The sequence below is a fragment of the Stenella coeruleoalba genome (genome assembly GCF_951394435.1).
Source record: "Stenella coeruleoalba genome assembly, chromosome: 5".
NCBI lineage: Eukaryota > Metazoa > Chordata > Mammalia > Artiodactyla > Delphinidae > Stenella > Stenella coeruleoalba.
In genome coordinates this window covers 43,867,721-43,939,809 of record NC_137150.1, presented here as the reverse complement: position 1 = coordinate 43,939,809, position 72,089 = coordinate 43,867,721, and the positions used below count along the sequence as shown (strand labels likewise).

Sequence of the window (72,089 nt, the reverse complement as noted above, 5' to 3'; positions counted from 1 at the left end):
TTCCTTCCTTCCTTCCTTCCTTCCTTCCTTCCTTCCTTCCTTCCTTTTTCTTTCTTTCTTTCTTCACACACATATTCTTACAGTGTACTACATGATTATAGTATATATAATCACATGAACTTTGTGATTAGTACTTTGGTAGTGAAGTAAGTATTCATAGTATGAAATTTGGTATAAAGTAAATATATCTGAGAACTTAATAAAGAGGTATAAGAACAACAAATACAAAGTTTCTCAATATCAGTTAATTCTAATTGGGAAGATCACAGAAGTTGTTCAACATTATGCAAATTGTAGAGTCAGGATTGTCTCTCTGATCAATTTAATTCTAAAATCTGTGCCATTAACTATTATATACTACAGATACTAAATTTATAGTAGTCAGATACAGCTAGATCTGCAGTGAGTTCTAATTTTCTACTATTCTTATATATGTTTGTGTGTCTATCATATGGACTAAAAAGTTTTATTTGGCAAATATTGAATCCACTGTATACTCTCACCATAGAATATAATCACTGAAAAATCAAAATTCTGTTAAAAGTCAACACAGCTTTAAGTTTTGATTTCCGTAACTACAAAAGTTCTGTTTACTTTATTCCATATTTATAAGAAAAATATATACATAAATGTACATAATTTGAGTAGACTCTAAGGCATCTTGTAAATACATAGACATACACATATATGTGTATACACATATACATTTTTTCCAAACATATTCAGATGTGATAGACTATATAGAATGCACCCACATGGGTGTGACACTTGAATTACTGGTTATTGCAAACTGACTGTTTAATTTATACCTCCTGGATTAAAATAGTTTCTTCAAGGGAGAGTGAAGTATTTGAACTCTCCATAGGACCCAGTACATAAGCTTTCTTCATCATGAATTATCAAACAGGTCATTAATTAACTTCTTTTCAGGTTATTTTTTTCAGCATTATAAGAAAAACAATTAGCTAAGTATAAACTGTGTATGCCAGTAGAGAAGGTTTAACTTGTGATAGCAAGAAAACCAGTAGAATAGGGAGAAGCACATTTTAAATAGATGGTACTGTGTGATCCAGAAAGTCGTATTAATGTGCTGACAAAATCTATTTACACTAAAGTTTTATAAATGCAGAAATTGGAATGAATATATTTTGTACATTTAAAAATGTTACTTTGCATGAAATAAAATTTATCCTGGAAAGTGTAGACCATATCTTCACCATGTCTATGGCCTATCACTGATATTTTGTCTACCAAAAGCCTTTTGCTTCCTCTTTTCCCTCCCTCAGAGATATTATAGTTATGTTTACTTTATTCATGATTATGTTTATTTAACATTCTTTAGACTTCTTTCAAATCTATTTATTAAACATAATGCTTTTTCAGTGTCATTAGTCTATAGTCCATTTTTAAATATATAACACAAAGTTTCTAATCTTGAAATCTTAGACCACAATTAATGTGGAAGTCATTTATATTAAACTGGTTAAGTAATGAGAATGACAGAGAATAGTCTCTAAAGTGCCTAAGAAAAAAGTCCCTACAATTTATTGACATAGATAAGGTTTAAGGGCTTACCTTTACCTTTTTTTTAAAGGTACATATTAAAGAATGACCATCTTCTTAAGAGATAAAACTAAGGTTGATTATCATCCCTTGTTAATTGAAACCATTGCTCTTTTCTATAGAGTTTCATTTATAGCTAACTCCATGCATTTGTCTCCTAATTTAGAGTTGTCAAAACACAGGAAAGATTTATTATTTTCTGTTTGGCCAGAAAACAAAAAGTAACTTTTATATATTTTCTTAAGTTTTAAACGGTATTAATACAAAAAGGAAGGGAAGACTTACCAACATTAATTGAGAGCCTAATTTGTGTGAGACGTTGTGCTAGGAACTTTCACAATCCTTTTAGTTGCCTAGTGAATTGGGCTTTTAAATTCAAATTTTACAGTAAGAAAATCTAGAATGAGAACGGGAAAATTTCCTAAGGTCATACAGGTAACGTCAAAACATGGTTTCCTGATATCAAGCCATTTTTCCCCATAGTATCTCACTACTTCTTCATATTTTTATGGCAATTTGTTCAAATAATTATTTCAAACAATTAATAATAAATTATTCATGTTAAAATGTAGCTTGTATTAATTTACTCCATTATAGCCCTGTAACTCTCTTCTGTATCCCATGGTCTACCAGTCTTTCAGTACAAAACTTTTGGCTTCCTGAATTTAGAGTGTAGAATCCTGAGTACTCAAGAGGGGGCTCACCCCATAGTGATGCTCATCTTTTTCAGTGAAGTATTATCATTTTTTGAAAGTGGGTAATGGCGAGAACTAGATATTATCTTTAATTAAGATTAATTAATTTAAAAAATGCATCCTCAACATTTATAACTAGCATCTGCTTTCATTCTCAGAAGTGTCATAGTTTAGAAAATAACTTGTATGTTTACCTTAGTCATAATAGAAGTATGCTCTGGATGCTAGAGTACAGTACAGAAAAACAGCAAAAACAGACTGTGAGTCAAGAAAAGCTTTCTGAAAGGCACTGCCATCTTTAACTAACAGATAAAGGAATCAAGCTCAATAAAAGTTATGTGATTTGCCCAGTATGACAAAGCTATTGCCAAGTGGAATCTTCATTTGTGCTTAAGCCTTTAAATTTTGTAAACATTGTTCTATAGCAGTATGTAAAAATGAAGATTTTTAGTATAGGACATAGTTTAAGGCCTAAGTGTATAGCTATTTCCTATACCAAAAGAGAGTGTTAGTTCAAAGAGAATATGCTAGAATGAACTAAAGTATTAAAACCTTATTAATTAGCCCCACTGATGCGATTTCTATCAGAGTTCATGTTTACATCTGCAATTTTGTCTTTACATAGTTTATAAAACCATTTTATCTGTATACTGCTTTGCATGATGTCTTGAATAATGTTCTATAGGAATCAGATGGGTCCTGTGTTCCCAAGTCATATGAATTTTCCCTGGATACTGTCAACTCTGTCAGTAGTGGTCAATGTAGAGTCTTGAGCAACTCTCAAGTAATTTTGCCAATTCTCCAACAAGGGTCAAAATCAAATCCCCTGTCCTGGATCAAACACTATAGTTAACTAGTACTTCTACTCAATATTGATGACACATTAGGCAAAAGGGACTCATGTACCCAGAGCAACACTCACCTTCCCCAAAGTCAGTGTCTTAGCTTCAATTGCCAGGGATCATGAGAAACTCCAGATACCCATTTCTCTTATTTCCTAATACTCGAAATATCATTAGTACTGTCTTCCTTGAGTTGTCTAATACGAATCACATTATGTTCTTTATACAGATAAAATCTGTTTACAACATGAAGTCTCCAAGACTCCAAAGTCATGTCTTCATGTCTTGAAGTCTAATTTCAAAAGTTTCTCTATGTACCTTATTTTGTTCCTATGTCTCATGTCGCTTTACTTTAAAAAAATATTCTCACTGTCATTTTTGCAATTGACAAACCATCAAATGCTTTACATATATAGTACTTTATCTGAATGCTTCCTTCCTGAATGTTCCTGCTTTAATGAAAATCTGTCTCCTGACAACACCAGTTCCTTGTACCCCTTTCAAGTACTGGTTGATTTTATCCCAGAGAAGCAGCACCATTCATTTCTTTGTTCATAACCCTAAATTTAGCATTACTAATAAGTGCAGTCTGTGACACACATCTCACTGTCTTCAACACCTTCTATTTTCTTTGTTCATTTATTACTTTGTTGACTCCTAAACTCCTTTCCCCAATGGTGATGCCAGTCTTTTAGTTCTGCCACCTTTTCATTTACATCAGCTATTTCAATTATGTCACCATTAATGTAATTTCTTCCCACTGTACTTAAACTCCATAGTCAATCATTATAATCATCCCACTGCATATACCCTAAACTCTCAAAACTCTTTCATTGTATGTTGTTACCTCAGGGAAAGCACAACACTGGCTAAATCTAATTTTTCAGTTATAATGCACTTGCACTATGCACGAAATCACACTGTCTGTTAACAAAGCAGCATGTAAAACAACATAGTAAGCTGAATTGGGCACTCATTTGCTTAAAACCGTCAAATAGTTTTCACTTAAATGCAAATAGGGCAGGAGTAACATAAGCAAGAAGGAAGATGGTAGAAGATGAGGTCAGAGATACAGTAGGATGCTCATTTGTCAGAGCAATGTAGAGTACAAGAAGAACATCACTCAACCACAATGGCCTCCTTGCTGATTTTAAAATACAGAACCTGTTGTTCCATCTCAGAGCCTTTGAACAGATTGTTTTACTTCTTACACTGCTCTTTCCATTATCTCCTCAATTCTTTCAAAGGACACCTCCTCAATGAGGGCTAACCTAATTTAAATTTGCAAGTGAACTTCCTAAGGAATTACAAAATAAGGAATGTGCTTTAAGAGCCCACAGGGTTATGTTTCATTCACATCTCTGCCACTTCAAAGCCATGTGACAATTAACAGGATAAATTTTTTAACTGCACTGGGTGGTATTTTCTTTTTTTTTTTGAAAACAATTTTTCTTTTTTTATACAGCAGGTTCTTATTAGTCATCAATTTTATACACATCAGTGTATACATGTCAATCCCAATCACCCAATTCAGCACACCACCACCACCACCACCCCCGCGGCTTTCCCTCTTTGGTGTCCATACGTTTGTTCTCTACATCTGTATCTCAATTTCTGCCCTGCAAACCGGTTCATCTGTACCATTTTTCTAGGTTCCACATATATGTGTTAATATATGATGCTTGTTTTTCTCTTTCTGACTTCACTCTGTATGACAGTCTCTAGATCCATCCACCTCTCAACAAATGACCCAGTTTCTTTCCTTTTTATGGCTGAGTAGTATTCCATTGTATATATGTACCACAGCTTCTTTATCCATTCCTCTGTTGATAGGCATTTAGGTTGCCTCCATGACCTGCCTATTGTAAATAGTGCTGCAGTGAATATTGGGGTGCATGTGTCTTTTTGAATTATGGTTTTCTCTGGGTATATGCCCAGTAGTAGGATTGCTAGGTCATATGGTAATTCTATTTATAGTTGTGTAAGGAACTTCCATACTGTTCTCTATAGTGGCTGTATCAATTTACATTCCCACCAACAGTGCAAGAGGGTTCCTCTTTCTCCACACCCTCTCCAGCATTTGTTGTTTGTAGATTTTCTGATGATGCCCATTCTAACTGGTGTGAGGTGATACCTCATTGTAGTTTTGATTTGCATTGCTCTAATAATTAGTGATGTTGAGCAGCTTTTCATGTGCTTCTTGGCCATCTGTATGTCTTCTTTGGAGAAATGTGTATTTAGGTCTTCTGCCCATTTTTGGAATGGGTTGTTTTTTTTTTAATATTGAGCTGCATGAGCTATCTATATATTTTGGAGATTAATGCTTTGTCCGTTGATTCGTTTACAAATATTTTCTCCCATTCTGAGGGTTGTCTTTTCATCTTCTTTAGGGTTTCCTTTGTTGTGCAAAAGCTTTTAAGTTTCATTAGGTCCCATTTGTTTATTATTGTTTTTATTTCCATTACTCTAGGAGGTGGATCAAAAAAGATCTTGCTGTGATTTATGTCAAAGAGTGTTCTTCCTATGTTTTCCTCTAAGAGTTTTATAGTGTGCGGTCTTACATTTAGGTCTCTAATCCATTTTGAGTTTATTTTTGTGTATGGTGTTAGAGAATGTTCTAATTTAATTCTTTTACATGTAGCTATCCAGTTTTCCCAGCACCACTTATTAAAGAGGCTGTCTTTTCTCCATTATATATCCTTGCCTACTTTGTCATAGATTAGTTGACCATACGTGCATGGGTTTATCTCTGGGCTTTCTATCTTGTTCCATTGATCTATGTTTCTCTTTTTGTGCCGGTACCATACTGTCTTGATTACTGTAGCTTTGTAGTATAGTCTGAAGTCAGAGAGCCTGCTTCCTCTAGCTCCATTGTTTTCCCTCAAAACTACTTTGGCCATTCACAGTCTTTTGTGTCTCCATACAAATTTTAAGGTTTTTTGTTCTAGTTCCATAAAAATTGCCATTGGTAATTTGATAGGGATTGCATCGAATCTGTATATTGCCTTGGGTAGTATAGTCATTTTCACAATATTGATTCTTCCAATCCAAGAACATGATATATCTCTCCATCTGTTGGTATCATCTTTAATTACTTTTATCAGTGTCTTATAATTTTTGGCATACAGGTCTTTTGTCTCCCTAGGTAGGTTTATTCCTAGGTATTTTATTCTTTTTGTTGCAGTGGTAAATGGGAGTGTTTCCTTAATTTCTCTTTCAGATTTTTGATCATTAGTGTATAGGAATGCAAGAGATTTCTGTGCATTAATTCCGTATCCTGCAACTTTACTGAATTCATTGATTAGCTCTAGTAGTTTTCTGGTGGCATCTTTAGGATTCTCTATGTATAGTATCATGTCATCTGCAAACAGTGACAGTTTTACTTCTTCCTTTCCAATTTGTATTCCTTTTATTTCTTTTTCCTCTCTGATTGCCATGGCTAGGACTTCCAAAACGATGTTGAATAACAGTGGTGAGAGTGGACATCCTTGTCTTGTTCCTGATCTTAGAGGAAATGCTTTCAGTTTTTCACCATTGAGAATGATGTCTGCTGTGGGTTTGTCATATATGAACTTTAATATGTTGAGGTAGGTTCCCTCTATGCCCACTTTCTGGAGGGTTTTTATCATAAATCGGTGTTGAATTTTGTCAAAAGCTTTTTCTGCATCTATTGAGATGATCACATGGTTTTTATTCTTCAGTTTGTTAATATGGTGTATCACATTGATTGATTTGCATATATTGAAGAATCCTTGCATCCTTGGGATAAATCCCACTTGATCATGGTGTATGATCCTTTTAATGTGTTGTTGGATTCTGTTTGCTAGTATTTTGTTGAGGATTTTTGCATCTATATTCATCAGTGATATTAGACTGTAAGATTTTTTTTTTTTTTGGTAGTATCTTAGTCTGGTTTTGATATCAGGGTGATGGTGGCCTCATCGAATGAATTGGGGAGTGTTCATTCCTCTGAAATTTTTTGGAAGAGTTTGAGAAGGATGGATGTTAGCTCTTCTCTAAATGTTTGATAGAATTCACCTGTGAAGCCATCTGGTCCTGGACTTTTATTTATTGGAAGATTTTTAATCACAGTTTCAATTTCATTACTTGTGATTGTTCTGTTCATATTTTCTATTTCTTCCTGGTTCAGTCTTGGAAGGTTATACCTTTCTAAGAATTTATCCATTCCTTCCAGATTGTCCATTTTATTGGCATAGAGTTGCTTGTAATAGTCTCTTAGGATGATTTGTATTTCTGTGGTGTATGTTGTAACTCCTCCATTTTTATTTCTAATTTTATTGATTTGAGTCCTCTCCCTCTTTTTCTTAATGAGTCTGGCTAATGGTTTATCAATTTTGTTTATCTTCTCAAAGAACCAGCTTTTCGTTTTATTGATCTTTGCTATTGTTTTCTTTGTTTCTATTTCATTTATTTCTGCTCTGATCTTTATGATTTCTTTCCTTCTGCTAACTTTGGGTTTTGTTTGTTCTTCTTTCTCTAGTTCCTTTAGGTGTAAGGTTAGATTATTTATTTGAGATTTTTCTTGCTGTTTGAGGTAGGCTTGTATAGCTATAAACTTCGCTCTTAGAACTGCTTTTGCTGCATCCCATAAGTTTTGGAACATCATGTTTTCATTGTCATTTGTCTCTAGGTATTTTTTAATTTCCTCTTTGATTTCTTCAGTGATCTCTTAGTTATTTAGTAATGTATTGTTTAACCTCCATGTGTTTGTGTTTTTTACGTTGTTTTCCCCCTGTAATTCATTTCTAATCTCATAGCATTTTGTGTGGTCAGAAAAAATGCTTGATATGATCTCAATTTTCTTAAATTTACTGAGGCTTGATTTGTGACCCAAGATGTGATCTATCCTGCAGAATGTTCCATGTGCACTTGAGAAGAAAGTGTAATCTGCTGGTTTTGGATGGAATGTCCTATAAATATCAATTAAATCTATCTGGCCTATTTTGTCATTTAAAGCTTCTGTTTCCTTATCTATTTTCATTTTGGATGATCTGTCCATTGGTGTAAATGAGGTGTTACAGTCCCCCACTAGTACTGTGTTACTGTTGATTTCCTGTTTTTTTTTTTTTTTTTTTTTTTTGCGGTCCGCAGGCCTCTCACTGTTGTGGCCTCTCCCGTTGCGGAACAAGGCTCCGGACGCGCAGGCTCAGCGGCCATGGCTCACGGGCCGAGCCGCTCTGCGGTATGTGGGATCTTCCCAGACCAGGGCACGAACCCATGTCCCCTGCATTGGCAGGCAGGCTCTCAACCACTGCGCCACCAGGGGAGCCCTTGATTTCCTCTTTTATAGCTGTTAGCAGTTGCCTTATGTATTGAGGTGCTCCTGTATTGGGTGCATATATATTTATAATTGTTATATCTTCTTCTTGGATTGATCCCTTGATCATTATGTGTGTCCTTCCTTGTCTCTTATAACATTATTTTAAAGTCTATTTTTTCTGATATGAGTATTGCTAATCCAGCTTTCTTTTGATTTCCATTTGCATGGAATATCTTTTTCCATCCCCTCACTTTCAATCTGAACGTGTCCCTAGGTTTGAAGTGGATCTCTTGTAGACAGCATATAATATGGGTCTTGTTTTTGTATCCATTCAGCAAGCCTGTGTCTTTTGGTTGGAGCATTAATTAATTAATTAATTAATCCATTCACATTTAAGGTAATTATCGATAAGCATGTTTTTATAACCATTTTCTTAATTGTTTTGGGTTTGTTTTTGTACATCCTTTTGTAGGTCCTTCTCTCATGTTTTCCACTTAGAGAAGTTCCTTTAGCATTTGTTGTACAGCTGGTTTGGTGGTGCTGAATTCTCTCAGCTTTTGCTTCTCTGTAAAGCTTTTGATTTCTCCATCAAATCTGAATGAGATCCTTGGTGGGTAGAGTAATCTTGGTTGTAGTTTTTTCCCCTTTCATCACTTTAAGTATATCATGCCACTCTCTTCTTGCTTGTAGTGTTTCTGCTGAGAAATCAGCTGTTAACCTTATGGGAGTTCCCTTGTATGTTATTTGTCATTTTTCCCTTGCTGCTTTCAGTAATTTTTCTTTGTTTTTAACTTTTGCCAGTTTGATTACTATGTGTCTCGGCGTGTTTCTCCTTGGGTTTATCCTGTATGGGACTTGCTGCACTTCCTGGACTTGGGTGGCTATTTCCTTTCCCATGCTAGGTAAGTTTTCAACTATAATCTCTTCAAATATTTTCTCTGGTCCTTTCTCTCCCTCTTTTCCTTCTGAGACCCCTATAATGCGAATGTTGTTGCATTTATTGTTGTTCCAGAGGTCTCTTAGGCTGTCTTCATTTCTTTTCATTCTTTTTTCTTTATTCTGTTGTGCAGCAGTGAATTCCACCGTTCTGTCTTCCAGGTAACTTATCCATTCTTCTGCCTCAGTTATTCTGCTATTGATTCCTTCTAGTGTATTTTTCATTTCAGTTATTGTGTTGTTCATCTCTGTTTGTTTGTTCTTTAATTCTTCTGGGTCTTTGTTAAACATTTATTGCATCTTCTCAGTCTTTGCCTCCATTCTTTTTCTGAGGTCCTGGATCATCTTCACTATCATTATTCTGAATTCTTTTTCTGGAAGGTTGCCTATCTCCACTTCATTTAGTTGTTTTTCTGGGGTTTTATCTTGTTCCTTCATCTGGTACTTAGCCCTCTGCCTTTTCCTCTTGTCTGTCTTTCTGTGAATGTCCTTTTTGTTCCACAGGCTGCACGATCGTAGTTCTTCTTGCTTCTGGGTGGTATTTTCTTGATGTGTATTTTATTGTAATTCTTTTATGATTCCAGTTTTTTTGATTCCAGTTTCATATTTGTGCAAGGGAATACAGTAGTCATCTATAAAAATGGTAGCAAAATGTCAAGGCACTAACAATTGTTAACTTTAGATGGAAAGAATACAGATTATTATTTTATTTTACATTTTTCAATGTTATTTAAATTTCAAAATCTTATATAACTGTAAAATGCTCAAATATATTTTGTAAATTCCAAGTCCCAGGATCTTGTCCTAATTCTATGACATTATATATGACTAATTTTAAGCAGTCATTTCAACTTTCCTGAGAAACCTATCCTCACCCATAAAATGAAGTGGTTTTATTGGTGCACTCTTGGGTTTCCTCGAGCTCTAAGCTCTGAGCTTAGGATCTCACTAAAAATACTGCACATAAGTGAAAATTTAAATAAAGAATAATTTTAAAGTATCGAACATACTCGTTAGTAATTGAGATTGACCTCTTCAGATAATTGGTCTAACTTACTGGGGATTTACTCAATAAGCATTTTTGACCACTTGTAAGGAATTATTGGAAAGTAACATAATTACAACTTCAAGTGTTATGACTCTAACAGGGGATGGATGGCTAAGGAAAGAAAGTAATGCATTTTTATCATTAATTTTACAAAACCAACCCAAAAGCGGAAGACAATTCTATACCAAGATTATGCTTGTAACACTAAAAACTTTACCAAATACCTGCTAGGAGAGGTATAACGTTTCCCCATCCCTTCTTATCACTGGCTCCTCTAGTGAACTATTGGGCAAAAAATGAGAGAAGATGCAAAAAACCCACTTTGAAATAAACCAAAAAATATGACTCCCTCACACTCAGGTGAATTTTTTGCTTGCTTGTTTCTTCTGTTTTGTTGTTGTTGTTTGTTATTTTTTCCAATAAGCAATTTTTCCAAAGAGACAAGAGCTCTGAGACTACATTCCTGTATACATTTTCTATTGCTAGATAACAAATTGTCCCAAATTCAGTGGCTTAAAACAACACATGTAATCTCACTGTTTCGTGTGTCAGGATTCTGGGCATGATTTAGTAGGGTTTTCTACTCAGGGTCTCATAAGACTGTAATTAAGATGTCAACAGGGCTACATTCTCATCTGGAAGCTTGGTTAGTGAAGAATACCCTTCTAAGCTCATTGAGATTGTTGACAGAATGCATTTTCTTGTGACTGAGGGCCCAGCTTCTCACTTGCTTTTGGTATGAAGACTGTCCTCAAGTCCTAGAGACTGTCTTCCATTTCCTGGCATGTGGCCCTATCCATAGAAAGTTCACATGACTGTTTGCTTCTTCAAGGCCAACAAGAGTATCTCATACTCCAGTCTCCTAAGATGGAGTCTTATACAATGTGATATAATCATAGAAGTAATATCCTATCACCTTTGCCATTTTTCTATTGGTTAAAAACTGGTCATAGATTCCACATGCACTCAGAGGGAGAAATTACATAAGAATCTGACTCATCAGAGGGTCACCGTAGCATTTGTTCACTACAGTCCTCCAAGATGCCACAGATCATAGTTTTGGTTTGGAGAATATTAGAGCATTACAGAGAAAAGGAACTTAATGTGACATTGGGTCTAAATGCTAATATTTCAGAAATTGGAAAACGAGCAAAAGGAAATATGCTATAGCATGAAATCTCATGTTTTAGGTGGCAGAGCTGATTTTAAATCACAGTTGTCCTGAGACCCCCCACCCCCATCTACCCCTTAGATGAAGAGTCATTAAATTATGTCATTGAATTAATGTATTTTCTATGGTAATGTATCACTAGTTTTTCAATATACAGTCATCCCTCAGTATCCAAGGGGGATTGGTTCCAGGACCCCCGCAGATGCTTGAGTCCCTTATATAAAATGGTGTAGTATTTGTGTATAACAAAGCACATTGTCTTATATACTTTAAATTATCTCTAGATTACTTATAATACTTAATACAATGTAAATGCTATGTAATAGTTGTAAATACAGTGTAAATTCTATGTAAACATTGCCAGTGTGCAGCAAATTCAAGTTTTTCTTTTTGAAACCTCAAATTTTTTCTCCAAAGGTTTTCAATTCACATTTGATTGAATCCAAAGATGAGGTACCTGTGCCTGTGGAGGGCCAATTTTATATTAATGGAAAATTGGGTTTCTAAATATAGCATTTTACTTCTAAACAAATTTTGGAGAACAGAAAATCAGTTAGTCAGCACTCATTTGTATTGCTGAAGCATTTTATTCTTGCCTGAACCTGAGCAATGAACATGTTAGCTATGTATTTATCCTACTATTATTGAAGACAAAGCTTAAGCACTAAAGTAACCATAGTTTAATTCTCCTTCATTTGACCTGTAGATAAACAGATGTTCATTATTTAAATATAATGCTGTAATAAGAAAATAAATTTATTCCATAGTAAGTATATTGTTAAAGGAATTGGTGTTTTGATTTATATATTTAAAATTTGATTTTTACGCCTTTTGAAACAGAAGTCACTTATAATTTTTAGTAAGCAGTGAGGATGGCGACTTTAACATTATTACCAGCTAAGCTAGAAATGTTATAGTTTAATTTTTCCAGTGTTCTTATTTTCCCTCAAAAGCTTTTGTTTTTGAGTAGTTATCAACTATTGTGCAACAGGATAAGACCAGCCCACACTGGTTATTTGTCTGTAAGAAACAGCTTTATTCTGTAGTATGTGGAAGGACCATCTTTCATAACAGAAAAGTAGCACATGGAAATGAACAAGCAATACACAGTCTTAAACACAGTCAAATTTAGGTTTCCCTGTATCAGTAAGTCATATGACTTGCTTAAATTTAGGATAGCTATAACCTATACTGTTGTCTCTGACTGAAAAAAACAGGGTCTTGTCTAGCTTACTGATCTAGAGAAGTTCTGTCTTCACCCAAGTTTCTGGTAACAATTTTGTCAAATAGTGAAAATGCACATTTTAGCTTTTTTTCTGTATGCTGAAACTCTCCATTCAAGGAATAAAGAAATAATATCTTGTATTTTTGTTTTATCTTCTAATCACAGGCGTTCTTTTAAGTACCAGTAGTGGTCCCACAATTCTTTCTTTCAGAGTTAAGCAAATTCTTCTTTCTCTTTTTCATAGTTTCTACTGTAGTATGATGGGGAAAAAAGAAAAACATGGATAAACATTTCTCAATATGGTCAGTATTCAACATGTCTACACATTTTGATGCCTTTATTTAAAAAAAATGTGTCTGTGAAAATCAATAGTGAGTTGTGTTTAATATACTCAGGTTACTCTCTTTACTAGATGCTGTTCACAGTGATTTAACTGTCATGTTCCTGGCTTTCAGTCATATTTTGGAAGAACTATCAAAATCCATGCAGCAGATTCAAACAATTCTTACAATAAAATAAAGGAAATTAGCTTGAAAAATGTTAGAGAGATGTCACAAATAACAGCCATACATTCTGATTTAGGATTTAATGGTAAATTTAGCATGACTAGAGAGTTTTTATGATTCATTTCACTGGGATTGATTTGAATATTTGAGCACCTTTTTCTCCTTCAATGGAAATTATATGTTCCTGAGAACCTTCACAAAAACAATTAGCTAGTGTGATTGGGAAGCATATGTTTACTGGCAGATGTTGAGACTTTAATCCATTGGTTGATGTAAATAAATAAGGAAAATTATAATTTTATTATAATTCTAAATATGAAAACATTAAATTCTGTGGCTCATTAATTGTGTAATTTAAATTTTCATATCAAGAACTATAAGTAAAAGCAGGCTATTAGTGGGCTAAAATTAAGATTTTATATAACATTTCATATCATTAGAATAAAAATCATTATTTTACTAAAATACCCAAAATTGTCAAGTATTTATTTATGAATTTTTAACAGTACATGTGCATCATAAAAAGTTGGTTTTCAACATAATACTGTAAAATATACAGTTTCTAGGAAGTGAACTAAAGCATAACAAAGATATATAAAAAAAAGTTATTCATTGCCTTCCTACACCTCACCATCTTCATCTCCAGCCCCTGATTAAACCAGCTTTACACTATCTAGTACATTTTCTAAGTTTGTTTTTAGATGTGTGTGTGTACACGTACACAAACACACACAACCTAGAATTTATCTAATAATTAGTGGATAATTGCCATGGACTATTATTATATTCCCATTCATGAATAGACTTTTATCTCTATAATAAGTGTTAAGTTTTTAAGGTAATAAAAATATACACAATAAAAATATGAATAAAAGAAGATTAAATTTTATGAAAATAATGCTAATGTAACACTAGATTTTTTTCATAGTTAACAATGCCTCAGTGTTTAATCTGTTCAAGACATAGATTGCCATATCAAATTTCATTAGTGAGGAAATTTTTGTGTCATCTTTCCTCTGACTGATCTGTTCTTAAGATCCTGTAAAAAAAAAAAGAGTGACGAGTGAACATACACATAGGTCATAGATATAATTATATTTTAGAGATAGATATGGATTTAAATATTTCTAAGAAATTAAACTGAAAAGAACTGGTACTTCAAATTAAGTCATAATTTTACAATACTTTTCACTAAAAATACATTGCTTGCATTTTATAAAAATATAACTTGTTAAATGGGTACTAATTTCAAAGTTCAACTGACTTCGATCAGAATGATTTCAGTCAACAATCATGATATAAAACTACAAGAAAAACATACAAACAAAATAATTTCTGAAGCCTATTTTAGACATAAAGACTGCTATAAATGGGATTAGTTCTATAAGTAATGAAAACAGCTCGAACTCTAGTTTCTTCTTCAAAAGGCAAACTTTAGGAAAAGCAATAGCCAATATTTCTAAATTTTATTTACAAGTGAACTTAAACAATGGGAAACCATAAACAAAGAATGAATGTTTTGCTGCCTCAAAAGAGCAAGATGTGGGTAGGGTTGTTGAGGTTTGTTCCCCAAAATGTTAGGATTTACTTCTAAGTGGCAGGACCAGACAGCACAATCATAGTGAATATAGAAAAAGACCTTAAAAAGAGGGCAAACAGCTGGCAGCAATAAAGAAAATGACAAGATTAAAAGAACCTGTGTCACATTCAAAGCAAGAAAGAGATCCTAGTTTACTGACCAAGTCATAAAAAAGACCACATCACAAATATTTTATAAACAGTGTTTTACAGATAGAACGAAGGAGTTGAGTAAATCCTGAGGAGGTGAGATAGATGACTGTCACCCAGACAGCTTTATTTTGAATGGCTATTATCTAGCAGTATTGTAATATGGAAGAACCTTTGTATTCTATTACAAGTTAGTTGATAAGGGGATGTTGCCTATAAGCTTAAATTATACATAATGACCCATCTCTGGGAACCTTGCCTCCCAGGTAATGAGCATTAAGCTAAAATACCTTTGTTTAGGTCACAGGTGACCCTGACCAGGCCTACCTGTGAATGGCTGCTGGAAGGAAGAAATTAACACATCCCCTCTGGGAGTCTGGCTAGAACCAGGACTTTACCCTCTCCCCTTTTAGTATAAAAGAAGCCTGAATTCTAACTCTGGGAAGATAGTTCTTTAGGGCATTATCCTGCAATCTTCTCAGTCTGCTGGCTTTCAGAAAGAAGTCGCTATTCCTTGCACCAGCACCTCATCTATAGATTGATTGTTGGGCAGCAAGCAGTAGGAGCTTGGACTTGATAACAGTATTGCTGGCAGTTTCATTCCCTGAGACAGTGCAGCAAAGAGATTTCTAATTTTCAGAACAGCCTGAAGATTGTGAGCTACTGATTCCAAACAAATTGGCTCATACTGGAATTGGGATAAAACCTTGTACAGGAGGCAAGAGGAAGGAAGTTGAAGAAATGAAGACAATGCCTTGATATATGTAAGTTGAATGATTTTATCAGAATGAATTCTTTCATGTTATATATTGCATCTCCTCCTGCAGTTCTTGATGAAGTGGCTGTACATTCACTTGGGCATTATTATGCTGAAGTACCTGGTGGAATTTATAATGACCAGTCCAGAATACTGTTAGTTTATTTTTCTAGTAAATCCCCAGCATAATTTCAAGTAAATAATATTTTTAAATACTGTTCAAGGATGAGGTCAGTTAAAACTTTGGGATCTGGAGCTTCCCTGGTGGCGCAGTGGTTGGGGGTCTGCCTGCCGATGCGGGGGACACGGATTCGTGCCCCAGTCTGGGAGGATACGGCGTGCCGCGGAGCGGCTGGGCCCGTGAGCCATGGCCGCTGAGCCTGCGCGTCCGGAGCCTGTGCTCCGCAACGGGAGAGGCCACAACAGTGAGAGGCCCCCATACCACAAAGGAAAAACAAAAAAAAACTTTGGGATCAGTTAAAAAACAATTTATGTTAAAATACATTGATAAGGGTCATTAATACAAAAAAGTTAACAAAGTCCTACTTAATATATTATCATATTTTTAAGGAAATTATTTGTTAAAGTATGCAAACATCAATTGGAAACCTATGATGTTGACAATTGACTTTTAAACCAAACAGGACATAGATAATAATATTAGTGTTATTATCCAAAAAAACCCCATTATTGAGCTAGTCTAGACCATAAAATGTCAGAGAGAGACTGATGATTCATACTCATTTAAATTGTGAAAAGGATGCACAAATAGTCTTCACTTCTGTTTGTTCTTAAACCAACAAACGACGTGTGCAAAAGCTATTCAAGCATAACCAGGAACACGGAAGCAGAACTGAAGATTAAAAATGAGAAGCGACTCTATTTTTCCTTTCACAGCCCCTTCACAATTTACCCAGTGAATGATATATTTCTTGACTCCAAATAAACACTTCAAGGGGCTTCGTCATTACAGCAGGTTATTTTAATAATCAAAAGTCCTATCATCATGTTAAGTGATAGACTCAAATTCAGCTACTCCTCATTACAGCAGCAGCAACTTTCCTTCACTATTCTTCTTAGGAAGAAGTTTAGCCCCTTTCCGCTAATTTCAGGGGATACAGACCAAAGTTTCTGAATGGTCATGCTGAAGCTCATTTCTCTTGATTTAATTGAAGGAACCCCAGTGCTCCTTTTTGAGCGCAGTGGTGTTGACTATGCATCTTTCTCCAAATAAGTTCTCTCAAAAAAATCCTTCCTAAAATCCTTAATAACCTACCTTCTTATAGTCAGTAAAGAGAGGAGTTGAAGACATATTTTTAGAATCTCCTTTTCTGAAAGGTCTGCAGATTAGATTGTCAGATACCTCACTTTGCACCTTGGTACTTCTACAAACCTTCCTAAGTATTGCATATCAGTGAGTTGATGCAGCTGCCTTATTTCCCCCTTATCTCTTTGGGTCTTCACAGGCTTCCACCTGCTGCATGCTCAACAAGCCAGAAGCCATGATGAGTAAGCTGAAAATGAAAGGCAAAGAGAAAGAAGCTGATCACATCGCTTCCCCACCTACAAGCAACTCCCCCTGTATCAGACCTGAGGAACATAGGAGGTAATGAGAATTTAAAGTTGGAAGCTGTGCCTAATATTATTTTTTTTGAATTTTATTTTATTTTATTATACATCAGGTTCTTATGAGTTATCTATTTTATACATGTTAGTGTATACCTGTCAATCTCAATCTCCCAATTCATCCCACCACCACCCCGCCCCCCTTTCCCCCCTTGGTGTCCATATGTTTGTTCTCTACATCTGTGTCTCTATTTCTGCCTTGCAAACTGATTCATCTATACCACTTTTCTAGATTCCACATATATGAGTTAATATACAATATTTGTTTTTCTCTTTCTGACTTCAACCTGTATGACAGTCTCTAGGTCCATCCACATCTCTACAAATGACCCAATTTCTAGACCTGACAAACTAATTTTAAGGTGGAGACTATATTTTTTGACTGAAATAACCACACAGTTTTTATAAATGTCACAAACAAGATTTTCCATTGTCATTATCTTTGAAAAAGTCATATTATAAGCAAATAAATATACATGGTAGCCTGAAAGAAATTCATTACTCTTTGGAAAAACTTTGTAATATTTATTACTAAAACATACTTATAATAATTCTACTTTTTTTCTTAGTATATATTCTGTCTTTTAATTGTGTATGTAATATATCTTCATTTTAGGAGAAAATAACAAGAAATACAAGCAAGGTAAAATGATGAATAACATAAAATAATAAAATTCCATGTAATCCCAGCATCCATTTACCACTTAATATTTGATCATATACCTCTTACTGAGTCATGTGCAGGGAAATTAATGCATCTAGAAAGGTGATATATTGCCTCTCTGCCTTATTACCCTCCTAATTTGCATAAGGATTTTACTTTTATGTAGGATATCAAATTCTCTGTTATTTTCATGTGACCTATTTAATATATAGTTATCTATTAGTTATATTTAATTTAATCTTTTGAATCAATTCTTATTTTTTAGTGTCTTAGTGGCATGTATCTTGATTTAGTTCATTACTTATATAATTAAAAGCATGTTTTCTACCTTTCAACTCTGGATTAGAACAAACAGATGTAGTTACTCAAATACATCATTTATTTGTGTGAATACATTTATGAACATAAGAATGAAGGTGTTCTTTTTAAATTTTTTTTGGCTGCGCTGCACGGCTTGCGGGATCTCAGTTCCCAGATTAGGGATTGAACCCAAGCCACGGCAGTGAAAGCCCAGAATCCTAACCACTAGGCCTCCAGGGAACTCCCTGAAGGTGTTCTTAATTTAGATAATTTATGAATGAAATGTATGTTCTGTTCATCCTTGTCTTTTCTGAAGCTTTTTTTTTTTCTCCTGTTAGTGTCCCTCTGAATGGGTTTCAAGAGGTATATACCTCTTTGATGGAGTGGTTATTATATTGTATTGAATGTGTTTATGGATAAAATGAACTTTTTTTCCTCAATAGATTGTAGTACCATTTTTGAAGACTTATCATCTATCAGTCTATTAAATTTATAATAGTTTTTAAGAGAGTATTTGTTAACTGAATTAATCTGGGTTTAACCATTAAAATATTTTTTCAAAACCTTAAGATTTTAAAAAATTTATAATATAGATTTTTGTTACCTTTATTTGGAATTTTTAATTAAAATTATTTTCTCTCCATGAATGGATTACATATGAAAGGTATTATGAGCTATGTTTTTAATTAAGCTTTCTTGAAAGTAAATTTGAAAAGTTAGTGATTTCTTCATTATTCACTTGGAAAAAATATATCTTTACTAAAGGAAAGAGGTTATTTAGTTATTTAACTGGCAGCTCTCAGGGTATATGTGTAGAGATATATGGTAAGTGTATCCATCTCAACTTCAAAGGAAAAAAATTCATGTCAGGTCTGAAATAAAGACTTAAGTTGTAGAAAGAGAAATTGTAACCAAACGCAGGTTTGACTGCTCACTGCTCAACAGCCAATAAATAGAGGGGCAAGCTTCAGTAGAGAAGAAAGATACTTTATTTAGACAAGCCAGCAATATGGGGAGATGGTGGACTTATGTCCAGAGACCAACTCTGAAGATTCTGCTCAGCCATGACAATTTTTAAAGGGAAAAAGGGGAAATAATCTCAGTTAATCATTAAGGCAGGAGGTCAGATTCTTCATCATTTTTCCATTGCGTGCAGGCCTGCTGACTTTTCCCAATCTTTCCTGGGATGTTTGTCTTGCCACGTGGTCTGCCTGCAAATTTACCAAGGGGAAGCTAGGAGTGGAGAGTCAGTCATTGCTTAACTACTTAATTCTTCATCTTTATCCCTTCTAATCCAGGAATGGAATCAACATGTTAGGTAAGGTGTTGTGTGTATTTAGAAAAGCAAAAATCAGGAGCTAAGTTAAATGTTGCCTAATGATCTCATACTTACGATTAAGGTCTAAGGAAAACAGGGATGAGCAAACAAAAAGGGGCAAAGGACCTGCTTACAGAATGTTCAGCCTCCTGGTGGTGATATTGTTAAGACAGAAAACAGGGCAAATGGACAACAGGTTTTCTGCCTAAAGAAGAATATTTAAATTTAACTTATGTAGAACTTGTGCCAAAATCACAGTGAATGAACAAAAGAGATAAAAATAACATTCATAACCCAGAAGGTTGAAATTTTGTCTCCAAATCCACTTGAATATGTGTACGTAGCATAATAAATAAAATACATTCATTAAAGATTGACAGTGGTAAGCTTTTAATATATCACTATCAAGCTGTAACCACTAATTTCAAAGCAATTCTAATTCTAGTTTGAATTAATTTTAATCATATTTTAATTCAACTTACTAAGAGAGTCATTGCCTTTGGTAGGTTGAATTACTACTTTAAGCTAAATTCTGGACTATGGAGACTATCTAGAAATGTTAAAAGAGTAGATGTTTCTCTGTCATGACTGGGATGCTCACTCAATAATTTGAATATAGCATATGTAGGTTTCTCAAAATGAACTATGTTTCTGGAGTTAACTGAATTATTTTTGATCTTATAAAAATTATATTGATTAGGTAATAATTACATAGGACATACATTAAATGTAAGACCAGAAATAGATTTGACAAGAAACAATAACCCCTTGATACTTAGTATTAATTAAAAATTTGTTAATATTAATCATATTTCAAAGAGCATACATATATTTGCAGATTTTATCCAAATTACTCTGAATTGTCATTGTACTATATCATAAATTACACAAAACACAGAATTTAAAGGTGGTAAAAAGGTCCTAAATATATAATACTAATTAGCAAATTATGGTTTTATTTTCCTTTTGCCTGATAATAATCCTCAGTTTAGAAGTTCACCAGAAAACTATACCCTCACACTTTTTTGTTTATCCCTACAGCATACTTTTAGTGACCCTATTATCTGCATATTAGCTTGTTTAATAAATTATTTTATGTGCTGTTGATGGTCAATCCATTTCATTCTAATGGCTTCCCATTGCTACCTCATTAAAATATAGCATTACAGATCCATTATATTCCAATCGCCAGTCATTGATTTCCTTCTTTTATTAAAACCACTCAGCCTCAACAAGAAACCTAATCAGGATGAATCATCTTATCCTCTACAAAATGGGATGGAATATTCCTAAATTTATTTTTGTACTTTGAGAACACACTGTACCTTTTAATGGTCGTAAAATGAAAAATGTTTTCTTTTTAAAAATATATACCTCTTAGTATGAACACAGTTTTCCATAATGATGGTTCCCATTTGTCCCTTGTGAAATTGATATGCCTATGCCAGTGAAAAGAGAGAATGCAGCTTTTACTACTGTGTGTAGAATCTGATTCCTATTTCTGCAGAATTTATTTCACGGTTTATATAATAAAAACTAATACTTTTTTCTTAATTCAGAATCTACTCTTCTACTAAACAATATATATATGTGTGTGTATATTTATACATGCACACACAGAACTGCATTACTCTAAAAAATAACTTCTTAATTATCATACAGAGTTCATTCATTCATGACTACTAACAGGAATTTAAAACTCTAGTTTATAAAAGATCAGCTGTGAGTTTTTCAGTCTAATTTTGGAAACTTTTGATAGTGGTACTTCATGTAATCTTTACTATTCCTTCATAAATTTTGATCTATAGCATAAGAAGGTAAAATATATATGTATTTTTGCTTTAAGAGAAATAGATAACCAGATTATATACTCTTAAATGCACCAGTGAGTTTTACCTGATTTATTACTATAAATGCAAGTTATGAATAATCAAGTATATATTGAAATGTGTGTAGCTATCATAAAATAACAATAATAAAATTCTTAGTAGTAATAGGAAGGTTTTCTCCTCATTTTTTTCCTTTAGCTATTATAAACTAATCCTAATTGTATCTTCAAATTACAATTTAAATTCTTTTCCAAATAGCCCTGAATCTTATCATGGCTGGGCTGGTACAAGTCTATGCATCTCAGGCCATCTTGGGACCACATGTCTTTACAAGGCTTTTTAATATCTGCTCAGTTTTTCTGTTCAATACCTTAATTTTAGTCATTTCCAGGAGTGAATTCTTATAAATCAGTGATCATAAAATTCTGTGAAAAATAAGTAAAGCCTGGCCCAATTCTGACACCGATTCTGACGCCAATACCAATGTTTGTGTTTTTCCACATCATCAAGAGATGAACTCAATTCTAACACTGTCCACCTGGAGATAGCATCAGATCCCAGAGGCTAAGGGTTCAGTCCCACAAGGCTGAGTCTACAAGAGATATGTTTCTTAAAGAGCAGAGTTGGTAAATTGTGAAAATAAAGACTGTGGACATACCATATAATTTGACAATGTACAGTTAGTTTATACATGTACCACAACAGAAATACATTTCAGAATAGAGCCTGGAAGTGAGTAGCCCCTGGGTTTCTTTGTCAATGCTCTGAAGTCATCTTCAATCTGTTTGAGAGAGACTCAAAATTGTTCCTGTGCCTCCAGTGTTTTAAAGGCTGTTCTCGAGTCCATGTCCCATATGGTAGTCGTAAATTTAGTCATGTTACTCTCCTGCTTAAAATGTTTGCTTGTTTTTTCAGCTGTTTATGAACAAAGCCAGATTCTTTTCTAATTCCCCCAACTCCCGTATGTTTATCTTTTACTCTTGCTTTGCCAAACTAATTTTGAATTCCATAGTAGTAGCTAGCTCACAAACACATCTTGGCTGCTCTTCCTTTCCTGCCCGCCTTCCTCACTTCCCTGCCAGTGTCTCCTGCACTTGCCACATAAGCTACCTGCACTGGGATACTTGACTCAGAGCTTGCTTCTGGTTGCACTTTCCCCTTCAGACCAATGTCTGCCTCAAGACTGACCTTGCCAGGCTGAGTTAAGATTTCTTTCCCCTCTGCCCTTCAGCCTTGTACCAACCCTAGTTATTTGTTTATGTGTGTGTTTGTTTAGCTTCTTTTCCACATTTTGTGGTTTGAATTTAAAAGGGTTTTAAATAGCTTAGATCTGATCTTTTCTCTCCCAATTTAAATAATATTATAGCATGGAGAGCTCAGTAGTCACATGTATATATGTAAAATTAATATATGATAAATGTAACAAAAAGAAAGAGATTATACATTATTGAGAAAAGTAGTTCACTATATATAAAATAAAATAAAACTGGATGATTAAACAAATCCAAAAACAAAACCAAGAGCAAAAGTTCCTGACATCCAAGAACTAGGCTTTGGTGTTGCTATGAGCTGGCCAGAGCTTGGTGTTGATGTTCTGTTGAAAATAAACAATTTAAGAAAATACCAATATCAGAAAAAGCCATTCTGTGACCCTGATGGCTTAAGACAAAAGGAAGATCATGCCATAACCATGTCTGTACAAGACAACTCGATGGACATGGTTGAAACCATAAAAATTATCAAACTTCTTCCTTTCTTAGTTAAAATGAGTGACCACTATGTTTTATTTTGTTTTCCAATTACAGTTTTAGCCTCACTTCATTCTTCATAACTTATAGATAAGATTTGGTATAATACCCAATCATAATATTACCCCAGCTTCCTAAAAGTACATAATCAAGAGCAAAGACCCAATCCATTTGCACTTTCTCCAAAATCATCTAACATATGCTCAAATCTTGTAAGTCCTAATTCCCTTTTACTGAAATGCCCCACATTTTTCATAGTGAACTATCACTCATTTCAGCAACCTAATACCTTATAAAAAAGAAGAAATCATTTCTCTTTCACTGTTTTTTATTTCTATATTTTCTTCTGTTTCTTTCTTAGAATGTCCGTTGTTCCATATACATTACTCATCTGTCTTTTTATGTTGCCTACTTTCTTCCACTAGTCTTTAACATATTTACCATAGTTATTTTAAATTCCCTTTTTGATAATATCAACATTTCATGTCTGATTCTGATTCTTGCTTTGCATCTTCAGGATGTGTCTTTAACTGCTTTGTCATGCCTTGCAAATTTTTGTTGAAAGCTCCACGTGATGTATTGGGTAACAGGAATTGAGGTAGATAAGTCTTTTGTGTTATTGATTTGAAATAAATAGGTAGTCAGATATTTCTCCAGCAAAGATGAGTTTATTTGGGGTTAACTGAAAGTTACAGCTCGGGATTTGGAACCATAATGAGCTACAGGCAGGTCCCCACACTGCAAAGGAAGGAGAACTCTTTCAAAGAGAGGAAAAGGAAATTGGGAGGGCTATAGTAAACAAAGTCCATGGTTTTTCCTTGCCAGGAAAGAAGAGAAATCTCTCTTCTTTCTGTTGGGCTCTGCTATCATAATAGGGCAGAGAACTCCCCCTTCTGATCTCCCAACTCTATTTAAATGAGGTTTCTGTTTATATATATATAATTTTTTTTAACATTTCCCCCCTTTGATCTAGATCTTTCTCTGAAAGACTCACTGATCAAGGGTCAGGTTTTTTTACTTTCAGTATCTTTTTGTCTGTCAATCCCAGGAAGGACCTTTCCTGGGTATAGTGTCACACTGGAGGGATAATACGCAGGTTGGAAATTTATTGAGGTCACATTCAAGTAACAAGGAGGGGTAGGAGGGAGGATTCTTAGGCACCTTTTGTCTAAAGTCAATATGTTATCAAGATCAAAGACATTAGAGATCATCATTATGTCATCATCAAAGGTTTGGTGCCAAACTTCCAACAGGCCTGCTCTAGATATCTTGGGAAATCTGTCTCATCAGATGTTGACTGCTTCAGTTCTGGGAAATCCTTAATTTTATGTCACATGTCCAGTCAGAATTTGCTGCTTTGTTTAGGTGCATCATGTGAATCCAAGAGTCTGTTCCTTGGAATTTGGCAATATGAGGGTTGGTTAGCAGTACCTGATAGGGTCTCTCTAGGTAGGTTGAAGAAAGTTCTTCTGTAGGCGTCTTTTCTAATAGACAAAATCTTCAGGTTGCAAGTTGTGTTGCTTTAGATAGTTGTCTCCTGAGAACGTAGCAAGAAAAGATTACTCTACCGAAGCATGGTTATTTTTAAAAGAAGTAATTAGGCCTTTGCACATTGGAGTATCTCTCCTTTTATCAGTTGTAGGTCAAAAGAAAGAGAAGCCAAGTGCATTGGGAGTCCTGTGACTATTTCAAAGGGTGAGAGTTTATGAGTTCCAAAAGGAATGGATCTGAGATTTAAAAGGATCAATGGAAATACATGTGGGCAAGATATTTGCAGAGACTCTAAATTTTTCAAATTGAGTCTTAATAATGCCATCAATGCATTTGACTAAACCAGAAATTGACGGTGGTAAGCACAGTGAAAGTGTTGTAAAACTGATCAAACAGTGCAGACTTGTCAAACTACGTCACCAGTAAAATGGATTCCTTGATTACTATGAAGTTTGAAAGGAGTTTCCCAGATAGGAATGATCTTTCCCAAAAGGAATTTAGCCACAGAAGAGATTGTAGCTTGTCTTCAAGGGAAGACTTCAAGTCTAATGTGAAAACATATAGACCATGATTAAAATATATGTACATCCATGAGACAGAGGAGGTTGTTGAAACCCATTTGCCGGCCTCTAATGGTCCATTGGGCAGTTTAAATGTTTATGAGCAGCACAAACAGGCTTCCCTGGGTTGTACTTCAGACAAGTGGGAAAAGTGAAGTAGTCACTTTTTAAGGCTTTGTTAATGTTTCCCCACCAATATTGAATCATGAATGCAATGATTTTGGCATTAGACCAATGGTTTAATGCATGTTCATAGTGAGGAGAGGGAATTTTAGAGTCTCTGATAGGACTGGGTTGTTACTTGGTCCAAAGCAGAGCTTTCTCTTTTTAACAAACCAACAATTGTTGAATTTCTAATCTTGTTTTTCTTTATCTGAGGCCAATTGTTGGACTTTTCTAGCCATTTTTTCTAAGTTATCATTTGGGAAAATATCCCTTTGGAATATGATAGCGGTTTGGCTGCTGTTGGTCCCTTTAAGGGCAGAATTCCTTGCAGAAATGTCATCAAGGTGATTGCCCTTTGTTTCCAGAGAGTCAAGTTTAGAATTCCTGGAAATTTAATAGTAGCTATAGCAACAGGTAAATTTATTGCATTCAATAGTTCCTGAACAGAGGAGCAATTTTAAATTTTATTTCCACTGGAAATAAGGAAGCCATGTTGCTTCTACAACATTCCAAAATCATGAGCTATTCCAAAAACATATCTACTATCAGCATAAATATTGAGTTTTGTCCTTGTCTAAAGTACAAGCCCATATAAGAGCATATAATTCAGCCTGTTGGGCCAAAGTAGCCATAGATTAGAGATACTGCCTCAACAACATCAAAAGAAGTAGGAAAAGAAAACCCAGCACAGTATTTGCCATTGTCACGTTTTCAATAAAAACCATCAGTGAACCATGAGAAATCAACATTACCCAAAGGAATTTCCAGTAGATGATTAAGAGGAGTCCAGAGGTAGTTCGTCAGAATTAAGCAGTCATGAGGGACTTTGTCAGTGACCCAGGGGAGAAGATAGCTGGGTTAAGGTTACTGCAACATAAAAGAGTTCTGTGAGGTCCAGTTAACAAAAGGACTTCACAGGAGGTGAGGCAGCTGACTGAGAAATGTTGCGTGTCATGAGAATTCAGAAAAGCATCTACTGCATGAGGTACAAAAATTATTAATGATTTTTCCAGTGGCCTCAACCAAAATGACAGTGCCTGTAATGGTTCTTAGCCAGCAGGGCCCAGTTCCTGACTATAAATATTCTATGGATTAATGGTGGTCTTCATGTTTTTGTGTAAGTACTCCAAGGGCATACCCTTCTCATAAACAAAAAGAAAAGAGGGGTGCCCAAGAGCAGGTGGGTTCATCAAACCCTCCCTTAAGACCTTGAAAGCTGTGTTTCCAGTTCTTCCCATAAAATTGGATAGGGGTTGTTATTGTCTAGTATAACATACAGAGGTTTGGCCATAAGAGAAATATGGAATCCAATTTTGGCGATAACCAACTAACCCAAGGAAACCACATAGTTGACACTTTGTTTGGGGTACTGGGAAACTTAGGATACCAGGAACTTTATCTGGATCTAGGTTTAGCCCTTGTTATACTATTACGTGCCCTAAATATAGAACCTGGGTTTGGACAAACTGCAATTTTTCTTTGGCAAATTTGTGTCCCTTTAAAGCTAAAAGCTTAAGCAAGTATATGCTGACTTTCTGTGAGGAGACTTGAGAAGGAGAGCAAAGTAAACCATCCACATCATTGCAGCAAGTTAAAACCTCTAGGGAACATAGATCAGACTCCAGGATTTGTTAGAAATAAGGACTCTCAGAAAAACACTGAGACATTACCGTCCACGTGAACTGTTTTTCTCTCCAAGTGAAGGCAAAAAGGTACTGGCTAGCTTCATCAACTGTAACACTGAAAAATGCACCACATATCAACTACAGTAAAGAATTTGCTTCCAGTGGAAATGGATGTTAATAACCTTTGAAGTTTAGGAACAACAGGGTGTTGAAAGGTAACAATGTTGTTTATTTAATATTATTTTTAAAATCTTTCTCTTTTTTTTAACTGAAGTATAGTTGATTTAAGATATTATTTTAGTTTCAGATATACAACATAGTGATTCAATATATTTATAGATTATATTCTATTTTAAGTTATTAAAAATAATGGCTATATTTCCCTAGCTATACAATATATCCTTGTTGCTTATTTATTTTATACATAGTAGTTGGTATCTCTTAATCCCCTACCCCTATCTTGACCTTCCTTCCTTCGCTCTCCCCACTGGTAACCATTAATTTGTTCTCTATACCCGTGAGTCTGTTTGTTTTGTTACAGGCAGCTTTATTTTTTAGATTACATGTATAAGGTATAACACATAGTATTTGTCTTTCTCTGACTTAAGTCAATAAGCATACTACACTGTAGGTCCTTCTACATTGTTGCACATGACAGAATTGCATTCTCCTCTACGGCTAAGTAATATTCCATTGTGTATATATACCATGTCTTTATTATTTCATCTGTTAATGGACACTTAGTTTGCTTCCATATCTTGCCCATTGTAAATAATACTGCTATGAACATTGTGATGCATGCACCTTTTTAAATTATTTTTTTTCCCATTCTTCAGATATACAACCAGGAGTTGGAATGCTGGATCTTATGCTAGTTCTATTTTTAGTTTTTTGAGGAAGCTCCATACTGTTTCCATAGTGGCTGCACAAATTTACATTCCCACCAATAGTGCACTAGGTTTCCCTTTTCTCCACATCCTTGCCAACATTTGTTATTTGTAGACTTTCTGATGATAGGCATTTTGACAGGTTTGAGGTGATAATCTCTCACTGTAGTTTTGACTTGCATTTCTCTGATGATTAGCATTTTTGAGCATCTTTTCATGTGCCTGTTGGATATCTGTGTGTCTTCTTTGCAAAAAAAAAATGTCTATTAAGATCTTCTGCCCATTTTTTAATTGGTTATTTTTGGGTTTTTTTTTATCTAGAGTTGTATGAGCTGTTTATGTATTTTGGATATTAATCCCTTATTGGTCATATAATTTACAAATATTTAATCCCATTCAGTAGGTTGTCTTTTCATTTTGTGGCTGTTTCCTTTGCTGTGCAAAAGCTTTTAAGTTCAATTAGGACTCATTTGTTTGTTTTTGCTTTTGTTTCTTTTCCCTTAGGAGACAGATCAAAAATATATACATATAGCTACGATTTATGTCAAAGAGTGTTCTGCATATGTTGTGTTCTCAGGGTTTTATGGTTTCAGGTCTTACGTTTAGGTCTCTAATCCATTTTGAGTTTCTTTTTGTGTGTAGTGTGAGAAAATGTTCTAATTTTATTCCTTTAAATGTAGTTGTCCAGTTTTCCCAGCACCAGTTATTGAAGTGACTGTCTTTTCTCTATCATATATTCCTGGCTCCTTTATGGTCAATTAATTGCCTATAAGTGCATGGGTTTATTTCTAGGTTGTCTATTCTATACCACTGAGCTATGTGTCTGTTTTTGTGCCAGTGCCATGCTGTTTTGATCACTACAGCTTTGAAGTATAGTCTGAAGTTAGGGAGCATGATACCTCCAGCTTTGCTCTTTTTACTTAAGATTGCTTTGGCACTTTGGGGTCCTTTGTGTTTCCATATAAATTTTAGGACTATTTGGTATAAGTCTGTAAAATATGTTGTGGGTATTTTGACAGGGATTCTATTAAATCTGTAGATTGCTTGGGGTAGTATGAACATTTTGACAATATTAATTCTTCCAAACCATGAATATGAGATATCTTTGCATTATTCTGTATCATGTTCAATTTCCAGCTTTCAGAGTATAGGTTTTTCTCCTCCTTGGTTAAGTTTATTCCTAGGTATTTTATTCATGTTAGTGTGATTTTAAACAAGATTGTTTTCTGACTTACTCTCTCTGATAGTTCATTATGAGTCTATCGAAAAGCAACATATTTCTGTATATTAATATTGTATCCTACAATTTTACTGAATTTATTATTTATAATAGTGTTTTGGTAGAGACTTTAGGGTTTTCTATATATAGTATCATGACATCTGAAAAGAGTGACACTTTTATTTCCTCCTTTGAAATTTGAATGTCCTTTCTTTTTCCTCTGAATACCATGGCTAAAACTTTCAATATTATATGAAAAAGAAGTGAGAGTGGGCATCCTTGTTCTGTTCCTGATTTTAGGTGAAAAGCTTTCAGCTTTTCACCACTGAGTATGATTTTAACTGTGGGTTTGTAATAAATGACCTTTATTATGTTGAGATAGGCTCTATACCAACTTTGATGAGAGGTTTTTTTTTCCTCATAAATAGTTGTTATCCTTTTGTTAATGTGGTGTATCACATTGATTAATTAATGGATATTGAAACATCCTTGCATTCTGGAAAAATCGCACTTGATCACAGTGTATGATTCTTTTTATATATTGTTGAATTTGGTTTGGTAATATTTTGTTGAGGATTTCTGCATCCATATTCGTCAGAGATCACTGCCTGTAATTTAATTTTTTTGTAGTGACTTTGGTTTTGGTATCAGGGTAATGGTGGCCTTGTAGAATGAATTTGAGATTGTACCCTCCTCTTCAATTTTTCAGAGTGGTTTTAGAAGGATAGTTATTAGCTCTTCTTTAAATGTTTGGTAGAATTCCCCTGTGAAGCTCTCTGGTCCTGGAGTTTCGTTTGCTGGGAGATTTTTTTTTATTATTATTATTACAAACTTAATTTCACTACTAGTGTTTGGTCTGTTCACATTGCCTATTTCTACATGATTCAGGCTTTGAAGGTTGTATGTTTCTAGAAATATGCCGATTTCTTCTAGGTTTTCCAATTCGTTGGCATAGGAATGTAGTATTTTCTTAAAATGTTTTTGTGTTTCTGTGATATCAGTTATTTCTCCTCTTTCATTTCATGTTTTGTTTATTGTCCTCTCTCATTTCTCTTGATATGCCTAGCTGAAGATTTATCAATATAGTTAAACTTTTCAAAAACACAGCTCTTGGGTTCATTGGTTTTTAAAATTTTTTATCTCTATTTTATTTATTTCCTCTCTGATCTGTATTAATTTCTTCCTTCTGATGACTTTGGGCTTTGTTTGTTCTTTTTCTAATTCCTTTAGATAGCAATTAAATTGTTTATTTGAGATTTTTCTTGTTTCTTGAGGTAAATCTGCATTGCTATAAACTTCCCTTTTGCAACACAGATTTTGGAAAGTTGTGCTTTTATTTGTATTCTAATTTCCTCTTTGATTTCTTCACTGACTCTTGTTTTTTAGTAGCATGTTGTTTATTCTCGAGGTGTTTTCATTTTTCCCAATTTTCATCCTGTAATTGATTTCTAGTTTCATACCATGTGGTTCAGAAAAAAAACCCTTGATGTAATTTCTGCTCTCTTAAATTTGTTGAAACTTGTTTTGTGGCCTAGCATGTGATCTGTCCTACAGAACATTCCATGTGCACTTGAAAAGAATGTGTATTCTGCTGATGGAATGTCCTGTAGTTACCTATTAATTTCAACTGGTCTAATGTTATTTAAGCCCACAGTTTCCTTACTGTTATTCTGTCTGGATAACCTGTTCATTGGTGTAAGTGGGGTGTTGAAGTCCTCTACTATTATTGTTCTACTACTACAATTTCTTCCTCTATGTCTTTTAATATTTGCTTTGTATATGTAGGTGCTCATGTGTTAGGTGAATATATGTTAATGAATATAGTATCCTCTTCTTGTATTCATCCCTTTGTCTTTATATAATGCCTTTCTTTGTCTTTTGTTATAGACTTTGTTTTAAAGTCTATTTTGTCTGATAGGAGTATTGGTACCCTCCACTTTCTTGTTGTTTCTGTTTGCATGAAATACATTTTTCTGTCCCTACACTTTCAATATGTATGTGTCTTTAGCTATGAAGTGTCTCTTCAGAGCAGCATATTGATGGTTTCTGTTATTTTATTCAATCAGCCACCCTATACCTGTTGATTGGAGGATTTATTCCATTGCCGTTTAATGCGATCATTGATAGGTATATACTTATTGTCATTTCGTTACTAGTTTTCTGGTTATTTTTGTACTTCTCTCTTCTTTTCCTTGTGGCTTGACGATTTTCTGTAGTGGTTTGTTTATGTTCCTTCCTCTCTAGTTTTTCTGTATATGTTGCAGGTGTTTGATTTGAGGTTACCACGTGGCATTCATATATGCTCACCTATAACTATATATACTCGATTTTAAACTGGTAATCATTTGAGTTCAGACTAGTTCTAAAAGATCTACATTTTTTTACTCCCCTCCCCCACATTTTGTGTCTTTAATGCAATTATTTTATATCTTGATGATTTTTATCCCTTTACTGATCATTGTAGTTAGAGTTGATTTTATAATTTTTTACCTTTTAATTGTCATACTAGCATTTCAAGTAGTTGATCCTCAGCCTATATGATATATTTGCCTTACTGGTGGGATTTTTCCTTTCCTATAGATGCTTACTTCTTGTTATACCCTTTGCTTTTTTTTTTAATTGCCTGGAATCTTGAGTACCAGATTTTTTAATTAAATTTTGTATTGAAGTATAGTTGATTCACAATGTTGTTAGTTTCAACTGTACAGCAAATTGATTAAGATATATATATATATTATTTTTCAGATTATTTTTCTCTTATAAGTTATTACAAAATATTGAATATAGTTCTCTATGCTATAAAGTAGGTCCTTGTTGGTTATCTACTTTACATATAGTAGTATGTATATGTTAATCCCAAACTCCTAATTTATCCCTCCCCCATTTCCCCTTTGGTGACCATAAGTTTGTTTCCTATGTCTGTGGATCTATTTCTGTTTTGTATATAAGTTCATTTGTATCATTTTCTTTTAGATTCTACATATAAGTGATATCATATGAGATTTTAATTTTTTAAGGGACCTCCAATTCTCCAAAGTGGCTGTACCAATTTACATGCCCAACAACAGTGAAGGAGGGTTCCTTTTTCACCACACCCTTTTCAGCATTTATTATTCACAGACCGATGATGTTCATTCTTTTTTTTTTAACATCTTTATTGGAGTATAATTGTTTTATAGTGGTGTGTTAGTTTCTGCTTTATAACAAAGTGAATCAGTTATACATATATCCCCATATCTCTTCCCTCTTGCATCTCCCTCCCTCCCACTCCGCCATCCTACCCCTCTAGGTGGTCACAAAGCACCAAGCTGATCTCCCTGTGCTATGTGGCTGCTTCCCACTAGCTATCTATTTTACATTTGTAAAATATACATAGTGTATATATGTCCATGCCACTCTCTCACTTTGTCGCAGCTTACCCTTCCCCCTCCCCATATCCTCAAGTCCATTCTCTAGTAGGTCTGCATCTTTATTCCCATCTTGCCTCTAGGTGTCCATTCTGACTGGTGTGAGCTGATACCTCATTGTAGTTTTGATTTGCATTTCTCTAATAATGAGGGATGTTGAGCATCTATTCACATGCCTTTTGACCATCTGTATGCCTTCTTTGGAGAAATATCTATTTAGATTTTCTGCCAATTTTTTGATTGGGTTATTTGTTTTTTGGATATTGAGCTGTATGAGCTGTTCATATATTTTAGATATTAATCCCTTGTCCATGGCATCATTTGCAGATATTTTCTCCCATTCTGTAGGTTGTCTTTTCATTTTGTTTGTGGTTTCCTTTCCCGTGCATAAGCTTTTAAGTTTAATTAGGTCCCATTTTTTAAATTTTGTTTTTATTTCCATTACCCTAGGAGATGAATCCAAAAATATACTGCTGCGATTTATGTCAAACAGAATTCTGCATATGTTTTCCTCTTGGAGTTTTATAGTATCTGGTTTTACATTCAGGTCTTTAATCCATTTGGGGTTTATTTTTGTGTGTGGTGTTAGAGAATGTTCTGGTTTCATTCTTTGACATGTAGCTATCCAGTTTTCCCAGCACCACTCATTGAAAAGACTGTCTTTTCTCCAATGTTCTTGTATCCTTTGTTGTAGATTAATTGACCATATTTGTGTGGGTTTATTTCTGGGCTTTCTATCCTGTTGCACTTATCTATATGTTTGTTTTTGTGTTAGTACCAACTGTTTTGATGACTGTAGCTTTGTAGTATAGTCTGAAGTCAGGGAGCATGATTCCTCCAACTCCGTATTTCTTTCTCAAGATTGCTTTGGCAATTTGGGGTCTTTTTTGTTTCCATACAAATTGTAAAATTTTTTGTTCTAGTTCTGTGAAAAATGCCATTGGTAATTTGATAGGGATTGCACTGAATCTGTAGATTGCCTTGGGTAGAATAGTCATTTTGACAATGTTGATTCTTCTAATCCTAGAACACAGTATATCTTTCCATCTCTTTGTGTCATCAGCATCTAATAGTTTTCAGAATAAAGGTCTTTTGCCTCCTTAGGTAGGTTTATTCCTAGGTATTTTATTCTTTTTGATATGATGGTAAATGGGATTGTTTCCTTAATTTCTCTTTATGATCTTTCATTATTAGTGTATAGTAATGCAAGAGATTTCTGTGTATTAATTTTGTATCCTGCAACTTTACCTAATTCATTGATGAGCTCTAGTAGTTTTCTGGTAGTGTCTTTAGGATTTTCTATGTATAGTATCATGTCATCTGCAAACTGATAGTTTCTTCTTTTCCAATTTGGATTCCTTTTATTTCCTTTTTCTTCTCTGATTGCCATGGCTAGAACTTCCAAAACTATGTTGAATAAGAGTGGTGAGAGTGGACATCCTTGTCTTTTTCATGATCTTAGAGGAAATGCTTTCAGTTTTTCATCATTGAGAATGGAATTAGCTGTGGGTTTGTCATACATGGCCTTTATTATGTTGAGGTGGTTTCTGAGAGTTTTTATCATAAATAAGTGTTGAATTTTATCCAAAACTTTTTCTGCATCTATTGAGATGATCATATGGTTTTTATTCTTCAGTTTGTTAATGTGGTGTATCACATTGATTGATTTGTGTATATTGAAGAATCCTTGCATCCCTGGGATAAATCTCATTTGACCATGGTGTATGATCCTTTTAATGTGTTGCTGGATTCAATTTGCTAGTATTTTGTTGAGTATCTTTGCATCTAGTTCATCAGTGATATTGGCCTGTAATTTTCCTTTTTTTGTGCTATCTGTATCTGGTTTTTGTATCAGGGTGATGGTGGCCTCATAGAATGAGTTCAGAAGTGTTCGTTTCTCTGCAGTTTTTTGGAATAGTTTCAGAAGGATAGGTGATAACTTTTCTCTAAATGTTTGACAGAATTCACCTGTGAAGCCCTCTGGTCCTGGACTTTTGTTTGTTGGGAGTTTTTAAATCACAGATTCAACTTCAGTACTTGTAATTGGTCTGTTCATATTTTCTTTTTCTTCCTGGTTCAGTCTTGGGATATTGTACCTTTCTAAGCATTTGTACATTTCTTCGAGGTTGTCCATTTTTTTGGCATATAGTTGCTTGTAGTAGTCTCTTATAGTCCTTTGTATTTCTGTGTTGTCAGTTTTAACTTCTCCTTTTTCATTTGTAATTTTATTGATTTGGGCCCAAAGATGTTATAACATTTCTTTTAGGATAAGTTTAATATGAATGAACTCTTTTTAGTTTTTGGTTGTCTGAGGCTTTCTTTATTTCTCCCTCAATTCCAATCTTGCTGGGTTGCAGGTTTTTCCTTTTTAGCATTTTGAATATATCACGCCACTCCCTTCTGGCCTGCAAAGTTTCTGCAGAAAACTTAGTTGATAGCCTTATGGGAGTTCCCTTGTATATGACACTTTGTTTTCTCTTGATGCCTTTAGAATTCTCTATTTATCTTTAAGTTTGCCATTTTAATTATGATATGTCTTGGTGTGGGTCTGTTTGGGATCATTTTGTTTGGGACTCTCTGTGCTTTCTGTACCTGGATTTCTGTTTCCTTCTTCAGGTTCAGGAATTATTCAGCCATAATTTCATCAAACACGCTTTCAATCCTTTTATCTCTCTCTTCTCCTTCTCCCCTATAATGCAAATATTGGTGTGCTTGATATTGTCCCAGAGGTCCCTTAAATTGTTCTCATTTTTTTTGATGTTTTTCTTTTTGTTGATCTGATTGGGAGATTTTCATTTTTCTATCTTCAATATCACTTATGCATTCTTCTATATCACCTAGTCTGATGTTAATTTCTTTTAGTATGTTTTTCATTTCAGTTATTGTATTCTTCAGTTATGAAGGGTTGTTTTTTATATTTTCTAGTTCCTTGTTAAAATTCTTACCATGTTCATCTATTCTTTCCCCTAATTCAGTTAGCATTCTTATTACTAATACTTTGAATATCTAGTAAATTATTTCAGATTTATTCGTTTCTTTTCAGGGATTTTCTCTTGTTATTTCCATTGAAACAAATTCCTGTCTTCTTATTTTACTTAACTTTATTTGTTTCTATGAAATTAAGTGAAACAGTTACTTATTATGGTCTTGAAGGGGTGTCCTTTTGTGGGAGCATCCCTATATAGTTTGTCCCCAGTGATATTGTTGGGAGAGCTGGATCTGATGTGAGCATGAGTTACATCTTTCCACAGGGTACGCTCACAGTTACCACCTTAGTAGGAGCTGAAGCTGGAGCTGACGAGGCTAGAGCCAGAGTGAGGTGTGCCAGGGTGTCTCCTTTGCTCAGTGGCCAGGACCACCTTATAGGGGAGGGGTTGCGTCCCAAGTTGCTGGAGCAGAAGTGCTTAGGGTTGGGTCTGAGCTGGCTTTGTTCCCTTTAAGTGTGTGCTCTCCCCCCATTCCAGCATCAGCACCCTCATCCCTGAGGGGAGAAGTGCTGGAGCAAGAAGAGCTGGTTTGGGCACTTGGCATGGGTCTGGACGCTATGGATGTGGGATGTGGCAGCCCCAGCTGAGTCAGAGTACTGAAGTGCTTCTGCTACACTGCTTCTGTATACACCAGTAATGGCTGCTGCTGCCCCACTAAGATGCCACTCTGAGTCTGAGCCAGCTTTTCCCCTTACAGCTGTTTTCTCTTCAGCCACAGCAGCCCTTGCCCCAGTGTGGAGCTGTGTCATGAAGCAAGTTGTTCTTGGCTCAGGCTGGGGTGCACATTGAAGCAGCCACAGGAAACAGGCCAATGTCCCGTGCAGTTTCCATCTGCCCTCTCCACACACAAGCATATGTGCACTCCTCAAGGGTGGAGTCCAGTCTTCCCATTGGCCCTCCAACCAACCAGCCAAGGGGTCTCGTCTTCCCAGTGTTGGATGCCAGGGCTGGAGCACCCAATATGTGGCTCACACCACTCACTCCCCAGAGAGGCTCTCCACCTACCCTGTAATCCCTCTCCTCTTCTGAGGCTCCTCCCAAGGGTACATCATGGGAGGATTGCCATCCTGATTGCTTCTCTTCCCTTCCTACCCTATTCCATGTGGATCTTTCTTACAGCCTTGGTTAAACAGGAGACCTTCTACAAGTTAGTTTTCAGTGAGAATTGCTCCACATGTAGATGTATTTTTGATGTGTTCATGGGGGGAGGTGAATTCCACATCTTTTCCATCTTGATCTTGTACATCAACAGTGTTGTTTATTGCTCAGAGGTCCTGGGAAAACCTTCACTCTTGGCCCTTAGGTTTTCTCACCCATAAAATGGGAGAGTTACAGGAGCTAGTACAAGGGATCATGAGGCCTAGAGCCCTATAATCTTCTATTATGGAATTTATGTCTTTAATGGCTTCTTTTCTTAGATGGCATTGATTAATTCTAGGAAGATGTTTTGAGGGAACTATTTGACTCTTGATAGGAGGCGCACTGTGGATTTTACCATATATCAGTTGGAAATTTTGCCCATCAAGAAGGTGGTAGCTGCTTCATTAGGGACAAATAATCAGTGTTTCCAGAATCAGCTCTAGTACCATCAGAGATGGAACAATAGGAGATTCACCTGGTTGGTTACTTTGATGACTACTATCAATTCTGTAATTTTTTCTCCCTTTTGGGAGAAAGAAATTTTGGCATGATAATTCTCAAGTATCCACCTATAAATGGGTAGGGGCAGAGGAACTAAGGAGGAAAAGCTGTGTATTTCTAAAAGGGCCTAAACAAATAGGAAGAGGTTTATTAGAGTTCTCCAGTCTTTCAAATGTTTAGTACTCAGAGGCAGGGGCTATTTTATGGTAGTGGGGTTGAGTGTGGAGACCGTCACTCCAGCGTCAGGACTAGAAGAAATTCGTTTCCAATCTGGAGGAGTGTTTCTCCAAGATGATTAAGAGGGAGGACTGGGAAAAGCCCCCATAGTTCCTCAAGGCACCATCATCGAGAATTTGAAGCACACTTAAAAGGCTGATTAAAAGGCTGTAGGTGCCTAACATGCTTACATTTGTAATAAGTGCTTTTCAATGTCTTGGTTTTTTGTAATAATACAGAAAGTAGGAATTCTGGTTTCATTTAGGGGCCTTCATTTGCTGGATTTGAAGATTGTGAATTGTGGCAGTCATCCTTGGAGGTGATTCATCTAGAGTGAGAGAGAGCTGGTGTAACAGATTAACTAAATCTGAAGTGGACACAATTTCCCATTCTATCCTGGGGTCCTTTTTACTAGAAGGGAAAGGTCCTGGTTCATATCATTAATAAACAGAATTAAAAGCTACCCAGCTGGTATCAAGGTCTGAAGGAAGCCCAGAATTTTCTTTAAAAATAATCAGAAGTCAATTGTAATAATCATGAATGGGTTCATCAGATTTTTGTGTGCAAGCTTGAATTTTGTTCCAAGCAACAGGTTTTGGAACCCTAGGAATTGCTTGATGAAGTGACTTGCCTATTGCCCAAGCCTGATCATATGATAAATTAGCAGACTGGTCTCCCCTTTACAATGCTCGAGACCTTTCAGTATTTTCCCAATTTGTGTTTTTCACCCAATGCTGGGCCTGACCTTCCATGAAAGGCATATGAACTAGCTGATAGAAGTCAGAGAAACCAGGTTGATAAGTTTGAATTCCTCAGCAAATTTGTGAGAAACTCTAGTTACTCTGAAAAAATCTTTAACAATGGCTCACTGTTCACCTTTAGTCCAGGGAATTAAAAGTTTAGCCTCTGGACCCCCAGAAGGCTCAATTTTAAAGGGAAAGCTTCTGACAAGTTCAGAGGAAAAGAGTGGGGAGAGTTTTAGAGAAAAGGGAAAGTTTGGCGGGAAAGTTAATATGGGAGAATTGAGGGTATAGAAGAGGCATAGGAAGTGTAGAAGTGAATAAGGATGATGGTGGTGGAGGTGGAGTCTGGACATGAGGAGCCAAAGAGACAGACAAGATGGTGCCAAAGGGGAACCTGGGACAAAAAAGCCAAGAAGAGCCTAAGGCTTTGGGAGCCATTTTATCTTTCTTTAATAATTTGTTTGCCCTATTAATCTTAAAATCTTATTTTTCAGTGAGGCAATTTTAGACTCCTAATAACATAGGAAAGCCTCAAACTATCAATTAAAATAAGTATTGAACTCAGTTCTGAAAGTTTTTGAGTTATTGTAACCCAATTCATTTAGAAGGAAATTAAGTTTGGGGATTTCAAATGTTCCCCATAATGGCCATTGATATTCTAAATTATCTTTGATCTGGTCAGTCCACATAGTTAGAAATGCACATGTTAAGACTGCCTTTCTGTTTTTTGGTGATGATTTTCTTTCTTTTTTTTTTTAAATTAAAGTATAGTTGATTTACAATATTGCCTTAGTTTCAGGTGTACAGCAACATGGTTCAGTTATACATATATATATTTTTCAGATTCTTTTCCCTTATAGGTTATTAACAGTTCTCTGTGCTACACAGTAAACCCTTGTTATTTATCTATTTTATTTATTGTCGTGTGCATCTGTTAATCCTATAATCCTAGTTTCTATTTCCCCTTTGGTGAACATAAATTTGTTTACTATGTCTGTGAGTCTGTTTCCATTTTGTAAATAAATTCATTTGTACTATTGTTATATTCCACATATATGTTATATCTTATATGTCTTTATCTGACTTCATCAGTCTGATAATCTCTAGGTCCATCCATGTTGCTGTAAATGGCAATAATTCTTATTTTTATAGCTGAGTAATATTTCATCCTATATATACACACATATACATATAATATACCCCATCTTCTTTATCCATTCATCTGTGAGTGGACACTTAGGTTGCTTCCATGTCTTGGCTATTGTAAATAATGCTGCTATGAACATTGTGACACATGTATATTTTTGAAGTAGTTTTTTCGTGTTTTTCAGATATACACCCAAGAGTGGGATTGCTGGATCATGTGCTAGTTCTATTTTTAGTTTTTTGAGGAACCTCCATACTTTGGCCATTTTAACAACATTAATTCTTCCAATCCAAGAGTATGGTATCTTTCCATTTTTTGAGTCATCTTCACTTTGTTTTTTCAATGTTTTATAATTCTCAGCATATAGGTCTTTCATTTTTTTATTTTTTAAATATTCACCAGTTTATTATTTTATTTTTGAATTTTATATTTTTATAAAACAGGTTATTATTAATTATCTATTTTATACATATTAGTGTATATATAACAATCCTAATCTCCCAATTCATCCCACAACCACCACCCCTGTCCCCCACATTCCCCCCTTGGTGTCCATACATTTGTTCTCTACATCTGTGTCTCTATTTCTGCCTTGCAAACTGGTTCATCTGTACCATTTTTCTAGATTTCACATATATGCACTAATATACGATATTTGTTTTTCTCTTTCTATCATACTTCACTTTGGATGACAGTCTCTAGGTCCATCCACATCTCTACAAAGGATCCAATTTCATTCCTTTTTATGGCTGACTAATATTCCATTGTATGTATGTACCACATCTTATTTATGCATTCATCAGTTGATGGGCATTTAGGTTGCTTCCGTGACCTGGCTACTGTTAATAGTGCTGCAGTGAACATTGGGGTGCATGTGTCTTTTGGAATTATGGCTTTCTCTGGGTATATGCCCAGTAGTGGGATTGCTAGCTTATATGGTAATTCAATTTTGTTTTTTAAGGAACCTCCATACTGTTCTGCATAGTGGCTGTATCAAGTTACATTCCCACCAACAGTGAAAGAGGGTTCCCTTTTCTCCACACCCTCTCCAGCATTTGTTGTTTGTAGATTTTCAGATGATGCCCATTCTAACTGGAGTGAAGTGATACCTCATTGTATCACTAATTTCTCTAGTAATTAGTGATGGTGAGCAGCTTTTCATGTGCCTCTTGGCCATCTGTATGTCTTCTTTGGAGAAATACCTATTTAGGTCTTCAGCCCATTTTTGGATTGAGTTCTTTGTTTTTTTCTAACATTGAGCTGCATGAGCTGTTTGTATTTTGGAGACTAATCCTTTGTCCACTGATTCCTTTGCAAATATTTTCTCCCATTCTGAGGGTTGTCTTTTGGTCTTGTTTGTAGTTTCCTTTGCTTTGCAAGAGCGTTTGAGTTTCATTAAGTCCCATTTGTTTATTTTTGTTTTTATTTCCATTACTCTAGGAGGTGGGTCAAAAAAGATCTTGCTGTGATTTGTGTCAAAGTGTGTTCTTCCTATGTTTTCCTCTAAGAATCTTGTAGTGTCCGGTCTTACATTTAGGTCTCTAATCCATTTTGAGTTTATTTTTGTGTATGGTGTTAGGGAGTGTTCTAATTTCATTCTTTTACATGTAGCTGTCCAGTTTTCCCAGCACCACTTATTGAAGAGACTGTCTTTTCTCCACTGTATATCCTTGCCTCCTTTGTCATAGATTAGTTGACCATAGGTGCATGGGTTTATCTCTGGGCTTTCTATCCTGTTCCATTGATCTATCTTTCTGTTTTTGTGCCAGTACCATATTGTCTTGATTACTACAGCTATGTAGTATAGTCTGAAGTCAGGGAGTCTGATTCCTCCAACTCCGTTTTTTTCCCTCAAGATTGCTTTGGCTATTTGGGGTCTTTTGTGTCTCCATACAAATTTTAAGATTTTTTGTTCTAGTTCTGTAAAAAATGCCATTGGTAATTTGATAGGAATTGCATTGAATCTGTATATTGCTTTGGGAAGTATAGTCATTTTCACAATGTTGATTCTTCCAATCCGAGAACACGGTATATCTCTCCATCTGTTTGTGTCATCTTTGATTTCTTTCATCAGTGGCTTATAGTTTTCTGAGTTCAGGTCTTTTACCTCCTTAGGTAGGTTTATTCCTAGGTATTTTATTCTTTTTTTTGCAATGGTGAATGGAATTGTTTCCTTAATTTCTCTTTCTGATCTTTCATCATTAGTATATAGGAATGCCAGAGATTTCTGTGCATTAATTTTGTATCCTGCAACTTTACCAAATTCATTGTTTAGCTCTAGCAGTTTTCTGGTGGCATCTTTAGGATACTCTATGTATAGTATCGTGTCATCTGCAAACAGTGACTGTTTTACTTCTTCTTTTCCAATTTGCATTCCTTTTATTTCTTTTTCTTCTCTGATTGCCATGGGTGGGACTTCCAAAAGTGTGTTGAATAAAAGTGGCAAAAGTGGACATGCTTTTCTTCTTCCTGATCTTAGAGAAAATGCTTTCAACTTTTCACTGTTGAGTTGGCTGTGGGTTTGTCATATATGGCCGTTATTTTGTTGCTGTACATTCCCTCTATACCCACTTTCGGGAGAGTTCTTATCATAAATGGGTTTTGAATTTTATCCAAAACTTTTTCTGCATCAATCGAGATAATCATATGATTTTTATTCTTCAATTTATTAATGTGATGTATCACACTGATTGAGTTGTTGATATGAAAAATCCTTGTATCTTTGGGATAAATCCCATCTGATAATGGTGTATGATCCTTTTTAATGTATTATTAGATTTGGTTTACTAGTATTTTTTTACACATTTTTGTGTCTCTGTTTACCAGTGATATTGGCCTGTAATTTTCTTTGTCTTTTGTATCTTTGGTTTTAGTATCAGGGTAATGGTGACCTCACAGATTGAATTAGGAAGTATTCCTTCCTTTGCAATTTTTTGGAATACTTTCAGAAGGATAGGTTTAACTGTTCTTTAAATGTTTGATAGAATTTGCCTGTGAAGCCATCTGGTCCTGGATTTTTGTTTGTTGGGAGTTTTAAAATCACAGATTCAATTTCAGTACATGTAATTGTTGTGTTCATATTTTCTATTTCTTCCTGGTTCACTCTTGGGAGACCGTACCTTTCTAAGAATTAGTCTATTTCTTTTAGGTTGTACATTTTTTGGCACATAGTTGCTTGCAGCTTATGGTCCTTTGTATTTCTGTGGTGTCCATTATATCTTCTTTTTCTTTTTTTTTATATATTTATTGGAGTATAATTGCTTTACAATGGTATGTTAGTTTCTGCTTTATAACAAAGTGAATCATTTATACATATACATATGTTCCCATATCTCTTCCCTCTTGTGTCTCCCTCCCTCCCACCCTCCCTATCCCACCCATCCAGGTGGTCACAAAGCACCGAGCTGATCTCCCTGTGCTATGCGGCTGCTTCCCACTAGCTATCTACCTTAGGTTTGGTAGTGTATATATGTCTATGCCACTCTCTCACTTTGTCCCAGCTTACCCTTCCCCCTCCCCATATCCTCAAGTCCATTCTGTAGTAGGACTGTGTCTTTATTCCTGTCTTACCCCTAGGTTCTTCATGACAATTTTTTTTTCTTAAATTCCCTATATATGTGTTAGCATACAGTATTTGTCTTTTTCTTTCTGACTTACTTCACTCTGTATGACAGACTCTAGGTCTATCCACCTCATTACAAATAGCTCAATTTCGTTTCCTTTTACGGCCGAGTAACATTCCATTGTATATATGTGCGACATCTACTTTATCCATTCATCTGATGATGGACACTTAGGTTGTTTCCATCTCCGGGCTATTGTAAATAGACCTGCAATGAACATTTTGGTACATGACTCTTTTTGAATTATGGTTTTCTCAGGGTATATGCCCAGTAGTGGGATTGCTGGGTCATATGGTAGTTCTATTTGTCATTTTTTAAGGAACCTACATACTGTTCTCCACAGTGGCTGTATCAATTTACATTCCCACCAACAGTGCAAGAGGGTTCCCTTTTCTCCACACCCTCTCCAGCATCTATTGTTTCTAGATTTTTTGATGATGGCCATTCTGACTGGTGTGAGATGATATCTCATTGTAGTTTTGATTTTCATTTCTCGAATGATTAATGAAGTTGAGCATTCTTTCACAAGTTTGTTGGCAGTCTGTATATCTTCTTTGGAGAAATGTCTATTTAGGTCTTCTGCCCATTTTTGGATTGGGTTGTTTGTTCTTTTGTTATTGAGCTGCATGAGCTGCTTATAAATTTTGGAGATTAATCCTTTGTCAGTTGCTTCATTTGCAAATATTTTCTCCCATTCTGAGGGTTGTCTTTTGGTCTTGTTTATGGTTTCCTTTGCTGTGCAAAAGCTTTGAAGTTTCATTAGGCCCCATTTGTTTATTTTTGTTTTTATTTCCATTTCCCTAGGAGGTGGGTCAAAAAGGATCTTGCTATGATTTATGTCATAGAGTGTTCTGCCAATGTTTTCCTCTAAGAGTTTGATAGTTTCTGACCTTACATTTAGGTCTTTAATCCATTTTGAGCTTATTTTTGTGTATGGTGTTAGGGAGTGTTCTAATTTCATTCTTTTATCTGTACCTGTGCAATTTTCCCAGCACCACTTATTGAAGAGGCTGTCCTTTCTCCACTGTACATTCCTGCCTCCTTTATCAACGATAAGGTGACCATATGTGCGTGGGTTTATCTCTGGGCTTTCTATCCTGTTCCATTGATCTATATTTCTGTTTTTGTGCCAGTACCATACTGTCTTGATTACTGTAGCTTTGTAGTACAGGGAGTCAGGGAGGCTGATTCCTCCAGCTCCGTTTTTTGTTCTCAAGATTGCTTTGGCTATTTGGGGTCTTTTGTGTTTCCATACAAATTGTGAAAATTTTTTGTTCTAGTTCTGTGAAAAATACCAGTGGTAGTTTGATAGGGATTGCATTAAATCTGTAGATTGCTTTGGGTAGTAGAGTCATTTTCACAATGTTGATTCTTTCAATACAAGAACATGGTATATCTCTCCATTTATTTGTATCTTCTTTAATTTCTTTCATCAGTGTATTATAATTTTCTGCATACAGGTCTTTTGTCTCCTTAGGTAGGTTTATTCCTAGATATTTTATTCTTTTCATCACAGTGGTAAATGGGAGTGTTTTCTTGATTTCACTTTCAGATTTTTCATCATTAGTGTATAGGAATGCCAGAGATTTCTGTGCATTAATTTTGTATCCTACTTTACCAAATTCATTGACTAGCTCTAGTAGTTTTCTGGTAGCATCTTTAGGATTCTCTATGTATAGTATCATGTCGTCTGCAAACAGTGACAGCTTTACTTCTTCTTTTCCAATTTGGATTCCTTTTATTTCTTTTTATTCTCTGATTGTTGTAGCTAAAACTTCCAAAACTATGTTGAATAAGAGTGGTGAGAGTGGGCAACCTTGTCTTGTTCCTGATCTTAGTGGAAATGCTTTCAGTTTTTCACCATTGAGGACGATGTTGGGTGTGGGTTTGTCATATATGGCCTTTATTATGTTGAGGAAAGTTCCCTCTATGCCTACTTTCTGCAGGGTTTTTATCATAAATGGGTGTTGAATTTTGTCAAAAGCTTTCTCTGCATCTATTGAGATGATCATATGATTAAAAATCTTCCAACAAACAAAAGCCCAGGACAAGATGGCTTCACAGGTGAATTCTGTCAAACATTTAGAGAAGAGCTAACACCTATCCTTCTTAAACTCTTCCAAAATATAGCAGAGGGAGGAACACTCCCAAACTCATTCTACAAGGCCACCATCACCCTGATACCAAAACCAGACAAGGATATCACAAAGAAAGAAAACTACAGGTCAATATCACTGATGAACATAGATGCAAAAATCCTCAACAAAATACTAGCAAACAGAATCCAACAGCACATTAAAAGGATCATACACCATGAGCAAGTGGGGTTTATTCCAGGAATGCAAGGATTCTTCAATATACGCAAAACAATCAATGTGATATACCATATTAACAAATTGAAGGAGAAAAACCATATGATCATCTCAATAGATGCAGAGAAGACTTCTTTTTCATTTCTAATTTTATTGACTTGGGCCCTTTTCTTCTTGAGGAGTCTAGCTGAAGATTTATCAGTTTTTCTTTCACAGAACCAGCTTTTAGTTTCATTGATCTTTTCTATTGTTTTCTTCTTCTCTATTTCATTTATTTCAGCTCTGATCTTTATGATTTCTTTCCTTCTACTAACCTTGGGTTTGTTTTTTCTCTAGTTGCTTTAGGTGTCAGGGTAGATGTTTATTTGAGATTTTTCTTGTTTCTTGACATAAGCTTGTATCACTATAAACTTCCCTCTTAGAACTGCTTTTGCTGTGCCCCATACGTTTTGAATCATCATATGTTCATTTTCGTTTGTCGCTAGGTATTTTTTTATTTTCCCTTTGATTTATTCAGTAATCCATTGGATGTTCAGTAGTATATTTTTAACCCTCCACATGTTTGTGTTTTCTGCATTTTTTTCCATTTTTTTTGTAGTTGATTTCCAATCGCATAGTGTTGTGGCAGGAAAAGATGCTTGATATGATTTCAGTTGTCTTAAATTTACTGAGGCTCGCTTTGTGGCTGAACATGTGATCAGTCCTGGAGAATTTTCCATGTGCACTTGAAAAGAATGTGTACTATGCTTTTGGATGGAAAGCTCTATGTGTATCAATTAAGTCTATCTGGTTTACTGTGTCGTTTAAGGCCAATGTTTCCTTACTGATTTTCTGTCTGGGTGACCTGTCCATTGATGAAAGTGGGTGTTGACAACTTGTGACTTCTTCTGCTGGGAGGGGGTAGGTAGTATAGCTCAAGGGAGTAAGATCTTCTCACTTTGAGACTCCTCAGCAATCATTCAGTCCTTGATTTTGACGTTGCACAGGAGCCAGAAGGAGGAGAAGGGAGAATTAAGATGACCATTTTCTTTTCATATTACAGGCTCACCAGTAGTATTATATTAGTGTCACTGTGAATGGATTGCTATTTTTATAAACTTTAAACATGGTATTAGTTTCCCTAGAAAGATTTGCTCCTTAGAAATATTTAAACATCATTTCATATTTTAGGATGAATTGCTACATAAGTAAAGAGTTCCATTAATTGCTAAAGATTAATGATATCAATTTTTATTTGACATTATGTAATTGGAGGTAATTTTTACCCTAAAACTAAAAGCCAATCCCTTGATTTATAATGGCCTGTACTTGAAATAGTTAATCCTTCCTCCTAAAGGAGGGTAGACATACTGCCTCTGGGCCAGAGCAGCTTAGCCATGTTACTTCCTGATCAACTTGGTCCCTAAGTGGCACAGCTGTCTGAGGTGGGGGTCTTTTCTTTCCTCCTTTCAGCCAAAAAGAGGAGTTTCCAGACTTCCCACTGTGTGAGAGCTAAAAGCACAAGGGATTCCCATAGGGTACTCACCAGATTGCTGGGTAGCTGGTATTCTGGGGTGATACCTGGAGGAGAGCCCATGGAACCTCGGTTGTTAAAGGATCACCCCAGGTTTGCCCCATAGGCACAGCGGGGAGTAGAGGTCAGGCAGTAGGTATTTCCTGTTCTTTCCAGCAGGTAACAGGGGCTTCTGTTAATGGGGCTCCTAGTCTTGCAAATGGTTCACAGGGCTCCCCAGCCCACTTCGGGGAAACTAGCACTGATCGGAAGAGGTCAAGTCACTGGTCACATTACCTACCTTGGGATCCTTTCACACTCAGGCATTCCTGGTACCATTTTCTGAACTCAGGACAAGCATCCTTGTTCTGTTTGGACAGGTGGTCCTTATTACCTGGGGCCTTTTCTGATCTTGCCTCTTGGCTCACTGGGCTGGGCACTTTCCTGTATCAAACTGAAAATAATGATTGGAGAATGCTACTCTTGACCCCTGGAGGTGGACAAAGAGGGAAAAAAGCCCTGGTGTAGCCACTATTGCCCTTGTACAGGGGTCAAGAAGACAGCACTACTGGCGTGACAGTGGGCAAGACTACTATGGGTTCTCTCATCCATAGGTCCCCATCGTTCCTGGGCATCTGGCACCGTGGAAAGGAGAGCCAGAGGCAGTGGGCAGATATGTTCAAGTTTTTGATCCCCAATAGTGTGACCCCCTCAAGGCAGTGCACTCCAGATAACTCTGGGGGCTACAGTGTGTCTGCACCTCAACCAGGTATCAAGTTGCTGGGCAGAGTTGCTCTGAATTTGGCTGAAGGCTTTTGCCATTCTACCACGTCAGAGTGAACTCATAGACCAGAGTCATTCATCCTCACTTGAACTTCCCAAAGCCTCTGCTGTCCTTCCACTGGAGCCTGGGTGAGGCTGGAACCTAGTGGATAGGTGCAGGCAAAAAGGCCACTGTCTGTCCCATCTGGGGTGCCAAACTATTGTTACTGACTCTCCTGAGTTGGTCCCCAGTAAGGACCCTCCTGCCCAGGGTCGTTTGAGCCAGTAGAACAAGACCAAGTTTTGTTCAAAAGCAAAGTAAAGCTTGTTATGAGCTTGTGCTCTAGATTACACACTAACCTCCAGAGGTCCCCAGTGGAGCAGCTTTACAGAGGTCTTGTCAACAGAGAGGGAGGCAGAGTTCTTGCTGGTCAGGTGTAGCTGTGCTGCTCACAGCTCCAGATCACAGTGCCTGGTGCAGCATCTCTGCACATGGCCTGCCACCACATCTTGAATTGTGGTGCTGTGCATGGTACTTCTGCACATGGCCTGCTGAGCTGAGGTATCAAGTACAGCTGTTTTGCACTGGGAACTCTGGTCTGAGGTGCTGGGTGCAAGGCCTCTGCACACAGTACCCTATGAGCAAGTAAAACTAGATGAAGCACAAAGGAAAAGAAAAAAAAAGTTTAGATTTTATTTTATTACCAGATTCTATTTTTATTTTCTAGGAATTGTTAATGGGTTTTGCCAGTGACAACAGGACTGCTGCTGGGAAGAGACATATCTATAGATCAGTGGTTCCAAAATGAGATCCAAGACTAGATTTGTGTATCACGTATCTAAATATATGCATCCTTGTTTCCTACAGGTTCTGAATTTTGTGGTAGTTATTTTGAGACAGAAATCTGAAATTTACAATTTAAAAAATGGCTCATGGTTATGATCCTTTATATTATGGTGATCTACTGACAGATAAGGAAACCACTGCCTCAAATATTGTCAAATACGGAACACTAACACAAACAGACTGTAGATTACATTAAGCATAATATTTGTATTTTTCTTTAAATGTATAGAAAAATACCAGCTTTCACCTCTGTTCATGACTATAGCAATCAAGTCTCTAAATGTTATTTTCAATTTTATAGATTAACCTTAGTATAAAATCAGATTACATTATGAATTGAGATCTGTATATAATACTATAACTTCATTTGAGTCATTATATACATTGAACCATTATAAGTATTTTTATAATGTTCTCTTGAAATATTTACCTTCAGTTTTCTTATTCTATATAATATTTAAGATATTTTTAATAATCAACTTCCAAAATTCTCCTTTTATGTTTCTCAAACTTAAAACTAATTACAGTTGAAAGTAAAATTAACTTTTACATTAACTATGCTTTTTCTCCAATTTTAAACCAAATAAAAAATTAGACAAGCTAACATAGCAATTCAAACTTTTTCATCTACTCCATTTTAGTTTTCAATATCACTTATTAAAAATAACACAGAAGGTCAGGCTCTATGCAATGTAGTAAAGAGAATCTTAGAAAAACAACATTTGAACGTTGTTGAGGTTTACCTGAGAGGTCCATAAAGGTCCTGAGAGGACCTTTACCTGAGAGGTCCATAGTTTAATAGGAATGAGAGGCATGGGAACAAACACTTGCAGTGATGGGGTATGTTCCTAGCCAAAGCTTGGATAAGGCCGTGGTGTGGCACATCTAACTGCCTAATGATAGCACAAGTCACTTCCTGAAGGGGCTAGTGTTTAATTTGCAACATTAAGGCTGAGGAGAAGTTTACTTCCTATGTATATAGATAGATAAGTTACACTAGAAGGAGCAAAGCTGATTATCACATACAAGGGTAAAAAAAGTAATAAAGCATGGCTCTTTTTAGGAAATCACAACAGTTTGGGTATGGTGTAAAACAAAGGGCTTCATGAAGAAATAGTGGGATAAAACACTATAAAGTAAATAATTTTGTAGCATGAAGGGTCATGGGAAGAAACTTAAATTTTTCCTTAAGTTTATAAGGAAATATTAATGTGTTTAGTCAAGACAGACTTGATTTTCTTCATGTGGGGTAAGTAACATTTCTGTAAACATAATCAACAACGTTATGTTCCATATTGTCAAGCCTTATTTTTTCATAGACAGGAAGAGTAATCTAGTCAGAGCCATTGTGCTAGTCTTTAAGGAAAAACAGCCTATGGTTTCATGGGTAATAAAATTATGATAATTTTTGTAATTGTTTTTTATATGGCTTATTTTCTCTATGACAAATTTCTTGCCAGGATTTTTTAAGTTTCACACAAATTGCATCAGATTGGCATAGCCTATATGTAGGGCATTAGAAAATTGATAGGATTAGGATAGAATTCAATAATAAAAATATCTAGTTTTTCAAATCTTCCTAAATTTTCGGAAAGTGTTTATGTTTATTACATCACATATATATGTATATTCATACATACGCAATATTAATAAACCTCTAAATTGTTAGCATGTTAGCTATTCATTAGCTTTTAGTTTTAGGGTAAAAATTACCTCCAATTACATAATGTCAAATAAAAATTGATATCATTAATCTTTAGCAATTAATGGAACTCTTTACTTACGTAGCAATTCATCCTAAAATATGAAATGATGTTTAAATATTTCTAAGGAGCAAATCTTTCTAGGGAAACTAATACCATGTTTAAAGTTTATAAAAATAGCAATTCATTCACAGTGACACTAATATAATACTACTGGTGAGCCTGTAATATGAAAAGAAAATTAATTTAGGGAAAATGTACTGACTGGCAATCAATAAATTGACCCAAAACAAATGAAACATCTTTAGATAATAATTATTCAATGAAAGGGAACATGTAAAACAATTTAATCTGGCTTTCTAACTGTAATACATTCTCCCAGTCTATGGGTTTGTGTGCATGCTTATATGTGAGTATGCTTTCAGGTTGTAAGTGTGGACAGACTGTGGCCTGCCATATCAGTAAACAAAGGATATTGTAGTCATCAAGCCATCAGCCACTGCAGCCTCTCCTCACTGTGCACACTGAGAGGATTCAGGATGGAGAAAAACAGGATACTAGCCCTAGATAGTTAGGGTGCCTAAGAAAGGAGTGATTTCAATGAGCCCAGATGCTTGCACCTTCTCATACATAGAAAAGCACTAAATTCATTAACTTTAGATATCTGTTTTTCTTTAACATTAATCTTTTGATGTTCCACTACCTGATTTTTGTTGCAAAACTCCTATATAACCTGGCTCCTCCCTTACCTCTATGGAGCAGTCCCTTAGAGTTATCTGAGAGGCTGTCTTCCAGGCTTAAGTCCTCAGCAACTCTGCTGAATAAAACATAATTCTCAACTTTTAGGTTATGCTTTTTTCTTTTTTTTAAGCTTGACAGTTTTGGCAACCACGAAGAGATCCAGAGCTGACTTCTCTCCTTAAACTGAACTCTATGAGGATTTGGAGGCTGGTACCAGCAGAGGCCTCTTGTGTCCATCCACCTCCTTGGAGAGTCCAGATGAATTTGGGTGAGTCTCTCCTAGTTCTCAGATCTCCCAATTACTGGTTGATGATCCTGAGTTTTATTTGGAAGTGTATAACAGGTACCTGGCCCAGTTGAAAGATACTGGGGAGTGACTGCTCAGTTGAAAGATACTCAGTGGTCTGGACTGAGTGGTTAGGTAGGAAGCTGACCTGACATCTTTCCTCTTGTAAAGGCTACCTTAACAAGAATTTGTTGGGGTAAAAGTGAAAATATTATCTGAGATGGAGATTGGCCAAGATGGCAGAGTAGAAAACCCTGTGCTTACCTCCTTTCATGAGCACACCAAAATCACAACTATCTGTCAGACAACCATCGATGAAAAAGACTGGAACCTACCAGAAGAGATCTTCTACAACTAAAGACATAAATAAGGAATCACAATGAGACAGGTAGGAGGGGCAGATTCATCATATAACCAAGTCCCACATCCCCATGTGGATGACCTACAACATGGAGAATGATTATATTGCAGAGGTTCTCTCACAGGAGTGAGAGTTCTAAGCCCCACATCAGGCTCCCCAGCCTAGGGGTCCTGCACCAGGAAGATGAGCCCCCAGAGTATTTGGCTTTGAAGGCCAGCAGAGCTTAATGTCAGAAGCCTCACAGGACTGGAAGGAAATAGAGACTTCACTCTCAAAGGGTACACATAAAATTTCACATGACCTACCTGCTGGTCTTGGAGAGTCTACCAGAGAGGCAGGGGCCAGCTGTGGCTCACCCTGGGGACATAGATATTGGTGGCAGCCATATTTGTGAACATTCTACTGTATGAACATTGCCGCTGACAGCTGCCAAAGTGGGTCTTCCCTCTAGGTCATTAGCACCAAGACCTGTTCCCCTGCCCCAACAGCCTGTAGATACCAATGCTGGGACACCTCAGGCCAAGCAACTAACTGGGTGGGGGGACAGCCCCACCCGTCAGATAGGTTGCCTAAAGACTTCCTGATCCCACAGCCACCTGTAGACATGGCCCTGCTCACCAGAAAGCCTAGACTGAGCTCTACCCACCAGTGGGAAGGCACCAGCCCTGCCCTCCAGGAAACCTGAATTAGCCACAAGAACAGCCTCACCTACCAGGGGGAAGACACCAGATGCAAGAAAACCATGATCCTGAAGCCTGCAAACCCAGCCCACTCACAGCAGGCCAGATCCTTCCCTGGTACCATCTGGGCCCTGCACTTGTCCAAGAGCAGGCTAATGCAGCTTCGGGACGCCCTGGACCCCATAGCCAAATGTGTCATGAACCAACCCTCCCCCGCAACCATCACCACTACAAATAATCTGAAAAAAGCTCTGGAATCCGTGGGTCCTGCAGCCAGACTGCAGGAACTGGCTCTGCCTGAAAGTAGTCCAGCACTAACCCCAAAACCTGACTCCATCCACCAGTGAACCAGCACTAGTCCCAGGGCCCCCTAAGGGTTTATAGCCAGCCACCTTGTGACCAGGCCCCACTAAACAGCAGCCAGCAGCATCCACACAAGGCAGGGCCTGGCAAGCAACCATGTTAGGGGCTGACAAAGCCTACCAGACCAGCCAGGTAGTCACCCTAGCACAACAGAGGACCCATGCAGCCCACTTAGGGGGAACCCCTAGAGCAAATGGTTTGGGTGACAAGAGGGGAGTGTGCTGCTGGGATGCATAGGACGTTGCCTACAGAAGACCATTTCTCCAAGGTCGATAAATGCAACTAACCTACCATATACATAAAAATACAAATACCAACTTAGACAAAATGAGGCAGCCGAGGAACATTTCCTTCCAGACAAAGGAACAAGATAAAACTCCAGAAGAAGAACAAAGTGAAGTGGAGATAGGCAATCTACCTAAGAAAGAGTTCAGAGTAATGATTGTAAAGATGATCCAAGAACTTGGGAGGGGAATAGATGCCAAGAGCAAGAAGTTCAAAGTTTTTAACAAAGAGTTAGAAAATATAAAAAAACAACTGAGCAAAGATAAAGAATACAGTAGCTGAAATGAAAAATACACTAGAAGGAACCAATAGTAGACTAAATGATACAGAAGAATTAATCAGTTATCTGAAAGACAGAATAGTGGAAATCACTATTGCTAAACAGAAAAAAAAGAAACAAGGACAGTTTAAGATACACCTCTGGGACAATATCAAGTGCACTAATATTTGCATTATAGGGGTCTCAGAAGGAGAAGAGAGAGAGAAAGGGCCTAGGAAAATATTTGAAGACATAATAGCTGAAAAATCCCCTAATCTGGGAAAGGTGACAGTCTTCCAAGTCCAGGAAGTACAGAGCATCCCTTATGGGATTAACCCAAATAGGAATACACCAAGACACATTGTAATTAAAATGACAAAAAATAAAGATAGAGAATATTAAAAGCAGCAAGGAAAAGCAAAAAGTTACAAACAACGTAACTCCCATATAATTATCAGCTGATTTATCAGCAGAAACTGCATGCCAGAAGGGAATGGCATGATATATTAAAAGCGATGAAAGGGACAAACCTACAACCAAGAATACTGTACCCAGCAAGGGTCTCATTCAGGTTTGACAGTGGAATCAAAAGCTTTACAGACAAGCAAAAGCTAAAAGACTTCGGCACCATCAAACCAGCTTTACAACAAATATTAAAGAAACTTCTCTAGACAAAAAAGGAAAGGCCACAATTAGAAAAAAACAAGAAAAAAAGATGAAATGGGACTTCCTTGGTGACACAGTGATTAAGAATCCACCTGCCAATGCCGGGGACACAGATTCGATCCCTGGTCTGGGAAGATCCCACATGACACAGAGCAACTAAGTCTGTGCACCACAACTACTGATCCTGTACTCTAGAGCCCACAAGCCACAACTACTGAGCACACGTGCTGCAGCTACTGAAGCCCATGTGCTCTAGGGCCTGCATGCCACAACTACTGAAGCCTGTGTGCCTAGAGCCCATGCTCTGCAAGAAGCCACCACAATGAGAAGCCCACACACTGCAAAGAAGGGTAGCTCCCACTCACTGCAACTAGAGAGAAAGCCTGCACACAGCAATGAAGACTCAATGCAGCCATAAATAAATAAATAAAATTTTAAGACAAAATGAAAAAACTCACTGGTAAAGGCAAACATACAATAAAGGTAGGAAATCATGCACACACATAGCTAGTAGGAAGGTTAAAGACAAAGGAAGTAAAATAATCTTTATCTGATTTTTTTCTAGAGACAAGATGGTGGAATAGAGAGATGTGAGCTCAACTCCTCTCAAGAAAACACCAAAATCACAACTAACTGCTGAACAACCATTGACAAAATACCACTGGAACTTACCAAACAGATATCCTACATACAGAGACAAAGAAACCACAAGAGATGGTAGGTGGGGCACAATCACAATAAAATCAAATCCCATACCCTCTGGATGGGCAACCCACAAACTGGAAAATAATTATATCACAGAGGTTCTCCCATAGGAGTGAAAGTTCTGATCCCCATGACAGCCTTCTCAGTCTAGGAGTCTGGAAACAGGAGGAGGGGTCCCCAGAGAATCTGGCTTTGAAGGCCAGTGGGGTTTGATTGCAGGAATTCTACTGGACTTGTAGAAATATAAACTCCACTCTTGGAGGGTACACATAAGGTCTTGTGTGCACCAGAAACCAGGGGAAAAAGCAGTAACCTCATAAGAGCCTGAGACAGATCTACCTACTGTTATTGGAGGGACTCCTGCAGAGGCAGTAGACAGCTGTGGCTCACTACAGGGATAAAGACACTGGTGGCGGTAGTTCTGGGGAGTACTCATTGGTGTGAGCCCTCTTGGAGGTCACCATTTTCTCACCAAGATCTGGTCCCACCCAACAGCCTGTAGGCCCCAGTGCTGGGATACCTCAGGCCAAATAACCAACAGGGCAGGCACACAGCCCCACCCATCAGCTGACAGGCTGCGTAAAGTCTCCCTTTGCCCACAGCTTCCTGCTAAACATACCACTTGACACATTCCTGCCCACCAGAGAGACAAGACCCAGCTCCACACACCAGTGGGCAGGAGCCAGTCCCTCCCACGAGGAAGCCTGCACAAGCCTCTTAGACCAGCCTCATCCACCAGAGGGCAGACAGCAGAAGCAAGAACTACAGCCCGGCATCCTGTGGAACAGAAAGCACAATAACAGAAAGTTAGACAAAATGAAACAGCAGAGGGATATGTCCCAGATGAAAGAACAAGAAAAACCCCAGAAGAACAACTAAGTGAAGTGGAAATAGAAAATCTACCCAAACAAGAATTCAGAGTAATGATAGTAAAGATGATTCAAGATCTCAGAAAAGGAATGGAGACACAGACTGAGAAGATCAATGAAATGTTTAACAAAGAACTAGAAGATCTGAAGTACAAACAGAGATGAGTGATACAATAACTGAAATGAAAAATACACTAGAAGTAATCAATAAATCAGGCATAAATTAGGCAGAAGAACGAATAAGTGAGCTGAGAGACAGAATGGTGAAAATCACTGCCACAGAACAGAATAAAAAAAGTGAAAAGAAGTGAGGAGAGTTTAAGAGACCTCTGGGACAACATTAAATTCACTAATATTTGCTTTATAGGGGTGCCATGAGGAGGAGGAGAGAGAGAAAGGACATGAGAAAATGTTTGAAGATATAATACCTGAAAACTTCCTTTACATGAGAAAGTAAACATGTACCCAAGTCCGTGAAGTGCAGAGAGTCACAGGATAAGCCCAAGGAGGAACTCGCTGAGACATATAGTAATCAAGTTGACAAAAATTAAAGACAAAGAGAAAATATTAAAAAGCAATAAGAGAAAAGCAACAAATAACATACAAGGGAATTCCCATGAGGTTATCATCTGATTTCTCAGCAGAATCTCTGCAGGCCAGAAGGGAGTGGCACGATATATTTTAAATGACGAAAGAGAAGAACCTACAACCAAGAATACTCTACCCAGCAAGGCTCTCATTCAGATTCAATGGAGAAATCAAAAGCTTTACAGACAAGCAAAAGCTATGAGAATTCAGCCCAGACCAGCTTTACAACAAATGCTAAAGGAACTACTCTAGGTGGAAAAGAAAAAGCACAACTAGAAACAAGAAAATTACAAATGGAAAAACTCATTGATAAAGGCAAACATATAGTAAAGGTAGGAAATATCCATACACAAATATGATATAAAAATCAGCAATCTTGAGAAGAGGAGAGCATAAATGCAGGATTTGGAAATGCATTTGAAATGAAAAAACTAACAACTTAAAACAATCTTGTTTATATATAGACTGCTATATCAAAGCCTCATGGTAACCACAAACAGAAAATCAATAATGAAACACAGGCTTTAAATGACACATTAGACCATATAGACTTAATTGATATATATAGAGCTTTCCATCCAAAAACAGCAGAATACACATTCTTTTCAAGTACACATGGAACATTCTCCAGTATTGATCACATGCTGGGCCACAAAGTGAGCCTCAGTAAATTTAAGAAAACTGAAATACCAAGCATCTTTTCTGACCACAACACTATGAGATTGGAAATCAACTATAAAAAAAATGGAAAAAACTGCATAAATCAATAAAATTAGAATTGAGAAGGTAAAAGTTATAACAGACTCCACAGAAATACAAAGCCCCATGAGAAAGTAGTATGAGCAACTATATGCCAATAAAATGGACAACTTAGAAGAAATGGACAAATTCTTAGAAAGGCACAATCTCACAAGACTGAACCTAGAATAGAAAATATGAAAAGACCAATCACAAGTACCAAAATTGAAACTGTGATTTTAAAACTCCCAACAAACAAGTCCAGGACCAGATGGCTTCACAGGGGAATTCTATCAAACATTTAAAGAAGAATTAACACCTATCCTTCTGAATCTTTTCCCAAAAATTGCAGAGGAAGGAACACTCCCAAACACATTCTATGAGGCCACCATCACTCTGATACCAAAACTAGACAAAAATACCACAAAAAAGAAAATTGCAGGCCAATATGACTGATGAACATAGTTGCAAAAATCCTCAACAAAATATTGGCAAATAGAATCCAACAATACATTAAAAGGATCATCCACCATGATGAAGTGGGATTTATCCCAGGGATGCAAGGATTTTTCAGTATCTGAAAATCAATTAGTGTGATACACCACAGTAACAAATTGAAGAACAAAATCCATATAATCGTCTCAATAGAGGCAGGAAACACTTTTGACAAAATTCAACATCCATTTATGATAAAAACTCTCCAGAAAGTGGGCATAGAGGGAACATACCTCAACATAATAAAAGCCATATATGACAACCCCACAGCTAACATCATACTCAATGGTTGAAAGCTGAAAGTACTTTCTCTAAGATCAGGAACTAAACAAGGATGTCCACTCTTGCCAATTTTATACAACATAGTTTTGAAAGTCCTAGCCACAGCAGTCAGAAAAGAAAAAGAAATAAAAGGAATCCAATTTGGAAAACAAGAAGTAAGACAACAATAATATGACAGATGACAGTTTCATCTATCACTGTTGGCAGATGATGTGATACTATACATAAAAAGTCCTAAAGATGCTACCAGAAAACTGTTGGACTTCATCAATATATTTGGTAAAGTTGCAGAAAACAAAATTAGTAAACAAATCTGGTGAATTTCTATACAATAATAATGAAAGATCAGAATAGAAATTAAAGAAACAATCCCATTTACCATCACATCAAAAAGAAAGAGATACCTAGGAATAAACCTACTGAAGGAGACAAAAAACCTGTACTCTGAAAATTAAGGTGCTGATGAAAGAAATCGAAGATGACACAAAAAGATATACCATGTTCTTGGATTGGAAAAATCAAATGATTATACTACCCAAGGTAAACTACAGATTCAATGCAATCCCTGTCAAATTACCAATGGCATTTTTCACAGAACTAGAGCAAAAAATTTTTTAATTCATTTAGTGACCCAAGTGACCCTGAATAGCCAAAACCATCTTAAGAAAGAAATACCGAGCTGGAGGAATCATGCTCCCTGACTTCAGACTATACTACAAAGCTACAGTCATCAAAACAGTATGGTACTGGCACAAAAACAAACATAGATCAATGGTAGAGGATGGAAAGCTCAGAGATAAATGCACGTACCTATGGTCACCTAATCTATGACAAAGGAGGCAAGAATATACAATGGCGAAATGACAGTCTCTTCAATGAGTGGTCTTGGGAATACTGTACAGCTACATGTAAACGAATGAAATTAGAACACTCCCTAACACTACACACAAAAATAAAGTCAAGATGAATTAAAGCTCTAAATGTAAGGCTGAATACTATAAAACTCTTAGAGGAAAACATAGGTAGAACACTCTTTGACATAAATCACAGCAATATCTTTTTCAATTCATATACTAGAGTAATGGAAATAAAAACAAAAATAAACAAGTGGGACTGAATTAAACTCAAAAGCTTTTGCACAGCAAAGGAAACCATAAAAAAATGAAAAGGAAACCCACAGAATGGGAGAAAATATTTGCAAACAATGTGACTGACAAGGGATTAATCTCCAAAATTTGCCAACAGCTCACGCATCCCAGTAACAAAAAACAAGCCAATGAAAAAATGGGCAGAAGATCTAAATAGACATTTCTCCAAAGAAGACATACAGATGGCCAAGAGACACATGAAAATCTGCTCAACATCGCTAATTATTAAAGAAATGCAAATCAAAGCTGCAAAGAGATATCACCTCACACCACTCAGAATGGCCATTATCAAAATCTGCAAACAATAAATGCTGGAGAGGGTGTGGAGAAAAGGGAACCCTTCTACACTGCTGGTGGGAATGTAAATTGGTATAGCCACTTTGGAGAACAGTATGGAGGTTCCTTAAAAAATTAAAATTAGAGGTACCATGTGATTCAGCAATCCCATTTCTGAGCATATATCTGGAGAAAAACATGGTTTGAAAGGATACCTGCACCCCATGTTCATTGCAGCACTGTTTACAATAGCCAAGACATGAAAGCAAACTAAATGTCCATTGACAGATGAATGTATATATGTATCACATCCTCTTTATCCATTGAAATATTACTCAGCCATGAAAGAATGAAATAATGCCATTTGCAGCAACATGGATGGACCTGGAGATTATCATACTAAGTGAAGTAAGTCAGCCAGAGAAAGACAAATGTGATACCACTTACATGTGGAATCTAAAAAAAAAAAAAATGATACAAATGAACTTATTTACAAAACAGAAACAGACTCACAGACTTAGAAAACAAACTTATGTTTACCAAAGGGGAAAGGTGAGGCGGGATGGATAAATTGGGAGTTTGGGACTGACATATACACACTACTATATTTAAAATAGATAATCAACAGGACCTACTGTATAGCATAGGGAACTCAGCTCAATATTCGGTAATAACCTAAATGGGAAAAGAATTTGAAAAGAATAGATATATGCATATGTATAACTGAATCACTTTACTCTACACTTGAAACTAACACAACATTGTAACTCAACTGTACTCCACTATAAAGTAAAAAATTACAAAAATAAAGTAAAAGGCTTTTCTAAATTAAAAAAATAATCATCTGTATCCACAGTAAGCTTTTAAGGGAGACACAAAACAATTAGATGTAAAATATGATATCAAAAATAGTAATCATGAGGGGAGGAGAGTACAAGTGCAGGTTTTTTAAAATACATTTAAAATTAAGAGATCAGCAACTTATACAAATCACTATATATACATAGACTGCTATATAAAAAAACCTCATGGTGACTACAAACCAAAAATCTATAGTAGATGTACACACACAAAAAGAAAAAGGAATCCAAACACAACACTAAAGATAGGCATTAAATCACAAGAGAAGAGAACAAAAGAAGAGGATAAGGACCTACAAAAACAAATCCAAAACGATTAACAAAATGGAAGTAAGAACATACATATAGATAATTACCTTAAATGTAAATAGACTAAATGCTCCAAACAAAAGAAAGAGTGACTGAATAGATACAAAAACAAGACTGGTATATATGCTGCCTACAAGAGACTCACTTCAGATCTAGAGACACATACAGACTGAAAGTGAGTGGATGGAAAAAGTTATTCCATGCAAACGGAAATGAAAAGAAAGCTGGAGCAGCAATACTTATATCGGACAAAATAGACTTTTTAATAAATAGCATTACAAGAAAGAAAGAAGCACACTACATAATGACCAAGAGATCAATCCAAGAAGAAAATATAATAATTATAAATATATATGCACCCAACATAGGAGCACCTAAATATATAAGGCAAATACTAAAAGACAAAAGAAATCTACAGTAACACAATAATAATAGGGCCTTTGATACCGTATGTACCTCAATAGACAGATCATCCAGACAGAAAATCAGTAAGAAAACACAGGCCTTAAATGACACATTAGATCAGATGGACTTAATTGATATATATGAGCATTCCATCCAAAAGCAGCAGAATACACATTCTTTTCAAGTGCACATGGAACATTTTCCAGAGTATTTCATTCACACCTTAAACAATTAATTAGTTTTAAAGAAATTGGACAATGCATTTGCATACATGAACATATATATATATATATATATATATATATATATATATATATATATCTAAAAGACTAAAATTTCCAACAAATGAATTACTCTGATTTTTCATTTGAATTCTATAAATTGACACCTACTCCATAATGTTAAAAAAAATGAATATAAGTGAAAAATTTGCACTATGCAAACATTTACTTTAAATGCAAGAATTGGGTCATGTTTAGGTCTGTTTCTATTGGTCAGTTGTTTTCTTTTTCTTGTCTATTTGTATAATGTCAGACATTTTGCCAGACATTTTGTACCTCCAGAGATAATTTTATTTTCTGATTAGTGGTCTAAGTGAGGTGGGGTCGGGTAATATCACCTTAATATAATCAGGGACAACCTGACTTGAGGTTAGGTTGTCAGTTTTGTAAGCCTCAATTAGTTTCTGTTTTATTCCATGGTGTTTCTGCATGTCTTATGTCAGCTTTTTCCCCATACTATTCTCTCAAGGATGTTTGTATAATAAGCAGCCTTGGAAGATTAAGATATTATTTTTCTGCAGGGTAAAAAACAGGTTTTTCTTGCTGTTCATGGTAATATTGATAATGTTTCCCTCCAGGGCAAAAGTTAGGCAGGTTTGCTAACGGGCCCCTTACGAAACTGGAACAGTTCTAAGCTCAAGGTTTCTCCCTTGTGACACAGACTCAACATATGTGCAGTATCCTCCCAGACCTAATTTTACATTGCCCCATGGGACTTGAAGGACAGTAAGAACTGGTGCAGATGTGTTGCCTGCTGTGTTGCAAATAATAAAATTCTTTGCCCCTGACCCAAGAGTCTCATGTGTTTTGCCAGCATCTGTGAAACTGAAGCAGGCTAACTTGTGATGTAAAATTTCAGATCCTTCATGTTTCTTGACATGCCTGAAATTAAGTCTTCATTGGTCCCAAGTGAGAATTTGGCATGTTTAGTAGAGTCCCTCTTCCTGAACTCCAGTGTTTATCTTCTTAGCAATGTGAAACTGCAGAAGATTTTGTTCTGCTTTCCATTCACTTTTTGTTTAGCCTCTTAACCTCTCACCCTGAGCATCTTAAGAAATCAACTAACACTTTGAGGGGAAAAAACCTGCCGAGGAAGGGTTCTTCTCTCTAGGTTTTGTCACCTCAAGTCCTGTTACCTGAAAATTTATATAATCCAAGTTTTTATTCTGTCACAGTGAATGTTCTCAAAGTTCTCTTGGCTTTTCTATCTTTAAAGTGTAACCTTCTGTCTGAGTTTTCTGACTTGACCCTTATCGCAAAATTCAGGATAAATGATACTCACAGAATATTGGCTCACATATCTGTGTTTCCTTCTCTCCAGGCTCTAGGATCTTCAAGTCCTTGTTGCCCTATCAGCTATGAGGTACCTTCAAAATAAGGTTTATTACTTTTATTCTTTTCTTTACTTTTTTCTTCTCTTTTCTTCACTTCTCCTATTTCTCGCTCCTTCTTGCCCTACATCCCTCCCTTCTTCTTTCTTCCTTATTGCTTTGCTTTTAGTCATCACTAGGAGTGTTGTTCTGCCACAAGCTACTGTACTCCATCAACTGACCAGCTGTATAATACTGATGTATCTTATAGACATTTTAATCAAAAGATCATTAAATGAGCATTGAAGTACTTTAGTCAGTGCACCTCTGAAGAGCTAATTTCCTATGTCAATAGCATAGGCAGAATTTAATATCAACACACTGTTTCCACTACATAAATACTTCTTTGTTAAACATGTGAGATTTGATATTTTATAGACTATAATAGTGCATATTGCACTATACAATATGAAATTTTATAAACTACTCAGCTTATCAGCCCCATTTCTGATGATTAGAAAAATTTGATATTGCCAATTCAAGGCAATCAATCATTTCAAGTATAAGACTTGGATTTAGGAATGGCTAAAGGCTTAATTAAATTCAGGTTTCTTTCATTTAGTATTTTCCTTGTGTTGTCTCAGCATTCATATGTACTGTGGATACCACCTAGCATGGTGTCCACCACATGGACATGATGTGCTAGTGATGACAACATCTCTTTTTTTCTTTAGCACAGGTAATACATGGTGATAAATCTGGGGAGTTGAGAGTTCCTTCCCTGCTGACTGAGCCTCCAACCTCATCTCATGTTGTCACTGCTGATCTTTGAGTCACAGACTTATCATTGATCAGTTCCTACTTTGCTCATCTATTTTACATTCTCAGATCTAGGGTTCCCTTGCCTTTTCCTGCTACAGCTCCCTGGTAACCATCCAGCTCTCAATTCTGAGCAGTCTTTTATGCCCTGTTTAGGCATGTATGATTATTCCATGTCTCCTCCCTACCCTGTAGGGGATGCGTGAATATTTGAAGGCATATGGTGAGGTTGGCTATATGATTCCCTCTCTCTACCTATGATAATAGTATGATGACCCCATTTGAAATAGGTAATCTGAAATTGCCTCCTGCCAGAAACTCAAATCGGTAATGGGAATAAATTTTTCTGCCCTCGTAATTTCAGAATTATCTAGAGGTTTGTGTTAATTCTCTTTGGTTGGTTTTTAAAAAGAGGCCAGACAGCAGGGACCTATCTCTGTTCTTTTCCAATCATATTAAATCTCAGAATAGCTCTGCAATTAACTGTACAGCAGAAAAACTGTTTATGTCACTATATTTTTTATTTTGGTCTATGTTGTATTATATTTGTGTTGCAATGCCCTCAAGGTTTGATTTGGATATGCAAGGACAAGTTTTTGATTGCCAGGTCCCTTTTTCTCTCTCATGGTGTTTTCTAAAAATAAAAGTGCTTTTGATTTTAATCTACAATCTCAGTTATGAGTTTAAAAAATAATCTCAGTATTTAATTAACTGCTTTCTTTTGGACTATATCTGCCCTCTTCCAAAGCAATAAATGCTATTCTGACTTGGTAGTGAGCTGTGGTGCACCAAAATTTATGTGCCACTGGAGGGCCAAGAGAAGACACCATTAACAAAATCTGCCAGACTGTGCTGGTGAGATGGGCGGTAGCATTATTGGGAAGATTGATGGTTTCTTTCTGCTGGTCATGGCTCATGGTAGGTAAGGCCATAAATATCAATGGGGTTGGAGAGGCTCCATGTTAATGGGAGGCAAGTGACAATGTTTAACCATCAGAATTCAGGAGATCATAATTACTATAACCAAATGAACAGCCAAGAGTTCTTGATCCACAGTAAGTTGTGGAGATGGTTAATAGGACATGGTGTCTTAGAGGCAAAAGAGTAGAGCAGGCTGTGATTATGGTGGGGTAGGAAGCACCAGGAATTTGTTTCTCTATCTACATGACAGTTGCTCTGGCAGAATCTGTCTGATGTAACTATTTTGGAACTCTGAGGTTTAATGAAGGCTTGTGACTCCCAGGGAAAGGCTTGGACAGTAAATGTGGTTAATTTCAGTCAATTCGGCCCTTAGCTCCATGGAAGCTACCCATCTCCCAATACCCTGTTCCCTAGCAGGCAGCTTTTCATACTTTCTTGGATTTGCTTGCACTCTGCTTACAGGAGCTAGAGTGGGCAATAAGAATCCTATCCTCCAAATATAAGGAATTTGTGCTGCAAAGATGCAGACACAGAAGCAGACAACCAGAGTCCTGGATCTAGTAAGTCCACTGTGAACTGGCCAGAGTCTTGGATAAAGTTCAGTCACAGTAGGCTTACTGGATGCATAGACCCCACGCAGTGATCATTTCCCTAATCAGCGATATAATATGGAATTTATATACTTGAAAGTTGGAGTAACATTCACATTAAGCCCCTAATCTATTCTGGGGTAGAGATATAGTGGGAAGGACCAAGCGGAATTCTCTAAAAAGCACCCCTTCTCGCACATGCACTCACACACAGAACCAAGACATAAACCAGAAACAATATTATTTTCTAGGGGAGATTAGGCTTAAATAACTATAATAATAATAGTGATAATAATAAAGGCTCAAATAATGAAGAAGCCTTACTGTGGAGAGTGGTGATCCCTATCACATCTGCATTTAATTTACCAGAATATCCCCTGCAGAAATAGAATGCATCCTGTAGAATAACTGTAGATGCTGGATACCTACATGTGTAAGACACATCTGCTCCAGAACATGGAAGATAAACCTGACAGAGATTCAGGGACCTGACACCATAGTGAAATTTTTAGGGGTCCAATCTCTGGAGGCAGGCCAGGATATTTCCTCCAAAATAAAAGACAAATTTCTGTACTTTGAAATACCTATGACAAAATATGAAGCATAGTAATTGGGAAGCCTCTTTGTGTTATGGAGGCATCACATTCAACACCTAGTAACACTAATCTGGCCCATAAACCAGGTGGCACAGAAGGCTGCTAGCCTTAAGTAGGGACAGAGAGGAAGGGGTTCTGCATCAAGTCCTGGCAATTTTCTAACAACTCTCTCTCCTTTCAGGTGCCCTCTTCCCTCTTTCACATGTGTTGCTCCAAAATACACATGTGATCACTTGCTTTATAAAGTATTCAAAATAAATGTAAACCTTTCATGTCCCTTCAAGACCTGACTCCCATCTCTCTATACAGGATTCTCTCTTACTACTCTCACTTCCTGTCCTGCACTTGTGAACATACCACACTCACACACTACCCATGACCAGCTACTCTTATATGTCTCAATATGACATACTCTTTGCAAGTGCTAGTTCTTCTATTTGCAACTAATTTTAACTGACATTTTCATTCCCAGCTCATCTGAAAAATTAACTATCTTGTATTCCCAGGTCAAATTTAGGTCACTTCCTTCAGGGTAAATTTTTCTAACCTCTCTTCTAATACTTCCCATCTTCCTTAACTAACAGCTCAATTCAGTTAGCATATGTCAGCTCTAGTTAAATATGCCTGACACATTTATCATACAGTATGTTAATTGATTCTTTATATCTTTGTCTCCTCTAGATTATTAGATCCCTTGGAGGTAGAGACAATAATTTACTCACCTTATACTACCAGCACTTTTCATGGTGCTTGCTACCTGGGGAAAACACTGTTATTTATTGAATGAATGAATGATTTAATGAATCATAAGTGACACCCTAGGTTTTCCAAATATTTTGTTGAAATTCTCCCTTTTGGCAGCAAATTCCCTTCACCTTAACCTTTTTTCAAAACCTTCTACCTTTCCATTTTAACTGAAATTGCACTCTATGTCAAGAACACCACTCCCTTTATAGCCCTCTCTGTGAAGGATACATTTTTAACCACAAACCCTCCACATGCCACAGGGCACTGACACATTCTAAACATTGTTATTTTTTCCACTTTTTAGATGAGAATTATTCTACCTGTTGGCACACCCCTTCACTTTTGAATCTTATAGAATACTGCTAAATAACTTCTACTTCTTTGTCATAGATTTTTACTGATTTCTAAGTTACAACCTCACATTCAGCAAAGGTGAATTTTCCCGTAATTGCAAATATAATGGCAATTCTAATGCCCATATGAATGACAAGTCAAAGAGCCCAACCTCATATTTCATGGACTCAATTCAAATGTCTCTTATTTGCCTTCCATTTTAGCTATGTCCTCTGACATCCATTTCACATAACCCAGATGTGTTCCATGTCATAAATATTAATTTAAAGATGAGGGTCTCTGAATTTAATCCCCTGTTCTTCCAATTCTTTCATACTCTTATTTCCAGTAACCATACTCCTTGATCTCATTAAGTTCTTGACTTCTTTTTCCTTTCCATTTGAACCTGGTTGATCAAAGTTCCTCTTAGATGCATTTCTTTTGATAACAAGTCTGAATTCAAAATGAATAACCACATTAGTCAGGAGTTCTCATTTGAAATATTAGGTATTGACAACAGATGATTTAAATCAAAACAGGAATTCATTGAATTTTCTGTAGGTAGCTCATGAAATCAGAACTAGAGATGGAGAAGCAGATTCCATAGACTGTGCACCCATGTCCACAGCCAACATTATCCCACCAATATGCTCTACTGAAGACTCCTTTTGAGGCACTAATAACTACTAGATGAATTGGCTTGTACCAAAAACAGAGCTTCACTGTACACCAGATATCACTAATGTCATCATGTGCTATGATTAGATTCTTTTGCAATACTTTTTCTACCACAAAAGTTTTTCTATTGTTTCTTAGTAAATTTTGTTACTAAAACCAAAATCAAAATCCAGGACAGGTACATCCGATTGGATGAGGATCACTGGACTTGTTCATGCCCTATTAAAAAGGGATTCTGGGATATTGAGTAATAACTGTTTTCAACTTGCATAGTTGGAGCTGGTTTTCATCTCTCATCAGGACTCATAAATTGCTCATTCAGTAGAATATATCCAAAAAGGCTAAGTGCCGGTTTCAACTTATAATTCAAAGGAATATCTTTTATATTATCTGGTGAAATGATTTTTGCCCTTGGGCTTAAAGCTTCTAAAGCAGCTAAGATCTCAAATATAGAGACAAGAAGAAATATTTTTGTAAATTGAAAAGTTCGATGAAATCATAATATATATCCTTTCTTCTCCATTTTAATTTTTTAGCAGTGAATTCAGTCCACATTTCTAAACCCAAATTTAAATTTCTTTGTAACTAATTCTCTAATCTTATTCCTTCCTAGTATTTGAATACCTTGTTAAACCATTTGATAGCACCAGTGACTTATTATTGACTATCAGTATTAGTCAGGATAGGCTAGAATTTGCTAAGGACAAAACAATCTTACTGTCTCAATTACTGAACAGAGCAAATGTTTCCTCTCATTCCTATTATAGGTACAAAGCTTGATAAGGTAGAGATAAGAGGCTCCACTGTACAAATCACTTAGAACCACACATGATAGAAGCTTCACTGTCTTGTAGTTGTGCCACTGGAACATGAATCTTGCTCAGTTGCTACAGCAGGGGAAGATAAACCTGAAGGGCAGTGCTGACATTCATTAGTTTCTCTCATTACCCTTTGGCCAGATGTCATCATATCACATTATCTTAACTGCCTAACTGCAAGAGGGTAAGAAAATGTAGGACAATAGAATGTTTAGAATGCACCAATCTATTACAAGATTTATTCTCCTAGACAAAGAAAAGTACCTCTCAAAATTCAACTGCTGACAAGATTTCCCATTTCTATGATGCTTCAGGGAAAATCCACTCAAGGGTGAATGCTATAGCAGTTCAGTTTCTATTGGTGCAAGCATATCTTGCAGAGCCACTTTTTAAGGGTTAATTGTTTTCTCCTGAGACAACTGCTCATAGGAAATGTCTTACAAGTGACAATACTGACAAAATAGGCACACACAGAATGTGAAACACTTGGTGGTGGGTTTATTTTTGCTATTGTGACCCCTAGAAGGGATTCCTTAACATTCCAAAGAACACTGAGGCCCCCAGTGACTTCACTAAACTGGCTGCTCTCTGAACTATGTTGGAACCAAGCACCCACCCTCTGGTGTATGGGAAACTTGCAAAAGAATCTATCTGATTTGTCAGTTCTCCAGGTACTAATAGCCTCTGGGCCCCTGGGATTCTGTCATGTTCACTGAAATCAGGGAGACTTTTTGGATTATAGTATATTCTCCTAGCACTCATTCTATAGAAAACAAGCCAAGAAAGCATTGTTTTAAGATACTAGCACTTTATTAATCAAAATATTTCATAATGCCTTAGTGAGTGAAGTATTTTTAGGACATCCTTACATGTCCTGGTTCCTGGAAGTAATTAAGGAATGGGTGTTTGGATTTCACCTGATATGCTCGCTCCAATATGCCTATCTACCTCACTTATTGAATTTCTTCCTCATTATTTCAGTAAATTTCTGGCATCATAGAGAACAACATGGATTCCTGGATAAGAGCAAGGAATCTTCAGCCTAGTTGTAAGCCCCAGTTCTGCTGCTTACTGTGTCAATTTCCCTGCTCTCCTTTTCCCCACCTGTGCAATCAAGTATAATAATCCCATTTACCTGTTATATATGTTGTAATAAATAAATGAATTAATCCATGTATAACACTTAAACAGAGCTTAGAATATACAAAGGAATCAATAAAAATAAATAATAAATATTATCTAAAATTTATTATAAGCCACTATTGAGTCCATGATTTATGCAAAAAAACTGAGCAAAAAATTAGAAAGACTTCAAATTGCCTAAATTAATTGTTTCATTAATGCCTAAGATACAAGATGAATCCCCCATACACACCTAGAATTTGGTTTGAATGTCAAGACTAATGATGATACAAAAGCACCAAGAGATTACTTACAAAGTGAGGCTTCAGGAGAGCAGACAGGCCCCCAAGCAGGTCCAAAAATGGCTTGAGAGAGCAGAGAGTGGCAATTGGTTTGGGGTTTTATGGTGATTAGGTGATGTGGTTATAATGATGGTTCCCTAACATGACTAGGGCTTGTATGTTTTGAATATCTTACCAGTACCAAAGGAGGGAACACCTGGGCTTACTTATCAGTATTCCCAGATGTACGGCAAAAGTGAAATTGGGAAGGGTGGGGCTTGAAAGCTGTCAGTAGTCAAATATCATAAAGTCAGACTCTTCATGACATTAGTACAATGAATTCAGGACTTTGTATAAGTATACCAGCATTGATAAATTTTCACCAATATAAATATATGTTCTCTGCAATTTATAACTATAAATATAATAATAATAAATATACCACTTATTAAGTACCTATTTTGTCTCAGGCACTGTGCTCTTAAAGAAATTACACAGAGTGGTCCATATAACAGGCATAGAAACCAAAGTTTAGAGAAATTAAACCATTTGCCTGAACTAATAATACCTTTAAAAAGTCAATGAAAGAAGAAGAATGCAGAACAAAGTGGTCTGTCAGATTCCAAAGCCTCTAACTTTGTTATTGTGACATAATGCTGTTCTGGTAAACATGCTACATTCCATTTAATTCTGAAATTATAATCCAGAAAAAAAAAATCTGGGCTAAGACAGTCAAAAATTATTGAAATTAGTAACGAGAAACAAAAGGTAACACTTTCATTTGCATGTAAGTTTGAATGAAATTTGCTAAACTTCCTTCAGATATGGCTTAATATCACTTCAGGAAGATGTCTACTTCCTCATTCCTGGAACCTATGAATATGTTGTATCACACAGCAAAGGTGAATTAAGGTTTCATATGAAATTAAGATTGCTAATCAGGTGACAAAATAGTGAGATTATCCTAGATTATCTGGGTAGGCCTGATGTAATAAGAAGAGTCCTTACAAGTAGGATCAGGAGGCAGAATTAGAGTCAGAGCCAGACTTGGCCAGCCATTGCTGGCTCTGAACATGGAAGGGGGCTGTGGACAAAGGAATGCAGATGGCCTCTAGAACTGTAAAAGTCAAAGAATGGATTCACCCTGAGAGCTACCGGGAGGAACAAAGCCCCACTGATTCCTTGATTTTTGCCCAGTAAGATGCATTTCAGATTCCTGACCTCCAGGACTGTAAGATAATAAACTATCTTTTTTCTTTTTCTTTTTCTTTCCCAATGAGTTTTTGGCAATTTGTTAAAATAGCCATAGAAAAATTATACATATTTTGTTACCAGACATGGGATGCTGCTATAATAGATACATAAAATGTACAAATGGCTTTGGAATTAGGCTGTGGGAAGATACCAGACAAATTTCAAAGAGTATGAAAGAAAAGGCCTAGTGTGTCCTTAAACAGACTATAGAGATATAGAGGTCAAGGACTTTTCTAATGATGACACAGTGTAATAGGAAAGAACCTTTGTATTCTAGTACAAGTTAATCACTAAAGGGATATTGCCTATAAGTTTAAATTATACACAATGGCCCATATCTGGGAACCTTGCCTCCCAGGTAATGAGCATTAAGCTATAATACCTTTGTTTAACTCACAGGAAACATCCTGATCACGCCCATCTGTGAATGGCTGCAGGAAGGAAGAAATTAACACATCCCCCTCTGAAGTATGGCCAGAACCAGGACTTTACCTCCACTCTTTTAGTATAAAAGAAGTCTACATTCTAACTCGGGAAAGACGGTTCTTTGGGACACTAGTTCACAACCTTCTCAATCTGCTGGCTTTCCAAATAAAGTCACTGTTCCTTGCCCCAGCATCTTGACTCTCAATTGATTGGCCTGTTGGGTGGTGAGCAGTACAAGCTTACACTCAGTAACAAATTTTGGCAAGCCAGACAGGAGCGTTGCTGCTCTTGGGTAGCTGGCCCTTGTTGGGGAATTTGGGGGTAAGGCCCTAGCACCTGCTGGTCCTTACCACTTGTCCTGAGGATATTCCCTTCAAAATTCCCCTGAGCAACACTGGCTGCCCCAGTGCTTGGCAGTTGGAGCAAGGAATCAACATCTGGGAGCTGACAGGCTCAATACAGTACAGTAAGTGGTTCTGGTGTATACTCTCTTTCCTCCATTTGGGACTTCTTTCTCTGAAATAAGCCAATTTGTTTTGTCTTTGAGTGTGGTGCCCTGTTGAAGAGAGGAATAGTTGCTAGGCTTTAACTTAATTTGTGTTTGCCTCTGTTCTGTGTTTATTCATGTTGGAATTTGTGCTTTTGGTGCTGGAATTTGTGCTTTTGGTGCTTTGCCATTCTTGAACTTATAAATATGGGAAATACTCCATCTGTCCCTAAGGAAAGCCCTTTGGGGTATATCTTAAATAAATGGGCAAAATATAGCTGCAAGCCTATGACTTAAGAAGGAGATGATATTCTATTGTAGCAATGTGTGGCCCTGATATATGTTATCAGAAGAGCTATGGCCCCTTAATGGCTTACTCAATTACTATACAATCTTGCTATTGAAATTGCTTTGTGAAAGAGCAGGGGAAAATGATGAGATTCCATACACAAAAGCATTTATGCTATTACATCAGGAGGAAAAGAAGTCAGATGGCTGCAGCCTTATGGTGCAGCAGTATGGAAGGAAACCCAAGGGAAAATCTGTTCTACAAGAGGGAAAGGGAGAAAATGAGAGTGAAGACATGTTACTTCAAAACTTAAACTCCCCTCCAGCTGATGCTGCTGTACAAGCAGCAGTTCTGACTACCCCTGTGCCACCAATATATTCACTCCTTCCGCCACCTCCTGTTTCCCCTACTTATGGGGATCAATTAGAAGTTTCTATGTTAAACCCCAGGGCGCAGGGACTTAGTTTGGTATCACCATCTAAAACGTGACAGTTTTAGTTTTAGCTTTAGTCTCAATTTAGACTGGAAGCCACTTCCAGAGCAGGATAATTTCCCTTGTGTTGATATCCTGTAGGAAGCCTTAATGCAAATGGCCAACCAGATGGGTTTCTATGGATGCACAATCCATTCTCAACTTCAGATTTGTTTAACTGGAAAAAAAAATATAAACCTCCTTACAGAGAAGACCCCATCTGCATGACTGAACTTTTTACTTCTATCTTTGTCACTCACCGTCCCTCCTGGGCAGACATTCATA

At 36.4% G+C, this 72,089-nt stretch overlaps 1 long non-coding RNA gene across 1 annotated transcript; it reads left to right on the top strand.

The window, feature by feature from the left end:
* The first annotated feature begins 39,419 nt into the window (after positions 1 to 39,419).
* Positions 39,420 to 54,386, top strand: LOC307186771. The gene is made up of 3 exons (XR_013828460.1): positions 39,420 to 39,625; positions 50,936 to 51,073; positions 54,271 to 54,386. It is a non-coding gene; the product is annotated as an uncharacterized lncRNA (long non-coding RNA).
* The last annotated feature ends 17,703 nt before the right edge of the window (positions 54,387 to 72,089 follow it).